At 35.3% G+C, this 72,089-nt stretch overlaps 3 protein-coding genes across 3 annotated transcripts in view; 1 reads left to right on the top strand and 2 right to left on the bottom strand.

The window, feature by feature from the left end:
• LOC149786386 (putative peptidylglycine alpha-hydroxylating monooxygenase 1) overlaps positions 1–1,457 on the bottom strand; it is an 11,842-nt gene extending 10,385 nt beyond the window's left edge. The window contains exons 1-2 of the mRNA XM_089976805.1: positions 1,261–1,457; positions 349–406 (exon numbers count right to left, since the gene is read on the bottom strand). Of these exons, the coding sequence (XP_089832931.1) occupies positions 349–406; positions 1,261–1,419 (217 nt within the window). The 5' untranslated portion in view covers positions 1,420–1,457. The remainder of the gene's footprint in view (positions 1–348; positions 407–1,260) is intronic.
• Positions 1,458–10,299: 8,842 nt separating this feature from the next.
• Positions 10,300–15,413, bottom strand: LOC149786385 (uncharacterized). Its single transcript, XM_089976808.1, has 3 exons — positions 15,273–15,413; positions 13,629–13,708; positions 10,300–12,459 (listed from the first exon to the last, which is right to left on the bottom strand). The coding sequence occupies exons 2-3, from the start codon at positions 13,696–13,698 to the stop codon at positions 11,426–11,428; spliced, it is 1,104 nt and encodes a 367-aa protein (XP_089832934.1). The 5' UTR covers positions 13,699–13,708; positions 15,273–15,413; the 3' UTR covers positions 10,300–11,425.
• Positions 15,414–40,351: 24,938 nt separating this feature from the next.
• Positions 40,352–49,156, top strand: LOC149786384 (putative peptidylglycine alpha-hydroxylating monooxygenase 1). Its single transcript, XM_089976804.1, has 12 exons — positions 40,352–40,572; positions 41,200–41,257; positions 41,897–41,984; positions 42,603–42,706; positions 43,270–43,347; positions 43,669–43,726; positions 44,498–44,562; positions 45,031–45,111; positions 45,674–45,753; positions 46,529–46,582; positions 47,239–47,288; positions 48,082–49,156. Exons 1-12 carry the CDS (start codon positions 40,417–40,419, stop codon positions 48,293–48,295), a joined length of 1,086 nt encoding a protein of 361 aa, XP_089832930.1. The 5' UTR covers positions 40,352–40,416; the 3' UTR covers positions 48,296–49,156.
• Positions 49,157–72,089: the final 22,933 nt, after the last annotated feature.

Here is a 72,089-nt window from a genome sequence, read left to right as displayed (position 1 = left end):
AAATGTTTAAGAATGCATAACTTAAAGCATGGAACAGACATAAAACAAAGTTTGTATATAACTTCTAAGGTAATCAACCATAATGAGACAACAAACGTGTTCAATCATATGTCTAAGAAGGAAGCAGAGTAATATGGGACTCAGATGCCAATGATATAAAATTCAAATCGGAAGCTTACGATTTAAATTTAAAAATAAATGTATCTCATAAGGTTTTAGAATAAAGAGATGATAAGTATATTTATAACTTAAAATTAAATTTAACATTAAATATTGTTTCATATTATCCATCATTAAAACAGAAAAACGTTATCTTCTGAAGTGAGATTTGATTTAAGGCCTACTTACCTAAACTGGAAAACCCCAGCTCGGATACAGGTACGGCCATGCACATGTATGTGTCAGGCTGCATAGAAAAAATAATAGTCAGCTTTATACCCGCACAAAACACATCAAAACGTCTATTTAACAATCTTAATTACATCAATGGCAATCACAATACGATAAATATTGATAACCTTCTTGACACATTATTGTATTATTTGGGTAGGAGTAATTGCAGCATCCGTGGTATATGAGTGGCAGCTGTGTTGGTAATGGCAGTTTTATTTGTACAGTAATGACGTATGTTACTGGTAGCAGTTGCTGTAGTAGTAGTAGTAGCAACAGTAGTAGTAGCCGTTATTTATTGTTGCTTCTACAGCAACTGATACTTTATTTGTTGACAAGAATGAGTTGGCGATTTGTACTATTGCAAATTGTCGAATTAGGACTGTAATCCTGGTTACACTGCAAAGTCTTCTGGGAGATACTGATAGCAGTGGCACTGCGAAGTCTTCTGGGAGATACTGATAGCAATGGCACTGCAAAGTCTTCGTGGGAGATACTGATAACAGTGGCAACTGTTATTGAGCTCATACTAGACGGGAAGGACGACTGAGAATGCGTTGAGAAAAATGGAAAATAGCCAATTTGATATGAACAACAACAGATTGACATTAAGAGTTCCAAACGTTGCAGTAACAGAGGGTAAGTAGCGACATGTAGTTGTTATTGAAATAAGTTATACATTTGTTTATTTACAGTAAGGAGTTATAGTCCTCGTTAATATTTCTGAGAATCTTGAAAAGAAAAAGACGATATTAGTTGCAAAGGAATAAAACATTCAAGATTTATATAATTTACATAAAAATTTACTAAGGGACATTTTCGTTAATCAGTCAACTATGTAAGCATAATCAATAAAAATGAGAAACTTACTTTTTCGGCACGAATTCGTGGCATCTGGATCTTTGTATTACTGACGACTTCCGAGCTTATTTTAATCGGGCTAGAACAGACATAGGTTAAACACATCGGTATGAGTAATACGACACTTTTCTCTAAATACCATTTTACATCGATGGCCTTCATTCCCATGTTTTGTCAAGTGGCAAGTGAGTATGCATTTTGTTCTTCACAACATTGTATAGGTCTCATTACGTCAACGCACTTAGCTAAACAGTCAACCGAGTATGATATATGTTTGATTGTCATTAGTAGCGTAATATTATTTCTGCAAAGAAGAGAATAACGTGAAATGCAGAGACAAGCAAGAAACATTACGGACTTGTCAATATTGGGAAAAGGTGTCCATCTGTACCTATCTGATTCTTTTGATTTCATTGAAACATTGTTTCATTTCTCTTTTATTTTTTTGTGTTGTTATGTTGTCTTGTAAACAGAGGATCTGTCTGTATGATTTCGTTATTATTTTCTACATGAAACATTTTGTTTAAGCTTTTCACGAATTGTGGAGTAATGACCACTTTAACAATCGGCTGCATTCGAGGAAAAGTTTCTAAACGCTTCATTGCCAAGTTAATAAAGAGATTGGACAAGTTCATCAACTTGTGCATAGTTCTGCACCTATACACAAAGCACTGAACATGTATTACCAATCTGTGGTCTTAAACAAAGTAATAAAAAAAGAGAGAAAACGAATAAGTTTAGTAAAATTCAACATATAATTCATTTCTTAGGAATACATCGAGAAAATTTAAAACAACTTACATTTTTGCGAATTAAATCCCAAACAGTCCAACATGTTATATCACCAGCCCTAATAAATAAGGTTCTAATTCAGTTCCAGAGGGGTTCGAAGAAAGATTCAACACTAAATATGTTGATGTGCCTGTAGTGGCCTGTGACGTGGTTAATCACAATAATATAATTCAAGATGCCCTCGTCTGAATTCACTACAATTCCAAGCCAATGTTTCTGTCCAAGAATGTTATTAAAGAGCACTTTGTATTTCCAGTGAATAATAACCTGACTAAACAATTCGACCCACAACAATACTGAACACAACAATACGAATGATTTAAGCAAGAATGGGTATTATAAATAATAGACAATATTATAAACCCCTCTATTTGACTTGGGTCAAAAATATATCATTTTCTGACAATACTGTCACTTAATGGAATTTTCCATTCTAGAACATTGAATGTTTTCAAAAAGAGAAAATCTGCTACTAAAATTATAATAGAAAATGTGGCAAATATCAGGTAGGCTAGATATATTTTAATTGGGGAATATCTAATGTCCTAGACTCAGACCAAAATAAATTTTACTCTTATTGATAATTATCCTAAGATTTAACCCACACCCATAATAGAATATTAATATTTATTATATGTTGTCCACAAAATAACATTATTTTAAGCAAGGTCAAATACTTAATGAAACTAAAAATATAGCACATAATAATGGAGAAAAAGCTAACAAACAAAACAAATTAACATACCTAACATAATTTCAGTTCAAAGTCACTGCGTCCGATAAATATATTTGTACATGTTTAAATACTTGTTTACATATGCAAACAAACTAATAACTAATATCACCTATTAAATCAGAGGCTAAGACGCAAATCACGAGGAGGGCCAAATGAGGACTACTGTTTTGGCCCAAGGGCAGCATCATTGCAACTATTTCATACAGCGTAAGCGTATAAAATGTAGCAAAAAGAAATGTTGGAAACATAAAGTAAACGACGTAACTAATTTGTATCAAACCTGGCTGACTGTGAAGAAAAAAAAAGCATTATTAGTTTATGAATTATGTCGTCGCTCGACGCAGGAAATAACTCCACGGGCTGTGGGTCGCGTATTTGAGACCCCTTCTTTAATTTACGTTGTCAACATAATGTGTGAAAAATATGTTTACATTCGAAGTGTCAAGACTAACCCAGAATTCAGAATTTTCTTGAAACAACACCTATACGCATTAGTGGACAGAATCATACGGTGGTTCTGAATATATTTTTCAAAGATAATTTTAAGGAACAAATATAATATTTTATGCTTTAGATTGGAAGCATGGTAATGGTATTAGTAACATAAATGCAAAGCGGATAACACCATAGTAGTTTTGAAACACACGAGCAGATAAAATTATTGGTTAAATGGATTCCTGTTTCTGTAAAATATGTAGACTTTAGTTTAGGATGCTGTGTTTGCACTTCGTTAATGGACAACAAATTTACTGTTCATCACTTCGAGCAGACATTCGAAAATGCTCTTGATCTTAACGTTTATTTAATTTTTACCTCACTGAATTTGTTCAATTGACTAAATTTGCAATCTTTTTGAAATGGGATTAAAAGTTAAAAATCTATCATCATATTTTATTTCAAGAAGGAATATCACGTAGACTACATACATTGAAATAAAAAATTCCATGTAGCCATATTAATTCTTCAGACATAATTCTTTTAAGTGTCCAGAAGGAGGATCCAGAAAAACCTTATATTTTATTTCAAGTGTAAATGCGTAATGTAATTAGATTTGTAATGCCTTGGAAACTTGTTTACATAAGTTCTTGCACGTGCAGACAATTCTAATATCATTTTGTAGCAGATGTATTTCGGCTATGGATGACTGAAATAGCCAACAAATGTCTCCATTCAAGAATTAAATAGAAACGCAAAGGTGAAGGTTTTCGTGGAACAAAATAATTAATCGCCTCAGCTAGAAACTTGTTTTAAGATATACAGACAGGAATGACTCATTCTTTGTAGGGTAAATCCATACAAAATACAAGTCAAGTAAACGCTCAGTAGTGAGGAATAAGAGCATTCATTTTCTGTCGAGTTTCCATGACGATGTTACTATTTCGTATCATTATCGAGTTTACATTACGATGTTACTATTTCGTATCATTGTCGAGTTTACATTACGATGTTACTAGTTTGTATCATTGTCGAGTTTCCGTTACGATGCTAATATTTCGTATCATTGTCCAGTTTCCCTTACGATGTTACTATTTCGTATCATTGTCGAGTTTACATTACGATGTTACTATTTCGTATCATTGACTCAAAATAAATGAACCGTTCATCCACGCGAGCAAATACGTTCGACAATGCTCATCACCGTAAAAATTATAATGTATATAAATGTTACAATTAGCTACATTTCCTTGTTGAATTACCTTGCTTGTTCATATAGCGAAATTGACAAATGTTTTGCAATGAAAATAACTGTTTGAAACGTCATTCACTATATTTGTACACACAGAGGAATACAATAATTCCAACTGAAAATGAGATGAAAATTCCTTTTTAATTCATCCTAGGTATCCAGATATAATTCATGTCCGTCCGATGTGCATATATTTAGTATGGACCAATTAAAAAGTATAAAGTATAATCCCTAACGTTATTCATTCCATTTTCTTTATTCTGTAAATGGTTTAATTCTAAGTGTATTTCATTTTGAAACTTTCTCATAAGGTCTTGGCATTAAATAATATTCTTCTTGAAAATAAAACTTAAAATCTGTTCACTTTCTTAATGCTGAATCAAACATTGTTATTACTATTAGTAGTAGTAGTAGTAGTAGTAGCATTGATTACGTTGTTCTTCTATGTAATCTCTATTTAAAAATGATTTTGTCATAACACAAAAGAGCAGCATTTTCTATTTTTCGTGCATGTCTGATTTCAAAATAAATATAAATATCTCAGGAAAAGATTCAGATGTATTCATGTTTTCATGCGATGACATGCTTCTAAACTGCCATTTCATCAAAATCAGATAGTGTGGCCATTAACATCACAGGCTTAATAAACAATACAGTCTGTACATTTTCCATATTAAAAATAAATCGTACATTTCAACAGTATATTTGAACAAGTTTTTAGACATACTGTCCGTAGACCATTGAAGTTAGTAAAAGATCAGAACTTCTTTCAATTAAAGATTCAGAAATATGCTGTATTGGCTATGTTTCTGATTTTAAATAAAAGCTCTCAAAGGTTTCTGACGTAGCAAAAAACTAATCTTCACTCTAATCAGTCAAAAATGAAAATCTTACTTATGACAAAAATATAAAGGAAATGATTTTTTCAACCTGATGATAGTTATGGCTCTCATGCCCATACCTCGAAATCCTCTTCCTCCTGAGTATTATGGTTTGTATAAAGTTGAAAAGAATGTAACTGACTTCAATTGTATCATTGACACTCCTAGAAGGCGACAAGAAAAGTATATAGATTTCTGATCTATGCTATTTTTACCTTCTTGAATTAGTTCTCCACAAACCACATCACTTGCATCAACAGACATTTTAAATGCCAAACTGAAATTTGGAGCTGAAAGAAACTGTGCGCTCTTAAGTATAACCTTGAACATATCGAAAGCCTCCTGACATTTTTCAGACAAAAGACACTTGGATTTCTAACTTTACAAATTGGTCAAAGGTTCAAGAATTATCGAACACTGGAGCAAATTTTCGGGTAATATCAACCCATACCAAAACATTACTTCAGCCTCTTTTACGGTTAGTCACATGGAATTTAGATATGACGTTGATCTTAGCGTCTATAGGTTTACCTTTACCGTGTCACACAATATGTCCTAAACCTAATATAATAGCAGCATGACAAAATTCACTTTTACCAACATTACTTGTCAAATTTGCATCACTGAGGCTATCAACGAATTTCAGAACGATTTCCAAGTCATCTGTCTAGTGTAAAATTACATGATGATATCATCGATTGAGAGTCTAATTTATCTAGACTAGAAATAATCATGTTAATTAAACGTTTCAAAGTACAAGGCGAACCTTTCATCCCAATTGGCATCACTTTATATTGATAAAGTCCATCTGGAGTTACGAATGCCGACATTTCCTTTGCCTTTCTGTGAGTGGAATTTGCCAGAATCGTGTCAAAAGGTCAAACTTTCTGACATTTTGCATTTCCAATTTTGTCAATGCAGTCATTGATTCTTGGTAATAGAAATGAATCTGTTTTGGTACACTGTTCACTTTTGCATAGTCGGTGCACATACAGAAAGTATTATCTGAGTTCGACAGAAGTATATACGGTGAACTCCAGTCACTTTACTTTGTTCTATGAAATTATTCCCTAGCAAATTGATCTACTTATTTCTTGTAATCAGTTATGTTTGTGAGGGTTCATTTAGATGCCGTTTCACAAGTGTGGTATCTACAATTTCAACGTTATTAGTAGATTTTATTTGTTCGTGTTGGAACATCTCGAATAGGTGCTTATATTCAGACAATGAGTGTTTTATTTCACACATATCATTTTTTCCCCCTGGTCTTGGATAAGGGACCTACACAGTCTACAGTCTACAATGAAACTGCTAAATGGTTCGTCAAATGCAGGAATACGTTCCAGTTGAACCTTTGGCATTTTCTGTTTGGGTTATCCTATCATTTCACAAGTGTGACATGATCTACAATATGTACAAAAATAGCTTTTAATTTTCAGTCATTAAAAACGATTCAATATTTTGTGATAAGTCGTATTTACTCCTAAATAATCAGTCATGGGAGTTTCGGGGGCTTGAGTAAGAATTTCTTATCTATACGACTCAGGAACAACAATTGGATAGCTCACTGACCATTCGTCACCTGCTGATACCTAAGGTATTCTCCATGTTCTCATAAGGACCCTATTTTTAACCAAAAAACAGGTATTTCTGTGGCTTCAATTTTTGCAAATAACCTTCTAAAGCAAACCAATTTGTGTGTCTTGTTTCTGCTCGACCATGAATGATTGTCGTTTCTCTTTCTGATAAAAAATTAAGACAATTAATATTATACAGAACATCACTTTTGATTGATCCATACCAGGAGCAAATGTGACTTTATCAAAAACCTGCTCAATAAACAGGTCAGCTAATGGGCAAAGACATCACTGTTCTGATTATCGCGGGTCCTGAGATTAAGTATGATGACAAATGTATGCAATGTGGAGGAACATTAACACATCCGCACTCTAAACCATGAACAAGAACACTTTCATTCGACGAAGAATTCTGAGAAAACGGCAAAATACTTGACCATAAAGGGCAATGAGAAACTTATGTGCCCCTTACACTATTAAGAGAGAAATGATTGACAGAATCACCAATAATTGATATAGAACCTTTTGATATAACTGGTTCATAATTCTCCATAATAACATCAGACTAGGGTTTGTTAGACCCAACAAATGCATTGCTTTCAATATATCATCGTGATACTGAGCTCTAGAAATCAGAGCATTTATTATAGGTCTGTCTTGAATATGTTGCATATTATTCAATCTGTACCAATTAGAAATAACGTGGACTTTCGTCTTGCAAATGGTCACGCAGGAATAAATATAGATTTTTGATCAGTCTTTTCACAAACCAGATTCCTTAAACGGGAATCGAAAAAAAACTCAAAGGTGAAGTTTCATGAAACAAATGACTAATCGCCTTTAGAACACAGAACAAGGTACACTATTAATAAACAAAATGGAATGATTTATTCGTTTGAGGGTTTAATACGGACAAAATACTAGTCAAGTAAACGTTCAGTAGTGAGGATGAAATATGAAATAAATGCTTTATGTTTATATCAAGTGTACATTAAGAAGTTAATATTTCGTTTCATTAACTAAAATAGATTAACCGTTAATCACAGTGAGCAGATACGTTCTACTATGTTCAGAATTTAACATATAATGTATATGAATGTTGCAATTAGCTACCTTTCCTTGTTGAAATATGGTGCTTGTTCACATATTGAAACTTGGAAACGTTTTGCAATAAAAACTACGAATTGAAAAATTATTTCACTATATTTGAACATATAGAGAAATACAAGAAATACAATAATACTTACCTAAAATATAAAATAATCATTTATAGTCATGCCGTCCGATATGCATTTAATTAGTATGGACCATTTATGTATAACGTTACCCATAAAATTGTTTATTACTTTTATTACTTTATAAACGGTAATTCCAGGTGCGCCCTATTTTGGAACCTTCTCTTATAAATTGTAATCATTCCATTATATTCTTCTTCTTCAAACTAAAATGTATAATCTTTTCACATTCTCAAATGTCCGATAAAAAATTATTATTATTATTATTATTATTATTATTATTATTATTATTATTATTGATGATGATGATGATGATGATGATGATGATGATAACATTATTCTCCTTAGTAATCTCTGTTTAAATTATCATATTGTCAAAAGAAAAAATTGCAGCGTTTTATATTTTTGGAGTATGTATCCTTTCAAGATAAATATAAATAGGTAAGAAATGACCCAGAAAGATTTGTTCACTTTTTCTTCTAAACTGTCATTTGGTCATAATAAACCAGTATGGTCAACAACATGACACTCTAGTAAACATTACAGGCTGTACATTTTCGTATTAATAACAAACCATACATACCTCAAAAACAGTATATTTCAACTAGTTTTTGGATATATTGTTGGATGCGGTCATGTTAAACTTATAGAAGATAATGTCAAGGACATCTCTGAATTCCCTGTGCGATTGTTGTATACTGTTGGATAATTGCCGAAGCATTGACCAATATTTTATTAAGAAAACGTAATTCCTTTGGTCTGAGATATCAGGAGGCATATGATAAGTTCAATACCATACTTAAGAGGGCACCAGTTCTTTCAGCTGCAAATTTCAGTCAGTCATTTAAAATGTCTGTTGATGCAAGTGATGTTGGAGTTGGTGGGGTTGGTGGGGTATTTATTCAAGAAGATAACAATTGTGTAGATCATATGGTGTTTTTGTTTCTAAACAAACAAATAAGCACCGTAGACATTAACCCACAATAGGAAGAAATGTTAGGTTTGGACACTGGCTTTGCATCACTTTGAAATTTATATTAGTTCTACTCCTTTTCCGATTTTTGTATTCAGCGATCAGAACCCACTAATTTTCAATAGCAAGATGAAAATAAATCACTGATTATTAAGGTGGAATTTGATGTTTCAGAAATACAATATTGATATCAAACACATCAAGGGAAACTAATTTAACTGCAGATGCATTTTCACATGTATAGAATAATAATGTAGTTTCATGTATATTTTCTGTCATTCATAATAAATCACTTTATGTCATATTAATTATATGAATATTTGTCCAATATTTAGATTAGAAGGGGATGTGTTATGTATATTTAATATCTATTGTCTGATGATTTTTTCAATGATTATATCTGTGTTATTTTCTTAACCTTAGTACAAAAATCAAGTTAATGGTCAACCTGACCGGTGACATTTATTTTGTAAGCAACATAAAACCTTGTGCTTAATTTTTATTTGATTCATTTAGTTATTCAGATTAGTAATCACTGGAATTACAAAGTGATCAATAAAATTCTTGGACCAAAATATTACTTTGGATTATAGTGAATTCAGTCAAGGATTATTTGGATTATATTATTGTGATACATCAAATGACAGTTAACACATCACCACATTCCATGCTATTAGCACATTATCATATTCGAGACTAAAGACACACCAATATCTTCAATATCGGATTATTTTTTTGGAATACCACTAAAATTCAACTGGAACTTTTACACATTAGGACTTAGAACTTTAGGGACTATTTGGAATCTAATTCACAATATTGTAAGTCCCTTTAAAAGAAAATCACATTTTATTCAAGGGAAATACATTATTTGTTTAATTGTACAAAGAATGTTTGCTTTTCCTCTTTTCTGTTACTTAGTTTAAGACTACAGAGTTGTAACACTATTCTCTGTGCTTAAGTGATTGAGTAAATGCTCTACTCTGGACTGAAAATTGTTATCCAAATGCTATACCCTGGAGCGACAATGGTTGTTAAAAATACTATACTCTTGGGTTAATATCGTAATGCAAATACTATACTCTGGAGTTAAAATGATTGAGTAAATATTGCGGTGAGATATTTTATAACACTTAACTACAAAATTCTAAAATAAAGATTAAAATCTTTGTCATTCGTAATATATTTTATTAATCGTCATCAGAAATGTTATAAATAATATGTATGATTTGTAATCAAATCATATACAAGTATATTTATGTAAGATTACATAATTGTTACACAAAGTAGCATAAAACAGCATTCTTCAACTTACGCGAATATTTTCTCACACTTTCGGCAGTTTGTAGCCCCTAGCGATTTTAAAAATAAAAAACGGAATATAAAAAGTACACAAATTATATATATTTGCAATGTCTATAATTAATATTGCCAAACTAAAATTGAACCAAATAAATATGTGCAATTCATGTGTACATGTGTTCAGAGGGATGCAATTCCCAAAGTTACTGAAATTGTATGGAACTATTCAGTGCGTATCGAAAAATGCACACTACATCACAAATGTTGTCTGAACAGAAGATTCACCCAAGTATGTGAATAAAGAAAATCCAGTCTGGTCTGAAACGAGACCCCACTGACGGTGATCAGGTTAGAAATTAAAAATTAAAAAAAAAATAAGTGTCTATTTTTCTGCATTTTTATAATCTTGAGGCTATTGTTTTTTAAATGGTAAGTGAAGTTGTGTTGGTGTCTTGTTGAATACTAATAAAGCACATGCAAAATAATACAAAGCAGCTCACGAACATATATCTATTATCAAGGTGATGCGAGCTGATGAAAAATTTCCAGATAAGGAATTTATAATTCAATTATGATTACTTTAAATCCGTACTTTCTAAATTTAAGTTGATCGAAATGCTGCTAATACTGAGCCAAGCAAAAGTTTATAATTTTAGGCTGAAATCAGTACGAACTTGATGATTTATAACTCGGTCATTCCAAACGTTTATTTGCTCATATGCACTTATAGTTTTATTGCGCAATGAAATGTAATACACTTTGAAATATAAAAAATACACACAGCAGCATCGTCAGATCAATCAAACCGCAGATTCGACGTGTTCTATTCATGTATCACAAGGAACACTTACTGCATACAGGAAGTTTAGTTTCTCATGTAGATTTCATTTCGAATTTTAATCTTATAATGCTCATTAAAAAGAAATGTGGCAAATCTTGTAATTTTCAATCAGCAAAATTAAGACACAATGTTTACAAAACCGTGAATGTATTAGCTTAAACTCACGAAACTTGCGGGAATGTCACCAGCGCTTCGTTTGCTAAGGCTGACAAAACTTGCCGGGGCATCTCCTGCACTTCTTTTGCTGAGGCTGACAAAACTAGCAGGGGCTTCTCCAGCACTTCGTTTGCTAAGGCTGACAAAACTTGCCGGTGCATCCCCAGCACTTCTTTTGCTAAGACTGACAAAACTTGCCGGGGCATCTCCTGCACTTCTTTTACTGAGGCTGACAAAACTTGCCGGTGCATCTCCTGCACTTCGTTTGCTGAGGCTGACAAAACTTGCCGGTGCATCTCCAGCACTTCTTTTGCTAAGACTGACAAAACTTGCCGGTACATCTCCAGCACTTCTTTTGCTAAGACTGACAAAACTTGCCGGTACATCTCCAGCACTTCTTTTGCTAAGACTGACAAAACTTGCCGGTGCATCTCCTGCACTTCGTTTGCTGAGGCTGACAAAACTTGCCGGGGCATCTCCAGCGCTTCGTTTGCTAAGGCTGACAAAACTTGCAGGTGCATCCCCAGCACTTCTTTTGCTAAGACTGACAAAACTTGCCGGTGCATCTCCTGCACTTCTTTTGCTGAGGCTGACAAAGCTAGCAGGGGCTTCTCCAGCGCTTCGTTTGCTAAGGCTGACAAAACTTGCAGGAAGATCTCCAGCACTTCGTTTGCTAAGACTGACAAAACTTGCTGGTGCATCTCCTGCACTTCGTTTGCTGAGGCTGACAAAACTAGCAGGAACTTCTCCAGTGCTTCGTTTGCTAAGACTAACAAAACTTGCAGGGGCTTCTACAGCGCTTCGTTTGCTAAGGCTGACAAAACTTGCAGGAAGATCTCCAGCACTTCGTTTGCTAAGACTGACAAAACTTGCCGGTGCATTTCCAGCACTTCGTTTGCTGAGGCTCACAAAACTTGCAGGGGCTTCTCCAGCGCTTCGTTTGCTAAGACTGACAAAACTTGCGGGTGCATCTCCAGCGCTTCGTTTGCTAAGGCTGACAAAACTAGCAGGTGCATCTGTAGTAATTCCTGTGAAAATAATAAAGCATACTAAATAACTAAATTTACCGAAATCAGAATCAAGTTTAAAATATATATCTGTGAAGATGCAAGTTAAGTGATTATGACGCTGTTAAGGTTCATAAATGCTATTCTATGGCGATATTTTCTAATCGCAAATCATAATTATATTTAGGAATACTGATTCTATTTTTTGTGTTTTATTATTGCCAGTCAGATGAATGATGATAATTGATAGAATCATATATAACTTCTGACTGGAAACGAATCAAGGATGCATATTGAAGTGCATGAGGGACACCTTTAAAATGGAATTTAACTGCCTTTGTAAAATTGAAAAAATTCAGACTGAATTCATCGATAACATACAAGAAAGTGAACACAAGCGTTTAGAATTTTTATGTTCCCTAGATCCTTACTACGTTAAAAAGTTGGAGTTGTAATTTAAATAGTACACATGGTTTTCTATATAGTCAATCCTAATTAATGTTTGTAGAAACACGGAGTCTTGGCCATGATTCACATCTTGCAACAAATAATGTTTGTAGAAACACGGAGTCTTGGCTATGATTCACATCTTGCAACAACATTAATGTTTGTAGAAACACGGAGTCTTGGCTATGATTCACATCTTGCAACAACATTATTCGCAAAACGAACGCGGCCCACGTCTACATTACTGATGTTAATCTATAACAAGACAGTTTTGGATAATAATTCGAGGTTTAAATAACCCTGAAAGACAAAGAATGATATATAGTCTATTTGTAACTCCCGTGTCACGTGTTTTATAACAATCACCGTTATTACAGAGACATGTCTTAGCTTTAATTTGCATGAAAGTCTGATTTACGTATCACCCATTTTAATGTATACGACGTGTATTTAAAATAATTATGCATGGATCGCGAATCAAATGGTCAATTACATATATCACTTGTTTATAAGTCCAATAGATTTAGCAAGTCTGTAAAATTTCAATATATGTATCACATATTTAACATCATAATGATAATTCTATGTTTAAAAATCTAATTTAAAACTTCTTCATGACTACGGACTTCATGTGACTATTTATCTATTTAGAGAAACACAAAAAATAAAACAAGGGGTAAAAATAACATTAAGATAAATAAATTTACAAATCTTGAAAACGAATAAAATAAAGGATTAATTACCTTTAATAAATATTGCAATTAGACAGATAGCAAAACTGTACTGCATCCTCATCTTCCCGGAGTAGAACATGGCGAAATGGCTGCAAAAATTATAATAATTATTATTATTATTATTATTATTATTATTATTATTATTATTATTATTATTTTATTATTATTGTTATTGCAAAGTTTACATTGTGTTTTCATTGAAAATGAAAGTAGGTCTCGATACACCTTGTCATGCTCTGTGGGAATGTTGAAATTATGAACATGGCATGCTGCAAAAATAATAATACATCTCTATTAATGGCCTACATTATGCTTACAGTAATGTTAATATGTCATATCATATAAATGTATATTTTGTATAAAAGATAAACTCATGATAGTACGCAAAAAGGAGGACATTTACACAGTCAACAAAAATACAGTATTAGTTTTAGTTACACATTTATATATGTGCGATGCTTGTCAGTTTGAGGAATATGGCATGGCGGCATGACGTTTGTTAGAATATGTATTAAGGGCTAGTCTACTCAACAAATAGGTACACTGGAGAGTATATAGTTTCGGACATTGACTATATAAAGCAAATTTCAAATTAGACTCTGACCAATTTGATTCTTCTGATAAATGATAAATCCGCCAGGTAAGTTTAATTGAAAAAGACATGCCTATTCATAAAACCACTTTCCGCTGTTATAAATACAACGCAAATAGTGAGAACAGCCAAACGGAGAAATACTTTCATTTGTGAGGAAAAATAAAATAACCTGGAAAAGAGAATATAATCGTTGGGTCTACACTGTGAATTTTCTTTTTACTGAAACGTAGATTAAAAGCTAATTTTTTGTAATATAAAATCACCAAATCAAGTTTTCAATGCTGTTAGAAAAGAAGTGATAACAATTGATAACTGATACACATGTACATTGTTATAACTGTTAATTTCATGAAGTGAATGTATGGATTCCCTTTTGACAACTAATGTGCTCATGTATCAGTAATTTTATGTGATCAGGCCTTTCATGCCTGTCCAACAGCAATGAAACATGTCAGCGAGCATCATTTGGTAATTTTAAATTCCAAAAGATTAGCCTAATATATATATATATATATATATATATATATATATATATATATATATATATATATATATATAGAGAGAGAGAGAGAGAGAGAGAGAGAGAGAGAGAGAGAGAGAGAGAGAAAGAGAGAGAGAGAGAGAGACAGACAGACAGACAGACAGACAGACAGACAGAGACAGAGACAGAGAAATGTCTCAGATAAATAAAACATGTAAAGATGCTATACTTGTTAATATAAGATTAAAGTTGTGCTCTAAGAGCTGTCTCCTATTTTACCATAACAAAACGTTGATGCTTTCTTACAGCTAATTTTACAACAAATTTTGATCTTGAATAAGTTTCCAATTGTAAATTAAAATGTAGCAATAATAACAAAACTATTATTATTATTATTATTATTATTATTATTATTATTATTATTCGATATGAACTTGAATTGATACTAGTCTATGGAAGCTAAATTTTAGAAGAAAAAATTAAACAAAAGGATCGCTTGCTTCTACCCACAAGTCCTCCGGGGATTAAAATTTATGTAACATACTTAGGTAATTTAACACAACAATACAGATCTTACCTTTTCTGTGGTATTGCTGATTGACTGTGCTAAGTTAAGTTAGCCAGAGTTCCTTATAAAGCAATAACTAACCCTTAGGTCAAAGAAGACCTGCCACTCTTATGCAGATCTGGGACGATGCTCTAAAAATATACTGTTTACGAGAAAAGAATGGTTTGTTGTAAATATTAAAATTTACAGCCTGTAATTTTCCTAAGCTTGTCATTTTGTTGAGCGCAATATAAACTATTTTACTATGACCATAGGACAGGTACGAAGCACGGCATCACATGAAAAATGAACATATTATGTCTTTTCTGACATTTATATTTATCTTGAAACCACCAAACCACGCACAAACAATAAAACACGCTGTAATTTGTTTCATCGTTAATAATAATAATAATAATAATAATAATAATAATAATAATAATAATAAAGATGGTTTGATCAAACATTCGAGAAAGTAAAAGGATTATATTTATTTATATTGAATTAGATAGCTTTTGACTTCCAATATTTTGACGTCTTTTGTTATTATACTGCAGTGCTGTCTAACCTTTATGACACCATGGGCCACTGAAAAAATGTTCTTGAAGCCGAGGGCCGCAGCAGAAAACTTAAAAGCAACGACTATAAATAAAATGATTCACAATTTGTTTACCTGGTTGAGAAGATATACTATGAAAATAGGCCATGGACTTTGTTTTACATGAAGCACAAAAAATTGCTCGAGCTCTGGAGGGCCAATTAAAATCAGCCCACGGGCCGCAGGTTGGACAGCACTGTATTAAAGAAAGAAACAGAAAAGACATACAATAAAGATTTATTTTAAATATCATTCAGATATACATATAATTACAATGACATAAGATGATGTATTATGAATGAGACAAAATAAACATGAACTAACATAATACTTCCAGACACGTTACAGTGCATGAATTAAAATCATTTTTAACTGAATAAAGTGAGGATTCGCTCTTGCACCTTCACAAATCTTTGACAATTTTAATTTAAAATCAGAAATATATTCAACACACTTCTTTAGCATATTTATATAGCATTTTGTTCCGCCTACCAGTTCTGTTAATGCTAGTCATTTACTTTCTTTTCAAGTTTATAAGATGCATAGTACTTTGCCCGAATGTATGGTCAAGAGAGCCAGAACTCTATCACCAGACTGAAAACTCATTTCATGTATATATTGTCATGCCTTAATTTCATTTTATACTGAGTAAAGTGCAGATAAGTTCTTGATACTTCACAAACTTTTGACACCTTTTATTTCAAACCAGAAATAGTCAAGAAGACTAATTTCTGAATCTTGGAAGTTGTTTTAATAACTTTAACGATCCACGGACAGTATGTACAAAACTAGTTCAAGTATAAAGTTTACGGGAAAAGTATGGCTTTTTGCGAGTATAAATGTAACTTCTAAGCCGCATGACCGTCTGAAAATTTAGCAACATGTCGTTGTAGCATGAACAAGTGAACACATCTTTCTGGATCCTTTATGACATGTTTCTATATATTTTGAGACAAAAAATAAATTGAAAGGTTGCAATGTCTTGGTACTTCAAGAAAAGAAATGTAACCAATGGTAACATTGATAGACATTATATGCTTTAAGATTATGAATATTAGAAAGATACCTTTTCATATTGATGAACGTTTCATGTGTTTCACTCAATGTAACGGAACAGTAACTTCGTCATAAACGGGACAGAAAAATAAAGCATATATTCTATCTCTTATCCACACTAATGCATGTTTACTTGACCAGTATTTTGTCCATATTTACTCTCCAAATAATAAATCATTCTTCTTTTTATTAAAGGTATACTCATTCATTGCTCGAAGAAAACCTTCACATTTGGGTTTTTATCTAATTCTCGAAAGCAAACATTCGATCATTCAGTCATTCATAGCTGAAGATATCAACTACAAGTTGATATTATAATTGTCTGCACATGCAAGAACTTATGTAAAGAAGATCCTAACGCAATAAAAGTATAATTAAATAACGCATTTACACTTGAAATAACATGAGCAAATCCTCCTCCCAGATGCTTTAAAGAATAAACAGATGAAGAATTATGTCTGAAGAATAATTATGGCTACGTGGAATTTTCGAGTATCACCTTATCTATGTTACGTAATATTGCTCCTTGAAAGAAAAGATGATGAACTAGTTTTTAAGATTTAACTCCATTTCACAACGACTGGAAATTTCATCGCTTTAACAAATTAGACGCGGTACGAAACAAATTTTTAACTGAGTTTAGCTTGTAACGACATTATAAACTTTACGATGAACAGTAAATAAATTGTCCGTTAATGGCATGCAAAGGCAGCATCCCAATCTAAAATCTACACATTCAACAGATATTTCATCTACTCGTATATGTTTAAAAATCGCTAAATCGTTTTCATTTACGTCAATATCATCATCTGTATTGTCCCTTCTAAAGCATAAATTTCTGCATTTTAATCACTAAAATTATCTCTTGGAAATGTTTTCAGAATTACCCTGTATTCGCCCCAGTAGTGTGATTAATTGTTTCAAGAAAACCTTCATTTATGGATGGTACTGACGTTTCAAATGTAAACATATTTTTCACACATTCCATCCTTCAATATTGACGAAATAAATTAATGCAGTGGTCTCAAACACGCGACCCACGGACTTATTATTTACTGCGCGCAACTCACCTCTTTAATTTTATAGAGTAAACCAGTCTTGCATTTCACAGCCAGACAGTTTGGATAACTACTCGATTGTTCCATCGTTCCATGAAAACGCCTATGTAAACAGCTTTTAATCCCATATAAAATATGTTTACTGGACGCACTTACGTTTCAATTAAATTAAAAGATAACTGTTTTCTATCATCCGTCTGAATTACTCTACGAGAAATAATGAAACACAGTTTCACGAGTAAATCCATTATTCCAGAAAAAGGGTTGTAATGTTAATACATAAGCTATTCTGCAGAGAACCACAAATAAATCTAATTATTTCATGTGGGATATTGTTACGATTCTATGGTCTTAAACTAAGTAATAGTAATGAGCGAAAACAAATTCGTTTTTTAAAATTCAACAATAAAATATTTCATTATAATGCAAAGGATAAATTGAAAATGATCTTTTATACTAATGAATTAAATCACAAATTGACCTCAAGGTTCTACCACAAGTCCAGATGCAAGTAGTTTCAATTGAATTCCAGATGTATTCTAAATAAATTCCGATATTGGATGTGTTGATATGCCTGTAGTCTCGAATATGCTAATGTATCATGGCCTGGAATGTGGTGATGTGTTACAGTCATTATATTTGTCCCGATAACAGAATCTAGAAATGCCTTTGACTAAATTCACTATAAAGCCAAATTAGTATTTTAGTCCAAGAATATTAATGAGCACTTTGTAATTCCAGTGAATACTAATTTGAATAAATAAAAGAAACCAAATTTAAAAACTGAACACAAAATTAAGCCTGATCCTGCTTCTGATGTTACGAAAAGATATGGTAATTTTTCAAGTAAATAACATTCTATAAAATGCTAAGACACAATAACAGAGGTAGGATGTAGGTCAATCTCTTCTCTGAAGCATTCAAAGTTTTCAGAAAGTGTGGGATTTTCCAAATCAAATATACATAGCATCTCTCCTCATAAAGAAAAAGATTTACAAAATAAAAATTGTGGAATAATTTCTCTGGAGGCTATGGCATTTTGTAGAAAAACTGCAGCACATTTGATGCTCTGTGCCGTTTTCTCTTCTTGGATCAGGGATCATTTAGCTACAAAATCACTTGCATTAGCAGACATGTGAGATGTATTCCCTGACATTCAGGGCTACAAAAAACTGGTGCCATCTTAAGGATCAACTTTAACTTATCAAATATCTCCTGACCTTTTTCTGATCAATTAAACTTGGTTTTCTTATTCAACAATTTGATAATTGTTCCAGCAATTATGGAAAAATTCGAGCAATATTTCCAACAGTACTCATCATACCCAAGGATCTCATTTGCCGCTTTTACTGATGGGAAAAGGGAATTCAGAGAGTGCCTTTAACTTAAATTCTTAAGGTTTAATTTGAACGTGTCCCATGATATGTCTTAAAAAGAAACACCAGCACGGCGAAACTTTAATTTCATTAATTGTCAAATTTGCATTACTGAGTGGTGCTACAAATTATTCCTACTCAAAGGTCATAAACTAAACAAGAGGAGAAAGTGAAACCAATAAACTTTGTAAACCTTAACAAATAATTTCGTTATCAAAGACATAAATAAAAATGTATGAGGAATTCGCAATATTATGAAGTGAATTCGAAATACTTCTGTGAAAGTAAAAAGAATGAAAAGTTCCGTATAAATTTCAAAACTAAAAATGCACTTGTCCACCAAGAATGGTGACGTTGCCAAAATGGCGTTGTCGAGGACTCCTTTGCATAATTCACAATAGTTCCAAAATATTATTATAATCTACTTTATGTTTTCACTAAATAGTCCAAACAAATGATGTTCCTCTCAAAGAATGTATGAAAACAAAGGCAAAAATTCATACAACATAATTGCAGACTTGATATTACAATACAAACACAAGAAATAATAATGACTTGATTGATCAGATCTCTCCCTATATACATATTATATTACGACTATATTTCACAACATACCCCCCACCTGAAAAATCATACTACTCAATAATATTGAAAAACACCTATTCATGTAACCTAGCGCATCCAATGAAAAATTAATTTATTATTTTAGAACATTCCAAATCCCACCAGCCAGTGGGAAAAAGAACGAATTTTGCAAACATAATTACTAATAATTTTATTATATGTAAATGCCAAGACGTAAGTCAGTTTTCAGCCATGAATAAAAATTATAAACCTTAGACACAAACGTTTACCGGGAGTTAAAATATAGATATACGTAACACCGTTTTCTCATAAGGACCGCATTTGTAACATAATAATACGCAGCAACTTCTTTGGCTTCAGTTTCATTAATAGCCCTCTAAAACAGAGAAAAGTGATTTCAGGATAGTGTTCCTGTTAGACAATGAATGATTGTCGTTTGTCACACTGATTAGAATAAAGAGAACGATTAGTATGAAGAGTATCACTATACCTATTGACTGATCCATGCCGGGAGCAAAAGTGACTTCAATCAAAGCAGGACTAATAAATGTGTGAGCTAAGGGAGTAATTTCCTGATCAATTTAATTCAAAAGATCTTTCTTTGACATACCTCTAGTAACTGTACAAACTGGGTATAAATCAGGATTTCATTTTCAAGTTGCAAGTGGGTTAACCGATATCTTAACTAAAGCTATTGCATTGCCTAGTAATAAACGACAAATCTCAATGCGTAAAGACATCACTATTCCAACTGTCATTGGTACTAAGCCAAGCCTGAGCAAAAATATAAACTATGGAGAGCAACCTTAGCAAAGCCTAAATCCTGAAAAGGAACACTTTCATTAGAGAAATACTTCCCAGACAAAGGTCAAGTACCTGATAATGAAAGACCATGAGAAGCTCATGTATTCCTTAAAATATTAATTAGCGATAGATCAAAATCACAAATAAAGGATAAAGAACCTTTCAACATGAATGGTTCATGACTCTCCATAATAAAATCAGACTGGGTTTTGTTTGACCCAGCAAATATATTGCTTTCAATACATAGTCGTGACCCTTACTTCTTATAAATCAAAATATTTTCAATAGCTCTGTCTTGATTCCGCTGCTTATTTTTAATCTGTAGCCATCATAAATAACGTGCCCTTTTTTTGTAATAGGTGCACGGAGGCAGAAATAATGAGTCTTATCAGAATATTCTAATCTTTTAACAAGATTGATATTTCGAAGCGTTCGTATGAGACTGATGAATTTCTATCAAAAAGGCTATGAATAAAAAATGACCAATCAAACTGTAAGAGTCAGGGAATAATCGTCCGCTAATTGAGCAGCATTTCTTTTACAGATGTGACCATTTGCTTATCAAGGCAGGTTTTAACGTCATTATGGACGCTATTCTTGAACTGTTCACCTAATACGAGTCATCGGAGTTTATTGTAGTTTTGACTATCCTTCCTGGCTGGGCACCACCTATCAAATAATTGTTACTTTTCTCTTGCGAATTCGACATAGGTCTGGAAAGTTTCATTTGTACAGTTCATAAGCCTGTGTCGATGTGCCTCAAGTACAAGCGCATAACCCTTCAAGATACCTTAACCGCATCGTAATCATCGCTTTGCTCTACTGACAGTGAAGTGTAGACTTCACGAGATTTGCCTTTAAGTATACCTTGTAATAATAAAGTCCAATGCTCTCTTGGACATTTCGAATCTTCATTAAAAAAATTTTAAATGAGGAAATATTTGCCGACTTCCTTTTCTTAACAAAAGGGTATTAATCTAATATGTAAAGTAACATCAAAACCTGAACTTGTTTATAAATGTGTTATGGAGTGGTTTCCACTAGCAGTTCTAACTCTTTTAGTCTAAATTGCATTTCTCTTTCTTCCTTTCCACTTTCTCTTTGCATCTGTATTTACAGCAATTCATTTTGTTTGCATTTTCCTTTGTCCCTCTTCTTTCTGAAGCTGCAGTTAATCTCACTTTTATCTTTCTCCAATTCCAACTGCATTTCTGTCTCTGTCTCCCTCTTTTTTTTTCTCTCTCTCTCTCTCCTCTTTCTGTAATTGAATTTGCGTTTGACTCATTCCTCTTTCTCTAATTACATTTCATTTGTTTTTCTCTTTCCTATTTCTGAAGCTCAAATGTTCTTATCTCTATTTCCATCCGGTGTTTAATTTCAATTCTCCTACTTTCATTTCAGACCCCGATGCAGACTTACTTATCAAACTTGAAGAACCTTTATGCAATAAATCCTTTTCCACCAAATATTGACTTCTTGCTTCGTTAAATACACCCTTGCCTTAAAATAATCATTAAGTCTGGCAATTGGAGCATTTTTATCCCTTATCAAGGCCTCTAAACCTTCATAGATAAAATTTAAGATACATTTCTCCACTTTAGATGACATTTTGAGAGATCGTTCGTTCACAAAACGTTTCCAAATTCTGAAACAAATGGAATTTAAATTTCAAAAACAAACGTTTTCAGAAACATTTGAGAGAAATTTATATCTCGAACGAGTACCCACAATTTTCTGTTAGGACTCTACGGTCTTAAACTAAGTAACAGAAACGATCAAAAGCCAAACCCTTTTGTATTATTCAACAAAACATTAATTTTCCTACAATACAAAGTTAAACTTTCAAAATGATTTACAATAGTTTGAGTTAAATCTAAAAGACTCCTAAAAGGTCTATTACAAGTCCAAATGTATACAGTTCCAATTGAATTCCAGTGATAATAAAAATAAATAGTATGTAGTCTCGAATGTGCTAACGTGCCAATGGCCTGTATTGTGGTGACGTGTTAACTGTCTTTTCATTATGAACAATAATATAATCTGAAATGTTCTTTTCTGAATTCACTATATTCCAAATTAGTGTTTAAGTCCAAGAATGTTATTGAGTACTTTCTAATTCCAGTGAATAATAACTCGAATAAATAAATAAATCAAACTAAATTAAAACCCGAAAACGACAATAAGACTAATTCTGCTTTCGGATGTTAAGGCCGGAAATTTATATTTCTATTGAATAAACAAAATTAATTTTCAAAGCTAAGACACAGTAATCGAGCCATGATGTAGGTCATTCACTTCTCTAAAATGTTCAAAATTGTCCACAACTTTAGGAAGTTTTCAAGTGAAAAACAAATGTCATACACTCAGACAGAAGTAGAATATGTTTACAATTATTAATAATTTAAATATTTAATATACACTCATAGATAAATATTAGGTATATTTCATGACGTTTAGAAATGAATGTATCCGGTCCATTAACTTGATTGTGAATAAAGTACAAAATACAGATAAACATAAAGATATAATCACTGAGATGAGCCAACAAATAACACAAATTGATTTTACATACCAGTAATATTTGGACAACTATTTTAACTCCAGTATAGCATTTGGACAAGGTGATTTGTCAAGCATCATCAAAAGAAAATTGGGTACACTAAACCTTCAACGAACACAATTTTAGTCATGTCCACCTTGTTTTTTTCTTGTAATTGTCATAAAGAGTAATATTTATTGAGCACGGCTAATTTCAGATCATTACTATTTGCAAAAGTGTATACTTAAAACCACTTAGATGACTATTTTTCGATGTAATTTATCGGGAATTACAACACTTGATTGGTTATTTTATATAGCTGATCAGCATTCACTTTGGAAAGTGATGTAATGAAATTTCCGGTGGAATAAATACTTGTATGTATCTGAAAAACACATGAAACATCCGTATCCTGGTCCTTAACCTCGAATGCAAGAAAATAGAATTGCAGTGTGAACGGGTGCATACAGCCATAAATACATACAGTACACACTCATTAAAATTCAATTTGATAATGAGTCCACTTAGAGGTTTTACAAAAGTTCTATTTTCGGAACCAGTTGCCTTCCCTGCTACTCTAGCAATTCCTTCAAGTCGATAAATATTGATTTCAAACGTTAATTACCTTCTGTATACTCAAAGATATAAATCATCGCAATATTCCTGCAATGTTCTGGTTGGGAGTATATGTACTTTTCAAAATATTATAAGCGACAACAATGAATATAAAGTTGGTACTTATGTAATAACATATTTACCAATAAATACATATATTGCATACATACAACGTGCCTACATTTAGTTTAATATCTCCCTCTCCTCCTTTCCGCCCTCTCTCTCTCTCTCTCTCTCTCTCTCTCTCTTTCTCTCTCTCTCTCTCTTTCTCTTTGTCTGTCTGTCTCTCTGTCTCTCTCTCACACACACACATAGTATGGGGCAGACAGGCATTGTGCTAAATCCAAATGCCCGTTGTACATTATCATTATTTTTCAAACTGTCCGCATCAGATATTGATATAAGCAGAGCGTACCTTCTGATCAAAAATTTCTTCTGAATTCCCTCTAAAATTTGACATATAAAGTAGTTCAAAAAATCTAAATATATAAACATAATAATTTAATAATAATTTTCTTCCACAATTCAACATAAAATGTTTTGCAAGAGTAAGTTAAAATATGCTTTTCAAAACCCCATGTCAATTCATAGTGAATCTTACAAAAGTTTTTATTTCAAATAAAATAGATGAGATGATGAATTATTTTTATTTTTAAATGCCTTGGCATATGTTTTAAAATATTCGACCATTTCTTAATTTCATTTGATATGAGTACGCATGTAACATTATAACTATCAAATATAGTGTGTAATACTTGGAATGATTTTGTATCCTGTCAGACTTTGGTTAAACTTCTGAACTGAATAAATTTCAACAATATCTGCTTCTACTACGGAGAACATTTTGCAGTTTCAAGCTATCTTGGACATTGTTTAATGGATGCATGTCAGGCAATCAGTCGTAAACAAAATCATTAAAATAACAAGGTTAGCACAAAAAACAAACTGCGTTCAGCATTACTCAAGCATACAACTCTTGTGGGAGTCCAATCGCGTTAAATTACATTATGCCACTATTTTGTTAACGCGCTTGTGTGTAAAAGTTATAAATAGTAAATATAAAACAAATGATTAACATTTATAATGAAAATCATTTACAGATAAACTTTCAAAAATTAAACTTGTTCTACGACAATTATAACAGAGCTATCGAACTTACGAGGCATTGTATTGTTTATCTGTCCAGAATATTGATTTCAGTGATACTAAATATAGTACTTAGACACATCAAATGATGGAGGTAATATAATGAGAGTGTTTAGCTGAAACTACTAAACTTAGCTGGCTCACATCATAAATTGCATTTGCTTCAGCTAGTGAAATTCGCAATTTAATCACCAGAACTACACTGTTCATGATAACGATTAATTGTCTTCTGATCTGTTTGTGAAGGCTGATGTCAGGTGCTAATAAGTCCTCCATGACTGTTAAGGTTTATGTAAAAACTGCTGGTTAATCCGCTAATCTGGATTTAGTAAGGCTGATTCAACATTGACTCAGGATTATATGAATCTTCAGGACTTTGCTAAACATGATGAAACTTGAAGCATAGTATTTGCATAGTGTATCAAAACTGGCCTCCGCGTGCATTTACTATGATTAATGAAATTTACACATTTACTATGATTAATGAAATTTACACAAGCATAACCTGCGTTGCTGTGGCTGATGAAACCTGTTGATTGTCACCATAGCTCCATATGCGAAAGTTTATGCCAATTTCGCCTGCCAAGAATGGTGTCCAGAGACTGATGACACGTATTAGATTATCACTAGAGAAATATTACAAATTCTGCCATGATTATATAAGTTTAGCGCAACTCTTGATGGAGAATGGATACAAAAGATGAATCTAAAAGGCATGAACTCTTAGAAATATAAGCTATCTACAATAGTAGTCAATGTTTCATTCCTTTGCCCTTTGGATTTTATTTAACAACCAATATGTTTGGTTCTTCTCCCAAATTTTTTTAAAGGGGATTATATTATGCGTTAAAAGATACGCGAAGGTAATGAGTTATTCAATAATTTTGTTTTATAGTCTTTAGCTTGGACTGTGTGGCAATTAAACGTAATTAGGACACAGCGTGCATAGTTTTACGTAAGCAAATGTAGAGAAGGGGTTATTCCTGAAACACGAACTCTCCTAAAGAAAGTTATTTTTTATCCCGCTCTCAATAACCATGACAGAATGAACAAAAAGGATGTCATTCGGGAGACTAGTTTCGTAATTATTTGTTTGCGAACAAGTAAACAAATGTGTGAATATCCCTTGTACAGGCAATGGGATCGGACTGCATAAAAGTGTAAGACTTGAACCAAAATGCTTTAGTTAACGTAGACGTTCAACATTTGTATGTAGGCTAAATTACGATATATATATTAGTGAATCTCGCGTTCTCGAACTAGCTCAGTGAAGACAGACCATTATCTGGATGTGGGTTTGCACTCTCAAGATGACAGAAAGAAAAAAAAACTGAATCTGAAAGGTCCAAACTCTTCTGGTCAATACTATATATTGCAATGATCCGATCTCGTGCTTCTTACTGAGTATATCATCATGAAAATGAATTCCTATAGCTAAAGAGTACTGACACTCGTGTCTGAGAGTATGTCATTAAAACATGACAGCGTATCGACCAGACTGCGGACACCATCGTCGAATTGATAGTCGTCAATAGTAGTAAACTGGGTCACCCTAGTGACAATGGAAATGTCCACAGAAAAAACACCTTGGCCACTTTGGCAACAAGGGGAAGTTAACATGGGGAAATATTGTGCTTGTCTAGCGACAAAAACCTGGACCTTTCTAGCGACCAAAAAATAGTGGGTCTGTCTAGCGACAAAACGTATTGGGTCTGTTTAGCGTCAAGAGGAATTTAACATAGGGATGCATAGAGATAATGGATTGGGACTTTATAGGGACAATAGGAATGATGATGTCACGGTACTGGACATTGAAAACAATATCTGCCAGGCGTTATATACGGTTACATGTCCCGCCCGCCAAGCGTTATAGCTTTTCACGGCGATTCACGGACAATGGGAATTATCATTATGAAACACCCTGGGACGATTCACGGACAAGATTTATACGGCCAAAAGGTTGGGCCTGTATAGCGACAAAACATATTGGGTCTGTATAGAAAGAAAAAGAATTAAACAGTTGGGGTGACGTCACGGTACTGGATATTGGCAACAATGCTTCTAGGGGCTGACCTCAATCGGGCAAAACAGTAACAGCGGAAAAGAATCTATATTGCCTGGCGAGGTGGGACATATAACTTTATAGACATTGTGTCACCTACCACAAATTCCATAATGATGATAGTGCTAATCTTAAATAAATGTTTATACAAAATAAACACTCATACTAACAGAATCTACGTTTTTTTACTATCAATACATTAGGGAGAAGGAAATATGTTATCTCCAAAACACACCATTACCTACAATCACCTCAACAAAATAGTTGGTGGTTATGGTCACGCTATTCTAAATTCACACAAAACAAACACATTGAACAGGGAAAAGATTTTTTTGGTTAAGGGAAATGACAAACATACAACGCATACAAACGTACCCAAGCACAAAAAACAAAATACACACAAACACAATACGTACACACATAAACGAACGCGTACATACAAAAAACATGCATACCTTTTTTTGTTAATATAAAAGTTTGTTGTTAAGGGAAGAATACAAACAAATATACATTCACACACATTCAACGTACACTAATGAACAGAAACACATACAAACACATTTTTGCTAAGGGATATAAGTTTCTTGCTAAGGGAAGAATGCAAACACACACATACAAACGTACGCTAATGCCCACTAACACATACAAACACATTTTTGTTAAGGGATACGTTCATTGCTAAGGGAAGAAAGCAAACACAAACACACACACATATAAAGGTACACTAATGCACGCAAACACACATACAAACACATTTTGTGAAGGCATACGTTTTCTACTAAGGGAAGAAAACAAACACACATACACACACATATGAACGTACACGAACTGACACACATATATATACACATTTTTGTTAAGGGATAAGGGAAGAAAACAAACACACATACACACACATACAAACACACAAAATCTTACAAATCTAGAGAAACAAAGTGTTTATAGGCACATTTCTATTTATAAGCAAACACAAAGACAGACAAAGGTCTGATAACTTGACTAGTATCTCTTTTCTAGATTACTAGGGGTAGCCCTGAAAAGGGTTGTTTTGTCAGCAAGGTTATGCAATCTTTTTATTGTCTAGGATTGTGCCCCCGACCTGCTGCAGGCTTTCGCACAGGGTAGGGAGAAGGGGAACTCTGTCGTGTCCACACGGTCATCCACAAAACCTCTGTCTGTGGTGAATGCGTACGGGCTCACCTGGCGAAATCATCTTTACTTTCCCACCCAAAATGTGAAACAATTCAGGCACACGTTCTCCACGCCACACCTACAAGAGTTCTTTTTGTAGATCTTGCATAGAAGAACTGAGTGAAGGAATGGTCACTGCTGTGGCGGTTGCTGAGGCTGTGTTGAAGGGCAAAATGATCACTTCTTTTTATAGTCGATGACTTGCGAAGCGTCGATCTAAGAATCAAAACTGGGAGGATATCCTTTCCAACGTTCTTTGACTTCTTTGACACGGCGTTTTCCCACTTTACGAGTTCTTTGATCGAGAATGCTGTCGATGTCGTGCACTTCGTCATATTTTGTGGTCACGCATTTTAACTCGGGCACGCAAAACGTTCCATTTAACACTTCTTCGTTTATGTCTTCCAATTTATAGACTGAGGATGACGGCCACGCACTCGTTCAGTGACACGAAACAATTCGGTGGTCCAGTTAGGTAAGTAACCTATGTCGAAAGTGCGCCTGCTTTTGAAAGTGCGCACCCAATCTCCGGAGGTCAACACTCCACCTTTCTTGGGAACAGCTACATTAGGGGACGTACCAAACACACGCTCAAAGATGGTCACTTCGTTGTCGGGTGTCACAACTTGGGGGGGGAAGGGGGCACATCCGATCATCCGATGGTAAGAATGTTTGTACGCTTGAACCAAGTGCGATAAGAAGTCGATGTACTTTAGAATGTGTTGGTGCGTAAAAAAATTCCACTTGCGTTTTTTCTTTTCTTTCTTCAAGGTGCGTTGGAAAGCATTCCACGATGCTGGCTTTGGTTTCGGGATTCCCGGTGATGAAAACATGAATGTCTCTTTTCTTTATTTGTTTTTGGAAAGCGTGGTTCAGACATTTGGTGCCTTTGTCGGTTTGCCATCGAAGAGGGTGACGATCGCTTTGTTTCAACATCAGTTTGATGGCTCGCACTAACTCATTGCTCGATTTGGAAGTCAATGGCACGACCAAGGCAAATTTGGAAAAGACCTCGATGACACAAAACAAATGTTTGTTGATCGATGTCATACACTCGGGGGCAAGGTGTACGTGGCTTGTTCTTGTAACCATCGTCTCATTTAAGGTACAAGGACGCTTTTGAGTCGGGTTTAGACAGCACGATACAAGTTTTGAACTCCTCGTAACCCAAATAACCGGATGGATCGTAGTAAATACTGGCTAACACATTCTCCATCAGGACTTTTTAATACGTCACCCACTCTTCGCTGATGCTACTTTGCATAGGGTGAGATGGTGCTTTGGAAACAGCTTACGTATCCGATGTGCCACGGGAGTAGAAGTCGATGTGGTGGTGGTGATAGTGGTAATGGGATGGCTTTGGTTTTCTTTTCGTTTTTCACCTCTGGCTTCCCTTCTTTCTTTAAGGCTCCTGTTGAATGAGGACTGGACATCGTCATTTTAACCTTAACTTTAAGTTCTTCTCGTTGGGCCTATGGGGGAAGGAGTTAACAAGGACGCTGCAAACTTACTAGGGATGGGAGCTGCTGACGGTGTTTGAAAGACATCTCGTGCCTCTTATTCCGCAGGCATCCGTGGGTTTCGTCTGTCTTGGTCACTGGGGTAGTGGTGATGGTAGAGTTGGTGTACTTTTCACAGGACGGAGAACATATCCCAATATTTGGGTAAACGAGGAGGAAATCTTTTCCTTTTCTTTCCTTTAGGGGTAAATGAGGAATCACTTCTTGGGGGTGACATCATTATTTCCGGAGCAAACAAAACACTGATACCTATCGTCTGGTATAGGTTATTATTTTATAGTGGAATGCGTCACCATTGATTGCCTTTACGTCGTATTAACTTGATGACAGGCATAACGCATTGTGGAGATGTTAGCAACGGACTAAATCGGGACAGTTCTTGCTTGGATAAGTCCAGTAAACTCTGTAACATGCCCAATCTCTCTTGGACTTTGATTTTGAGAGCATGTACCTAGTGATCAGTGACCGCTGACGGTAAATATGAGAAGGTCTTGGAGACACGGGTTTCCGTTTTTCATCAAATTAGGAAGAACGGGTGTCCAATTGGGTTTGGCTGGCAGCACCAGAAATGGACAAGTGGACGAACCTGAGGCTACTGGAGACGCGGTCACCTTCGCTGCAGGTCGTTTCTTGGGGATAAGATGAGACTAAAGGGACGTCATGTTGACGAGGTGTGAGGCCAACAAAAAGTGTCCGAGATTTTTATAGAATTTTATTTTTTAGTCGACAGGCCCTCCGTCTTGGCAACAGTGGTGAAAGGGATGGGTATGATATCGCAAATAATCGGGCTTGGTTTTTAAATCCACTAGTAAATAAGCGTGAGGAGTTTGAGTGGCATCTTCGTACTCATGAGTCAGCCAAGACGTTCCTAATTGTTTGGCTAACACTTCAACTTGCGATTTATCTCTAGGGCTTTTAAAGAAGACCACCTAATGAGCATTGAAACTGATGGTGTGATGGGCTCTACTTCGTTGAAACAAATTTTGGGTAATGTAAACGATACTGGCATTAAACTGATGCCCTTTGCGCAAAAACCACAGTTTTATTTCTTCTTCGTCTTCTCCTAACATGTCGTCGAAGATGACAAGATGAGTTTGACTGGGGTCAGACACGTTCCCATTCTCCTCACCGGGAATGCCTTCCACAAACACGATGGAATAGCTTGACTTTCTCGCAACAAACCAATTACCACTCTTTGTAACACCACAAGATACGTTGAGGTGGACGATCGATCAAATGATGTTTATGTTCAATCAAACGATTGACAAATTCGATTTAGCCTGAACCGTTCGGTCCAGCAATTAACATGTTAAAGGGATTGCAAAGATAAAATCCCTTCCAACTGGCACGATCAATTAATTGTTCGCCGATGACCTTGAAAGTGAAGGAAGAGAGAGCAGAGAAAGCGAAGGTAGTCACAGTGTAGGGAATGTCACTTTTGAAACGAAGAGAGACAAGACAAGAGTTTTTATACTTTTTTCAGGACACGTTAATTTCAAAAACATTTTGAAAATGGAACGCGAAAGAAAAATAAATAAAAATCCGATGATTACGTACATCGATAAAATACACGTCAAATTGACGATAAAATACACATCAAAATGATCAAAATGGAATATTTACAAGCTGCTGTACAACATTTTTGTGTTTTTGTCTGCATGTTAAAAAAAGAAGTTTGTTTATAAACTCTTTGTTTCTCTGCCGTATAAGAGTGTGTGTGTGTGTATTTTTGTGTGTTTGTGTGCGAGCGCGTACGTTTGTTTGTGTGTGTGTATTTATATATGAGTTCGAGTATGTTTATGTGTGTATGTATGTTTGTATGCGTGCGTGTACGTTTGTTTGTATTTGTATGTGTGTTTTATGCGTGCGCGTACGTTTGTGTGTATGTGTATCTGTTTGTATGCGTGCGCGTACGTTTAACTTCTGCGTTAGAGTGCGCGTACGTTTGTATGTGTGTGTTTGTATAAGTGTGCGTACAACTGTTTGTATGCGAGTGTACGATTGCGCGTACTTTTTTGGGGTTGGTGTTTGTGTGTTTGTATGCGTGCGCGTACGTTGCGAGTTTTTGTATGTATCGGTTTTTGTATGCACGCGTTCGTTTGTGTTTGTGCTTGTTTGTGTGTTTGTTTGTATGTGTATGTGTGCGTGCGTACCTTTGCATGTGTTTGTGTGCTTACTTATTTCCCTGAACAAAAGCTTATCTCTTAACATAAAGGTGTGAATGCATAAGTATGTGTTTTTGTATGCACGCGTTCGTTTGTGTGTAATTGTGTGTTTGTTTCAGTTGGCACAAATAATACAAATCAGCCAACAAAGAAGGATGTTGGTGCATGCAACAAAATTGATAAAAAGTAAACAATCTTTCACAACTTCTCATAACTGCTCAAGAGACTTTGCCAAAATTTCATCGGAAATATCGTGGTTTGATGTTTTCAAAATTCGTACAAATTTTGCCTCTGCTGCAAATAAATATAGCAACATATTTAAACTGTTCCATCTATGAAAACAAAATATTTAAACTGTTCTATCTATGAAGACAGGGGGCCCCGAGTGGCCGAGTGGTCTAAAGCACTCACCGTTACGGATCGCTGCCATCTCACCTCTGTCTGCGTGAGTTCGAGTCTCAGGCTCGGCTGACGTGGGTATGTGAGAAAGCCTGCCAGTAGCTTCTCGTGGGTCGGTGGTTCTTCCAGGGGTTTTCCAGGGTTCTTCCTCCACCAATTATACTGGCCGCCATGTATAGCTTATCTTGTGCTGAAAAATGGCGTTAAACCCTACAACAACAACAATAACAACTATGAAGACAAAAAACAAGAAAAAAAATTGAAGCATCTGCACGTCACCAGCATTTGAAGAATTTTTTCACACAAACATTCAAATGACCAAGAAGTTATTGCAAATTGCTCCTGCATTTGTTTCTAAGACACACTGGACCTTTCGTAAAAAGTTTTAAAAATCTTTAATACTAGATTTTTTTATTTTTCAGATTGATTGATTATTTGCGTCATTATATCGACCTATTGTTGCTCTTAATGACAGATGATATAGACTCTCATCATAATTCAATATCGCCATAATGTGTTTTTGTAATTGGAACACACACACACACACATACATACTTTAAGGCTAGAGGTCAATGTTCGATTTTCGCATCCGACCGAAACTGTAACAAAAAAAATCGTATTCGATTGCTATCAGTAAGCAATACGTTAGAATCAAATAGTTATGGTACTCGGGATACCACATTTGACCTATTTGGCGGAAAACCTTCCGTATAAACCGTATACAGGAAAGATTACAAAGAAATTCACTCCATTTAAATCATGAGTAAGATGGCTATCATAAAAGACTACCACAAATTTCAACGTATAACCGTTCCGGTTCTCACGTTCTTTGACTACACGGACATCTCTGATGACACTAAAGTTTGATGAATGACAAGTTTTAAAACATTTTGAATGTTCAATATTACTCAATACATCTTCCAAAACTGTTAAATATGAAAAAGCACTGTTATGATTTACGGTTTATTTTGTAACTCCTGGTATATGATTTTATTTTATTTTGTAATTTTTATTAATGGTTGTAATTTTAACACAATGTCTTTAGTTAGATTTTGCGTACGTGACCTGAGACTGATAAGAGTGTAAAATTACACAAATTTATAAGGAGATGCTGACTTATATGTTGACAATTACTTATAATTGTCTTAATAATAAGACTTATTTACGTCTTTGGCTTAAATCGTCATTGGATGAAGGGATTTAGAAGACTCTGGAAGAATTAAGTAACTTTCCATTGCCTGGGCAAGGTCACATGAAAAAGCGATTTTTAGGCCAAAATGAGTAGTAATATTAGTCACGTTGGGTATAGCATGGAATTTAGCAAGGTGATATAAGGAAGGAACTGAACAATCAGATTCATTCCTCTTTTGCAGTCATCCTTATTTCTTGCAATCCTGTTGTAAGTCTGCAGACGTCTTTTATGTTGTACTTAGATATTATTAGAGAGGAACATTTGTTTGGACTGTTCAGTTTTGAAATTTATACGGAAATTTTTATTTATTTGTCCTTTCATAGAACTTTGTCAAGATATTTTTGGTCCTACTTTATAATACTCTAAATTCCTCTCACATTGTCATTTATAACTTTGAGAATTAAATTATTTTTTTATGTTTTTAGAGAAATTGTTGGTTTTGCTTCTTTATGTATCTTAGTTTGTGACCATAGAGTCGTAATACATTTCGTATCGTATAGAACTGCGCAAAAAGGCAAATTTTCACTGTACATTTTACAGGCATCCGACTGAAAACGTGACCCTGATATATTTAAATATAGTAGCCTTGGCCGATTGTCCTTGCTCGGGGCTATTGCTGTCGGAGTGTGTTTGCTTTAAGATAGTCCATAATCTGGTTTAGAAATGCGTCATCTTATGTAATGGGATCCATTCTAAATCAGGTGCATATTCTTAAATTGTAAACAAGTGCAGTGTGCGTGACATTCGTCCTTGGAGTGTGTTATGACAAGCAAGTTGGAACGTCAACATTTTTGAACTCAGACGTCTAAATATGTTTCAATATATATATATATATATATATATATATATATATATATATATATATATATATATATATATATATATATATATATATATATATATATATATATATATATATATTCAGGCCGTCTACACATTAATTCAGCATATTCATCAAATTTAGGAATTCGTCTTTTAAAAATATAAATATAGTATATTTGATTTTACATATTCTTAATAAAATATTTATGTAAAATTTCCAACAGTCCCGTGGGATATAGTTAATTTCTACTTAACTCAGTAACATAATGAAGGTAAGTATCTTATATCAAAGACTGAATAGTAAACGGTCATAACACTTGCAGACAATTATTTTGCGTGAAAGTTGACCGTTACAATAGAATAATATATATGGTATGCGTGTATAATAATGTGTGGAGTGTTTTGAAATGAAACGATAATATTAGTTTATTGTATGGAGGTAGATTTTCAAGAAAAACTATTACTAAAAGATTTGAAGAAAAGGATATTTTTTTACTTTGATTGTTTGGGTGTGAAAGTTGTATAATATGAAATGTCTTTTGTATCGTTTACATTCGGTACTGTTCGATGTCAATTATGTACCATAAAAACTACTTGGCTTGATCACTATGGACCGCCAAAACATGTCTTTATGACTCGAAAATATACTCGCATAATCTATATCTCTTTGGATCGAACACCAAACCTGTCTTTAGAACCAGAAACATACGAACATATACATTATATCTCATTGGATAGAAATTTAAATCCCATCTAGTAAATATATTTGCATAGAGTTAAAACTTGTTTACGTACGCGCTTCCATTTTCACCCAACATTAACATCATCATTCATTGAATGATATGGTTAACATTGTACATTTTTTAGTGAAGAGATGAAGATAGACGTAAACATATATACTCCACCTTCTTGTTTAGCCGTTTACATTAAATAAATTTTGGTGGTATAATTTAATTAAGGTTTTATTCTAAATCGGATGCAGCAATTAATTATTGATTAGCATTCTTTTGAGAAATTTATCTCATGCAATTTCCGAAACAATAAGATTTTTCAAAATAAAGGATCAACCATGAAACATGGTTCCCGAAACTAAATTTACGGATCACTGCCATCTCACCTCTGTCTGCGTGGGTTCGAGTCCAGGATTCGGCCAATGTGGGTATGTGAGAAAGCTTGCCAGTAGCTTCTCGTGGGTCGGTGGTTCTTCTCGGGGTTATCCCGGGTTCTTCCTCCACCATTAATACTGGCCGCCATGCATAGCCAATCGTGTGCTGAAAAATGGCGTTAAACCCCACAACAACAACAACTAAATTTATAAAACATTTAACTGATATCACGCAGAAATTATTATCGCATAATGTGGTTTGAAGTTTCAAATCACATAATATGTATTCAGATATGACTGTTGTCACTAACACAGTAAAACATTCAAAATGACTTCGTTGCTGCAAGTGCTAAAACGGTTTTGACAAATTGTATTGAAAGGAGGCATCATGACATAAACTGCTTTCCAGAATAAAATGCGTGAAGAGCTTCCAGCTGACAAAAATAATACAAATCGGCGATAAAATAAGACCGCTGTTGCATGCAGTACAATTAATTAAAAGAAATAATTGAAAACTTCTCAAAACTGCTCAAGAGACTTTGACAAGATTTCACCGGAAATATGGCGGTTTGAACCTCTTAATATTTGTACAAATGGTGCCTCTGCTGCTAATAGATACAGAAAACTAGTTAAAGAGCTCTATCGATGAAGATTCTAAAGGGAAAACCTCAATGTATCTGCAAGTCACCAGCACTGGAAGATTTGTTTTTACTAAACATTCAAATGACCATGAATGTATTGCCAACTCTTCCTGCATTTGCTTCTAGATACACTGGGCCTTTCGTAAAGAAGTTAAAAATCTGTAATACTAGATTTGTCTTCTTTCAGATTGATTGACTATATGTATGAATCTATCGATCCATTGTTGCTTTTCATGACAAATGACATAGACGACCATTACAATTCAATAGCGCCCTAATATGTTTTTGCAATTGGACCAGTCATACATACTGGTGATCATTGGTCGATGGACGATTTTCGCATTCGTCCGAAACAGTAACAGATAAACGGAATTCAATCGAAATCAGTAAGTCATATATTGCATTTAAATAATAACGGTACACGCGGCGCGACATTTTATCGATAATGACATATAAAAAAAAGCTTAAAGGAATTAGGAGTTTTTGGCTTGTTATAACATTCTGGTTTGATGGTATGAACACTTTTTAAACCTTCAAATCTTCAATATTAAGAAAGACATCTTGCAAAACTGTATTGTATTAAATGAAACAATGTTATAATTTTAATGGAAAAACAGAAAAATGTGTATTATTTCATATTTTACACAATCGCTTAAAAAGCCAAAATTTCACTGTACATTTTACGAGAATGCGTATTGACATTTCAGCTATAAACTTGCCTTTGGAATACTTACATATATTAGCCTAGGGCGGTCGTGCCTGCTCCGCGCTATTGCTGTGCTTGTCTTACGATAGTCCAGACTCTGATGTAGAAATGCGTATTCTGGCATAATGGAGATCTATACAATGTATTCAAAATATTGAAAGATTAATAGGCTAGTAATGAAAGAAAAACAACGTCAGACTCATTAATACTCAGTCATAATATTTACATAAAATGATAATATTAATTTATTGTAGAGATGTAGATTAAGAAAAAATAATTTATAAAGGGGTTGAAGAAAGTGATGTATTATTTAAATTGATTTATCGGATGTGCAGCTTGTAGAATGCGAAATGTTTTTCTGTATAGTTTACACTCAGTACTCTTTGACGTTAAAGTAATAATGCAACTATTTCTAATATAATGAATATAACTTGAGCAATCTCTGGCTCTGTACCACATACATTGAAAAGAACACGGCATTGGAAGTGTTGGTATAAAGCAACATCATATACCAGAAGTATTGGTATATCAAAGTGTGATTTGCCCATGGCGTATGAATACACATAATGATCATGTTTTGATATATATTATACTCTCCAAACATGGATATGAATATCTTGGAATATTACATTTATAAAGGAGAAAATAACAAGAAAATGATTTTCATGCAAAATATTTTTTATAGAAACTAACATTTTTTTTACAAAAAAAAACAACCATACTCAATCCAGAAAATAAATACTATTGAGCTCCACCCTGTGTCGTCTGCTGTCATCTCTATCAACACTGCTGTTTCCAGTCTCTCCCTCTGGCAAAATTCAAATATTGCAACTCTGTGGATAAATGAAAACAATGACATCAGATAAGGAGCAAGATGATGAAGCAATATTTAATCTACTAAATTGTAAGTTAATTTTAGAGTTTGATAAGAACATGGCTGAGACATTTGTAAATGAAAATGATAATTATGTGTCCAAATGTGAGTTTATTAGGGAAGACAGATTTGTACACCATGAGCCTGATGATATACTGAAATTTATAGAAAATAAGCGGAATGCGAACACTGTAAAAAAGACACTTTTTGATGTAAGGCTAGTGACAGAATTCTTGTAGTCAAAAAAATGAATTCAGAAATGTGCCCGAGATACACCCATCTGAATTGGATCAGCACCTGGCTGGTTTTATACTCAGTGTTATGACAAAAGATGGATCTGAGTTTGAACCGAAGAGCTTAAAATCAAGAAATATGCAAGTACAATCATGAGAGGAACATACACAAATCGTGCATTAACAATGGCTCTTTGAGCTAAGCAAAATTATTTAAGATCTAAAGGAAATGGAAATAAACCCAATCGGAGTCAACCGATCACAGACGAAGAAATAAATGCCTTGTATAGCCAAAACTATTGGTGATGGAAACACCTGAAGCCATTGTTAGCCCACTGTGGTTTAACAACTCTGTGCATTTTGGTTTGAGTGGAGTGACTGAACATTACAATCTGTAATGGGGGATGTTAAACTAAAGAAAGATGTGAATGGCCTCGAGTATCTTGAACACAATGAAAGGCAGACAAAGACAAGAACAGGCGACAATGTCAAGGACATCATGGATATTAATCCTAAGATGTATGAAAACAAAAACAACAAAGAGAGAGATCCACTTGCTATCTACAACCGGTATGCTGAGCTAAGACCAGCAGACTTTTGTCAACGTCAAGATCCAATTTTCTATTGCTCCTACCACTGTGCCAATCTCAGCGACAAACCCAAAATGGTGTAGGGAACAAGTCGTTGGAATTAACAAACTTGGATGCATCATGAAAAAATGAATTAAAAATAAAAAATTACAGAAATAAAGAAATTAACAAACACGTACCTAATTAAGACGTTAAGAGACAAAAGAATTCCCACAATTGATATCATGCAAATTTCCGGCCTCAAAAATGTACAGTCTATAAACAGCTACTCAAACATTAGTGACAAGCAACAACAGACGTACTCCAATTACCTGAGTAACATCGGCCAAGTAATCATGGTGTCAACGCCCATCCCCAGAACAAAGAAATCTTAAACTGCATAGAAACAGACTGTAGTATATCAAGTTACCAAACTTGATTCAACAGAACAAATTCTCAGCAACCCATTCTACGGATCAAACATCACCGCAAAACGAGATCCCTAACTTGATCAACTTCTTTCAACAGGCGAATTCTCAAACATGGCCCACACAGCGGAAACGTCGGAGAATTATTGAAAGTGACACTGACAGTCAGTACGAATAGCGAAATATGAACAAAAATTATATCAGTGAAATGTAGTTAGGGTTAAATTGTTTAATTACCTTTTGTTCCTTCATTATTTTGATGTTTATGGTTCGAATCGTAGTGCTGCTATGGATACAAATGGCCGCCATGTTACTGTACATGAAAACGAACTCTGTAATTTCAATGTTTGCATGTACACTATTTTCTTTTAAAAATTGATGTTAACTATCAGCCTTGCGTTTTCATTCTATTTAAAAGAAACATATAGCGATTAATATGAATAAAGTATACAGGAAATTATTAATCACTACTGAACTTGTTTGAGCGTACATACATTCGAGGGGTTGTGAAGAGTTCACACCCCTAAAGTGCACTGTTTATGGCCGTCAGTTTTATCTCAAATATAAAATGAAAACTTGTATGTGGAATAAATATATTTAATGTATGTACGCTGTACCAATGATATACCACTCGTTGTATACATTTTTTTAAAACGGAAACTCGGGCAAGCCTCGTTTCCTTTTAATGGAAATTGTATGCATATCGTGGTATATAACTGATACAGCGTACACACACTATATATATATATATATATATATATATATATATATATATATATATATATATATATATATATATATATATATATATATTGACGGATAGATGTAAAGAAAACAAAAATAAGCAGTATACGTTGGTAGTGGCTTTCTATTAATAAATATTATTTACAACATTTATGTCAATATTTGATAATATAAACTTGGAAACTGCCTTTTGCATTTTATATACAAGAAGGTTGCTTGAAAATGACTGTATCTTACAACAATAGTTTGCCTTATAAGACAAAATATATATATATTAAGTTATTTAAATTTTAAATGTTAATCAAATAAAATGAAATGGCTGAAACATATCCAGGCAACATGCATTTATTAATAAGGTATAAAAGGTACAATTTCCGTAGGCTTGGTCTGAGACTGATCATCTCAGGTACATCTCAGGTATGACAAAACTACAGAGAAGTGAAGATAGTATGGTGATAGATGATTTGCTTTCAGTAGAGAACAAAAGCCGATAAACACGGTACAAAATCTTTCTAAGAACAGCTGTTTCAAATTGAATTAGTGGCCTAACTTTACGGTTTTGCATAACATGAGAAGGTATGGATGTTTGTCAACAATAATTGCTACAGTGACACTTATATTGCCGCCTAGACCACAACTAATATATCAAATTCAGTGTGACAGTCCTCTTAAGATGCGTAGGCATTATGAAGTTTATATAAAAGTAATGTGAACCTAGTGCTTACGCAATTGCTACTTCACAAAACATGGAGCAAGAAGCGACGAATGTCCAGTCCTTTCTATGGATGATCTCGATTCTAACACTAATCAGTTTGCCATTGATGGAAACGAGCCCAATAAAAATCAGTTCCGAAGTTACAGGTAAAACGGTGATCCATATTCCGAGGTTTCGTGCACCTGAGGTGAGTTTAATTTATTAGAATTGTATTATATTGTGTACGTTGCAAAACATTTTTAACCATTGTATTATTTGCAAAACATAGTATGTGTTTATAAAAAGTACAATACAGTAAATTTGTTTTTAAATTATGAATAAATTAGAAATGTGTTTTTAAAGATCAAGATTTCTTCCGCTCATTATACCACTAACATACCAGATGATCTTAATAGTTTATAGCGTTGAGGTTTGTTTGTTTTTCTGTTTGTGCTCATGGGCTTTTCTATATATCTCTTTCTCTTTCATGCGCATTCTTTTCTACTTTATCCCTCTGCCGTACTTTGTTCCTCCTTCAAATACTGTGATAAAGATTAAAGTTTCACGACCAAAAGAGTCTAGCATTTTTCTACAACGATAACTGAAGTAACAGTTTCAGACCAAAATAGACACCACTATAATTCTGCTAAAGATGAACACTAACGCAACGACTTCAGTCCCGCCATTTTCACTACTGTAATTCGGTATGCAATCAAACATTGTACTTTAATTTTTTACAATTGTTGTTCGTTTTTTCTGTCGTTGATGAATTTGTTTTTATATATTTAGTGATATGTTACTGAATTGTTTATCTAGATTTCTTCTCCTTTACCAGCCTGACGTCTATATGTGTATGGCTGTACCTGTCACTGATATTAAATTAACAAATTTAGGTAAGTCAAACTTCGACGATAATTACATTTTCACACATGCAGTATATTGTCAAGTTTTGTTTTCTTATTTTTAGGGGTGTTTGTAGTTCATTTGGTCTGAGGGTTCCACGGTGTCACTCTTTTTTCCAATCTTAGTTCGCAAAAGGTCGTAGCAAAACTATTTCAATACCATATTTCTAAATATATGCAATTTTTTCCAACCAATATCCTCTTATTAAAGCATTCAGATAAGCAGGGATACTAATGTTCTAGATTCATATTCATTGAATTTGTGTTCAAAACTAGCTATCTGTGAGATCTTCAAACGATACATACTGACGAGACACATTGCACTTCTGCTCTTTAGATTCCTTGAGCGTGTAAACATTGATTCATGATTAAAATTTCTAAAATATAAAAATAACAGGTAAAATTGATAATTGAAGAACGTCAAAAACCAATTGTTAAATTTAACACTTTAGAACAGTTTATGTTCAATCTCTTGATAGAAAAAAATAGTGGCATGAAATGTTCTACTTTGCACGGGATTTTAACGTAAACTTCAATAATTGGTTGCAATGTTTGAATGCTTTAATTCGTCAAGGTGAATTCAGGTAGCATCTCTGTCTTATCACTACTGTATCAACTATTTGATTTCAGTGGGTTATAAAGTTGAAGTCATCAAAGAAATAACCCATCACATCTCCTTTGCTTTTTGCGAAGAATACGAAACTGATCAGACTTTATGGTAAGCACATCTTTATTTTCCAAAATATTGAGAGGTTAACAAACACATATAATGCCTTTAAACCAAGCGACACAACGTTTGTGGGAAAAATAAAAGCATCGTCAATATTTAATTTTCACTTGGATGTTATCTTTCTTGCCAATAGGAAATTGAATTTTTCTTAAACGTTTAAATATAGACTTGATATCATGTGAAAACAAATGTTAAAACAGAAGAGATTTAGTTTATTTATGTTTTGATTATGTTTCGAAAAATGGATACGGATTTAACTAATATCTTGTTGTTTTGTTTCTTTTGTTTATTTGGGGTTTTCAGGATCGTCTGATTTTCAATTGATTTACTATTGTTGTTTGCGATGCCGTAACGTTCTGTGTCACAATCTTCTATACTACTAAGCAGATTAAGCAAAAGGTATCAAACACGTTGTAAAATTCGTGCATTCTTATGCAACTTTTTATCTTGGTTTTGTCATATGTTGTTGAACAAACTTCGTTCATGCCTATGCATAACACTTATCTTGCTTTATCATTTCTGCAATATATATATATATATATATATATATATATATATATATATATATATATATATATATATATATATATATATATATATATATAGGGATTGCAAGAATCATCATGGAGATATTTGTTCTGGAAGGTCCATTGCATTAGCAGGGTGGGATGGATATTCTGGACACCACACAAACACCATATTTCCTGACGGTATTATCATGTTATGCTAGGCATCTGATTCTGTACACCACTTTTGCTGTAGTACACACGATGGTTTATGTTTATCCATTACTTTAAGTCTTTAATGACTTTTAGTATCTGAAAATATTTTTATTCATTTCTTGATATTGTAAATACGTCTGTTTGCAAGAACCTTGTGATATTCTTCTAAGATTTTAAGCCGCAGCGTCGATTCCTTCGCTTTGTTTTGCCAGTAACAAAAATAACTTTAAGATGAAAACATAATGCTGACCTTTTAAATTTCGTGGCTTAATTTCCTTGATATAATTCCCACTTTTTTCTGACATACAGTACAAACAAAGCGAATTAATTTATCATCTTGTATATTATTCTTTATATTAGAGTCAGGGTTTTTACATGAAATGCAGTTATGTAAACTAAGATGTTATAAAATACTATTAAAGTTACCTTCTGCCCCTGCTTTTTATTTGGGGTATAATAGGCGGTCATGGGCATTTACTCTTCCAATTTTAATAAATATGCATAAGCCACTATTTGGCTGTTTACCCGAAGGAGTTTTGTTTCATTTTCAGATGTCGGTATCCAGTTTGGAAAGGATTTTAAGCTGAATTACTTCGTGATTCAAATGCACTTGGAAGATAGAGTGCTAGGTATATAAATATATATTGCACGTTATGCATATGTATCATTCAAGAGTGTTGGCAAAAAATGTTTCGAGTCTATTTTTGCATCACGCATTAACATATTTATGAATTCACTTCATCTGAGTTCGTATTATTAATTTCTGTATTAATGTTAATATCGCTTGATTCAAAAAAGTTAATAAATTCAAATAAATATTACCTTTTATTCGACTTTAAGCCTGTAACATTGTCAAAACGATTTGTTTCTTTTCCCTTGACCTCCAACATAGCAATCGAACTTTCTTGCATAACTTGTTCAAAAAATAATTATGTGTCCTCTTTCTTCAGATCCTAGTTCTTTGAAAAGCAATCCAGCGAATATTACACTTTTCTTAACAGAAAAGAGGTATGTACTTTTGTAAAGAAAATATTTACTTAAAATATCCAAAACAATCAAAACTAGATTTCAATATTTTTCAAGATGATATAAAAAATAACAATGAGAATATATATTAGCGACTGTTGCCTTAGTCACAGAATATGCATCAATCGCCAATATTTATAACACTCTAATGGTGTGCGTTCTGTTGTTTAACTTCTATAACTGGTGATGTAGATTTCCAGATGTTGTCATTCTGTTGTCATTCGAGAAAGGGGTGCTGTAGCAACATACTCTTATTTTTTTTCTGGTCTACCCTTTTCATCTGTCCTATGTAAATGCTGAAACTAGCAGGTATATAACATATAACCGAGGAATATTCTTCATTTGTTAGTCTGTAAACTTCTTGGTGTCAGAAGATTCCACGGTTATATTTTAAATGTATATATAGTTTAGCAATGAGGAAGAATGCACCACCGAGAGGGTCTAAGCTGCTATCTAATACATGATCCTCTGCGTTGTCATTAAGATCTATTGCACAACAAACCCTTACAGAAATTACAGATAAAATACAATTGGCATGTCTGAGATAATAGAATCTTTCTGATAGCATGTAGGAAGAAACTTCCAGACGTGTTTTGCATTAAATAAGGAATCACGAAGTTGGCATACCAGGGATTTAATAAGCAAATTCAGATTTAGAGATTTAATGTTGGTGTTGTGCACTGAGTTTCCCTTCTATTTACTTTGGTCCTCCAATAAGGATATAAATAGTTTGCAATTTTATAAATATTGCAGCCGAAAGTATTCATATCAGACCGTGAATCTCTTCGCCAATGGATACATTCCAGCATTTTCAGAAGGTAAGAAATGATTTACATCGGGCGTACAAAGGTATACTGGACGGAGACAATGCATTCAATGTTAAACATTTCCTTTAGGCAATACAATGACTACACCCACGTAGATACAAGTAAATTGAATCCCGATGTCCATCACCTGTTTAATTGTTTGAACAATCTAGAATGGTTTTCTTTTTCTTTTCTAATGGTGTACATCTACCTAATTTACTATTCTTCAGACGAAAGATATATTGCTTGTAATCAGTTAGCTAATTCCATCCCATATGATGTCTAAAGGATAAGTCAACTAAAAACGAATGAACCATTTCAAGGTTTCCAACACATCGACGAATGTATTATTGCTACCTGAAACTGTTTCGATCACTTTGTTTTATTTCATACCAGTCTTTACTGGTTGCAATCATTTCTTCACATATTTTCTATGCATAATTCAATGCTTGACTTTATATGTTGAATTTATATTTTTAGAATTTAAGGCAGAACTCACCTGTAAGTGGGAAGGAGTTCCAATCAATGCTTACGAATATTTTGCCCATACACATGGAAACGGTAAGTGGATTAATCAATACGCTGTAAAAAAAGAAAGTCTCAGTGTCTATTCGCCAATGATTTAAAACATTATCTGCAAGATCCAGAGAATCTATAATTTATCATATGATGCAGTTTTATATAAGAATAATGGACAAATTCAAATTCTTGAAGCGTTAATATTATGCCTTTTCTACATCAACTCTCTCCTCTTAGAATAACGGAAAAAATCGTTGTCAATGTATATAATATATATTCTAATTTTCATGTTTTATCCTCCCGTAATGAGAACTAAAAGAGTGTGAATAAAGTAGATATATTTTGAATAACCGTCCTATTGGTTCTCTTACTGACAATAATGTGTGATCATTTTCTCCGAAGTCAGATTGCAAATCTTTGATAGTTGAACTTCTGTAACGTTGATCAATGGTTTATATTGTGTGTAAACTGTGTTCTCTTCCAGATTACAATCAACTGTTTACTAGTAACCTACGCTGTCATCAAGCTAATACATTTCGTTTTGTGATGCCATTTCTTGTGTGTTTTAAATATGCTTTAAGTTTGATATCGTACTTGAATTCAGGTTATCTCCTAGAGGGTTATATCGTAAGAAACAACACATTCATCTTTGCCAGGATGGAAAAAACTCAAAACAAAACTCAGGTATTTTCTTATGACAATTACTTTAACACGATAAATAAGAATTATGCAAATTATGTACCGTCGGTCTTTACGTGTCTGACTCAGTGCAACAGAAATATTCAACTATATCTCTTCCGCTTGAAATACATGCTTAGAATTTGAAAAAATGGTATTGTTTAGCCTCCAGTTCATGTATATGCAAACGGTGATTTATAAAAATCAAACTTTAACTTTGCATCACAAAATATTTTATCAAACAAAACACTGCATCATTGCCTGTTTTTCAACGTTGACTATTATGAATCTATTCCTGTGTGGTCACGTGTAAATATAGAAAAATGGATGCAGTGCACGCATAATGCCTTAAGTGTACACGTTGATATTCGAACATTTCTGTGTCAAGTGCGCATATACATCTCAGTAAAATTTTGTAATAAGGAGTAGCAAATCTTCTCGTTATTATTTATAAAAAGAGATAACGTATTGCAGGATTTATCATTAATTATTGCATAATTAGCTTTGTGGTGTGCGCTTTTGTGAGGTCAGTAGTACTTAAATATCAGACTTGCACGTGCTATTTGAGTAAATGCTTTACTGTGGTCCCTTTCTGTTGGCATTTGTCATACGATTTATATACTTAATGATTAATCAAATAAGAGATTAAGTATACGCTGTAAACAATCGTTTGCTTTGTCCGCAAATAGTATTGGTGTTCACATAGCTCCATGTTCTCCTTCAAACGTTTGCAGACATCGAATTGTGGAATATTCATTTATTTATATTCATTAAATTGCAGGACATGATCCCAGTTAAAGGAGGACCTATTGAGATAAGACCTGGCGATGTGCTGGTAAGTTTGAATGGAGCAAAATGCGAATAGATGATAGAATTCTAAACATTGAGACATGAACACTAAGGAAACTACTCACCTGCGGAATTTTACTTTCATGTATTTTTGGTTGAAACCAAATATATAATTGAGCAGGCCCACATTATATTGAGTGCCACCTCATAAACATTGTCTTTATACATGCTTTTAGGACACACATATGATTCAGCTGTTCGGACACAATTTTATGAACTTTTGTCAGGTTTGTCTGTTCATGTGCAGATATCTGAACACCTTTTTCCTAACATGAACAGAACTGAGAGAGAGAAAAAACTATTTTCATCAATAATCAGTATCATGTAATTAAACTAATGATACTATTTGATTAAAATGGCATTACTGTCACATTAGCTACTGCTAGTAGTAGTAGTAGTAGTAGTAGCAGTAGTAGTAGTTAACCACAACATCAAGATGACATTGAACAGTTGTCTTTCATGGTGAGATAAGATCATGGTGTAGCCTTAAGATCAAAGTGACATCCGGTCACTCCTACCATCCAAGGAAGGGCGCTTTCCTTAGTGGATCTCGTACAGTTTATTCTTAGATTACTCCGCTACTATTTTCCTCTCATCATCATTGTTGTCATCAGAATCGTTATCATATTATAATTATTTCAGGCTGTAAGATGCAGTTATAGAAATCCAGGGCCAAGCAATGTGACATTTGGGTAAGTTCACCGAAGGTCTGGATCAATATTGGATAATTATTGATACATATATTGGCATATTTACAGCATTCCTTTCTTTCCAGAATCACACGTTGCTATTTTCGTCTGCATCATCATATTTCTTAAATAAGAGTTACTACAGAGTAATGAAAGGCATAGCTCCTATTAAGCTGATGAAAGTAATGCTTTCAAATATCATATACAATCAACTGAAGAAATCATCAGTTGAGGGCATTATTAAAATTTCACCCATATATATATATATATATATATATATATATATATATATATATATATATATATATATATATATATATATATATATATATATATATATATATATATAAGCAAATTGTATATAAACCAATTTGGTTAGTGCAGAAACCTTTCTAGATATATTATATTAGTAGTCTCATCAGTGCCCGCTGAAATTCTTTCTACATCTATGCTTTTATTGTGCGGTAGAAGAATTAATAAAGTCTAGGTGTTCCATTCGGGATATGTTCCTTAGTCTCCGCTCACCTCACCAGAGATCATAAAGCATAACATAAGGATTGAATTTATATACCGACCAATGAAAAGGGTTTTTTTAAACAGTAAATTTGATTTGCAGTTTGTTTGAAGTCTCTTCTTAACTTCGATCCCAAAATATTTTGTTCTGTTTGGTCTGGTGTTAGTAAAGGTCACATGTATTGCGTGGATGTTACCGAAAAGACGATGATCGTCAATTCGTTTCTTTAAGCATCATACATGGTAAAATTGTGTTATTAACCTTCTCCTGTTTTACTTCAAGATTGAAAGGAGATGACGAAATGTGCAATCTGATCTACAATTTTAAGTACGACGCAAAAGAAATAGATGCCTTTCCACGGTCTGTCAAATGTAGTAGCAATGTCCAAGACAGGGTGTGGTGTCCAAAGGATGGAAGTGACCCCAATGGTGTGCTTTGTGTCTTACAACAAGCTGCAAGTGTTGATACGTTGCCAGGGATATCGATATATTCTTGAAAGATTTAAGACGTAATTAGTAACAAAGACAGAGGCGTTTGTGTGCTTTAAATGTTCACTACGTTCTCGATTTGTTTATTTGGCTTATTACATAACCTTGTGACAATGAGTAAAACCTTCACATACAATTTATCTTTATCTGGATATGCAGTGCATGAGCCTGACTACAAACGGGCTCGCATCTGTGAAGCAAACACTTTCCTTATAGCTATTATATTTAACCCTTTGATGATCAATATACCTACCCATATCAATTACAGTTGATTGTAGATTATGTTCTTTTCGCAGCGAGGCATATTAAAATCAGTGGAAACTCTTAACTCCGCATTTACTAATTTCAGAAATTTGAAGTGTTTATATTCCAATTCTTTAACTGTTTAAATTCAAGTTGTCTTAAAGTCATATTCCATCCTGTAGGCTGAGAACGTTGATTTTGTGATCATACTATAATGAGCAAATAAAATAACACCTTACAGTTTGCCAAATAAAAATACACTTATATTAGTTTGAGAACTAAATAATGTTTCCAGCACTATTCAAATTCAAGAATTTATGTAGTCTACAACATCCATTTTGATTAATTTTATGTTTAATTTTAATCGTCACAGTGAAATACCTTTTGTTTCCATTTGCGGTAATAAAATATTATATCAAATACAAATTAAAAGCATGAAATCCGGGCTCTGCATGCAGGCCAATACAGCTGCAAAAATCCAACTGCGTCTGAGATATTGTTCCATTCTCTGGTAAAATAATGCAGAAAGTAGATTGTACTGGCTATATGTGAGTATGCATATATTATTTTATTTTGTTTTATCTTTTATATTGAATGTAAACTCAAAATAAAGATATTGCTCAGTATCCTGACTTTGCATTTTTTATAAGTTTCTTTTTGCACTGAGGGAAGTGTCTACTCCCTAGTTTTACTACCTATGTGCCTATTTGCACACGAGTACCTTATTGTTTTAAATATATGCCTAAGATTGTTTGATAGAGTCAAGCCTGGCAATGTTTAAATAAAAATTACTATACTGACAGTAACAGACTGAGCTTTGAAAGAGGGAATTATTTTATGAAAGTAAAATAAAGCAGTGACAAGTGGACGTCAAACATAAACTTGTTTACAGATTTGAACAGAAAAACACTGAAATACACGAAATAAACGGTCTCGTGACTGATTCTGAATCCTATTCATATAAAGCATAGCGACCTCAGGACTGATTGTGAAACCTTGGCATGAAAAGCATAGCAAACTCAGGACTGATTGTGAAACCTTGGCATAGAAAGCATTGCGACCTCAGGACTGATTGTGAAACTTTAGCATGGAAAGCATAGCGACCTCAAGACTGATTGTAAAATTTGGGCATACACAACACAGCAACCTGTTGAATGTGAAACGTTAGTATAAAAATCATAGTCACTTCGTGATTGACAGTGAGACCTTGGCATAGAAAGAGTTTGCAAAGAAATCACCAGCTCGAAACTTACAATCTTACATTCATTCTAATATCTGACACTAAAAGACATATAGTTGAACACCGATTTTGCGACAGTGGCAATCATTAACTTAGCAATAAAAGTTACCATTTGTACTTTCTTTTGTAGTTTTTGTTACATATATGTATGTATGTATGTATGTATGTATGTATAGTATGTATGTTTGTATGTATGTATTATGTATAAATGTACAATAGATGGAAATATGGATGCATGCCCTATGCATGTGTTAAGAGAGTAAGATAATCAGATCTTACTGTGATGTTGTTAGGAATACACCCTATAAAATTAAATGAAGAGCGTACAAGATGTGTTTTTGGAGTATATAGAATTACCAGAAATGACAAATGATTGCCAGGCAATATGAATGAAATTTGAACTGTCGTCTCCAACTCCAACATGTATATCTAACACTAAATTGTTAGTCCTTGTATAAACCATTTCAAAAGGCAATTCATTCGATGAATACAACGTTCACTTTGTTTATTTTAGACAAAGTGGTTAAACAAACTATTATCTTTTTTGGTGCAATGTAATTGAATTAACCATATGCACCAAACGTTTAGATGTTTTCTAGACATGAAATTAATTTTTACAATTTATTTATACTATTTATCTACACTTGAAAATACCATTGCAGATGTCTTTGTTCTTAGCTGGCGTCGTTCATAATGCAATATCTATTTTTGCTAGTAATTTCAGTTCAAACTGATGAATCTTTCAGGCTCGTCATTATAGCTTAGCTTACGTAGACTGATAAACTTTGAGAGAGGACCTACTTACAATATTGGGTTGCCAGGAGGACTACGTATGCAACATCTGATAAAACTTAATGGGTTGTTCCCAGAGCTACGATTGTTCAGACATGTGATACTTATTGGATTGCTTCGTTTGGCTTGCCTAATGGAACTTTCTGGAACTTCTGCAGAGCTCCACGTGCTAAGACTAACAACAATTTTATATCATATCTGGGACTTTGCCTGCTTAACAGAAGAAACTTGATGTACTGTGTGTTATATGGCTGATTATACTTTTTGTTATACTTGTTGAGAATAAACGTGCTGGGTTATTACCTGAGCGTAGCTTGTTGAGACTGATTTAAATTCCTGGAACGCTACTAAGGCTGCATTGGCACTGGTGGATACATCTTTACGGGCTGTACCAGGAGCTGCGTTAGCACCGGCTGATGAAACTTGCTGGTGCGTCTCCATATGTGGTGAAATTTTTGTGATTGCCCCATTTCATCACAGGCCAAACATACAAATATAATTCAAACTCTTTTATTTATTTGTCAACGTTTCGTTTCTTTTCATCACCACATTTTCCATAATGAAATGACTCGACGTATTTATTCAAAGAAATAAACGATGTGCTGCATCTGTTATATTCTTGCTGAGATAATAATATTCACATGGTAATTTATTTGACCAAAAATAATTTACTCCCAACAAATTGATTATTCGCTATTTTATACATTAAACTTTCTGCTGGCTCTGGACGTATTTTGCTTTCAAATTGCTTAGTCAAGTGTCCGTAAAGCAAAACATTCAAACATTGTATGAACACATTAGTAACATTTGCTTGTTTTACGTTCCTAGAGAGGTGATCTCCTATTTGTGAAATATTTGTTTCTACATGTGTTAAATGTTTTTATCTACCAAAACTGAGATAGATAATTTTATTATATTAGAAAGTGTGTTGGTGGTTATCTACCTGTGTGGTACGTTTACACGTATGAGACACATAGGTATGCATCTATGTCTGTCTTTCTGCATTTCATACCTGTCACTCGTTGTGCCTACCATCCTCACTGCTGTATATCTGCATCCATGCATTAATATGCACGTGTATGAATGCATATATCAATGTGTTTTTGGTGTGGATTTACTTACCATTATTCAGCATCTGATATGCTGTACGTATTAGCCATCATATATGTAGAGGAAGAACCACACAAAATCCATTTAAGAACCACGACCCACGGGAAGCTAATGACAAGCTCTCGCACAATCACATTTCCACATTAGCAGAGCCAAGATTCGAACCCAGGTGATATCTCAGTGATCTATAAAGGTGAGCGCCTTAGACAACTTGACGACCCGGTGCATCCTATCATCTGTATAGATGTATTCAGTTTGTACGTAAGGCTGGCTGGGTGGGTGAATGAATTTATGGATTAAAGTCTACTCACCGAAAACATCAAGTATTACAGTAGAAAGAAATCACTAATTACCAAAGAAACATAACAATTCATCAGTTAGATATCTGGACATTATTCCTTATAGTCACTACATGTGAATTATCGAACATAAAGGAACGCAATGGAGGACAATAGGTCGAAACACATGTATGTATGTATGTATGTATGTATGTATGCATGCATGCATATATGTATCACTTGTCGAAAACCAAAAGGACGTTATGGCGATATGGAATTGTGATGGATTTCTATACCATCTGTCATTAAGAGCAACAGTAGGTCGATATATTGACTCATATAGTCAATCAATTTTGAAAGAAGATAAATCTAGTATTACAAATCTAAAAATTAGTTACGAAAGGCCCCACTGTATCTTAGAAGCAAACGCAGGAGTAGTTGGCAATAAATTCGTGGTCGTTAGAATGTTTCTGAAAGGAAAAAACATCTTCCAATGCTGTTGGCTTACAGATGCTTCAGGTTTTTCCTTTTTCATCTTCTTCGATACAGCTCTTAACTAGTTTTCTATATTTATTAGCAGCAGAGGCACCATTTGTACAAATATTAAGAGGTTCAAACCGCCATATTTCCGGTGAAACCTTGTCAAATTCTCTAGAGTATTTTGAGAAGTTTTCAAAGATTTCATTTTTTTAAATTAGTTTTATTGCATGCATCAGCGGCCATATATGTTGGCCGATTTGTATTACTTGTGTCAGCTGAAAGCTTGTTACGCATTTTTCTGGTTAAATTTGCTTAAATCTGATCAGTGTTTATTTTATGAAAAGGCCGTTTAAATGTTTTATTTTGTCCTGTTTTTACTAATGAATGCATGTTAAGTGAATCAGCAACATTTGTTAAACAAAAATTGGAAAGCAATTTGTCACGATGTCTTCTTTAAAGAACTTTTTTCAAATACTTTTTAGCACTTGCAGCGACGAAGTCATTTGATTGTTGTACTGTGTTAGTGACAGCTGTCGTATCTGAATTACTATCATATGGTTTGTACAAGACTTGAAAACCCATTATGCAATAATACTTTCTGCGAGATGCTATTTAAATGTTTTATCATTTTAGTGTTTGGGGACCATGTTTCATGGTTGGTCCTTTACGTCACTATACATCCTATTACATTTGATGAAACTATGCTTGACAGGTTTAGGGTGTTTATTTTTTTGTATCGGCAGCCGAAAATGTGATGGTGAATTGGCATCATATTCACCCACTTTAAAAACCTTTATGCCAGGATGCTTCCTGCAACTTTAGTTGAAATTAGAAGTTTCAAATTGACATGACACAAAAATGGATACGGACTTTGCATTTCAAGACTTGAACTTAATTACTGTTGGCATGCATTGTGTTGTTTTGACAAATGTTTGTGTTTCGGAAATTGCATGAGATAAATTTCTCAAAAGAATACAAATCAAAATTTTGCGTCCGAATCAAAATAAAACCTTTATTAAATTGAAGAAAAAACAATTACTTAATGTCAACGGCTAAACAAGAAGGTGTAGTGTATTGTTTACGTCTATCTTTATCTCTTCACTTAAATATACAATGTTGACCACATCATTCACATGCTGAGGATATTAATGTTGGGTGAAAATGGAAGCAATGATGTAAACACGTTTATAACCCTATGCAGATATATTTACTCGATGGGAGCTGCAGTTCAGTCCATTGAGATATAATGTATATGTTATTATGCTTCAGGTCCTAAAGACAGGTTTGGGCAATGGTGTTCGATCCAAAGAGATATAGTTCGTGTTAGTATGTTTAAGGTCCTAAAGAAATGTTTGGGCAATGGTGTTCGATCCATAGAGATACAGTTTATATTAGTATGTTTCAAGTCCTAAAGACAGGTTTGGGCTATCCATAGTGATCGAGCCAAAGAGTTGTTCTGTGGTACACAATTGATGTCGAAGTGTACAGAATGTAAACGATAAACAGACATTTTGTATTATACAAGCTTTACACCCAAATAATCAAAGTAAATAAAACGTCTTTGTTCTTCAAACCTTTTAGTAATAGTTTTTCTTACAAATCTACCTCCATAACATAGACTAATATTATCATTGCATTTCAATACAATCCACATTTTATTCTACACGCATATTGATGTAATTTAAAGCTAACGAAAATTGCAGCAGGAAGCACATAATATAGTATGGCCTTATGATTTATTCTATTGTAATAATCAACTTTCAGGCAAGACAATTGTCTGCAAGTATTATGACCGTTTATTATTCAGTCTTAAATGTAAGTACTGTGCTATCATTTCAAGCCTATTAGCCTTTATAAATTTAACGAGTACATCGTGTAGCGTAATGAAGAAATTTACTGTGTGATTTGTATTTTTAACGTAGCTTTAACAATTTTTCAGTCATATCGCTACGATGTCTGCAGTGAGGCAGTTTATAGTGATGTCTAGCACTGAGGCATCATGCCGCAGACATGTAGCATGCTGTCCCACCCAGTCACATTATCATGACACCAGGCCGACCAGTCCTAACACTAACCTCTTAATGCTGAGCACCAAGCGAGGCAGCAATTAGTACGATTTTTATATGACTCGACCTCCCGCATCCGAGGCGGACACTCTAACCACTAGGCCACCTGAACGGTCACGAAATTTACTGAGTTAGTCTGAAGTTAAAACATTCTCACGGCGATGGTGGAATTTTAAAACATTCTGTTAAGACCATTAAGAACAAATAAGCTGCTTTTATATTTGTCAAAGGCACATTTACAATTTTGAGGAATATGCTCCAATCATGTGATGCCGGTGTGGTATCCTGTATAATATTTATCTTTAAATATATTTTAGTAATACTGCTTCTTAAATTTCTTCATCACTACAGTAAACGAAGATTATAATTGCATGTCAAAACACTTTACACATATTAATGTAATTTGAAGCAAACTAACATTGCAACGTGAAGCACACAATATTTTATTCTATTGTAATAATCAACTTTCAGGCAAGACAATTGTCTGCAAGTATTATGAACGTTTATTATTCAGTCTTTAATATCAGATACATAACTTCATTGCCAACCTATTTAGTCTTTATACGTTGTGTGGCGTAATGAAGACCAATCCTGAATTAAGTAGAAATTAAAACTTTCCCACGGCACTGATGGAAGTTTACATAAATATTTTATTAAGAATATTAAAATCAAGTCTATATTTATGTTTTCAAAGACGAATTCCCAGTTTTGATAAATATGCTGGATTCATATCTAGATTGCACGATTCTCGTTATGATATATATATATATATATATATATATATATATATATATATATATATATATATATATATATATATACGTTCTAACTTGTTTATCATAACACATTCCAAGGACAAATGTCACGCACAATGCACATGTGTTTACAATTTAAGAACGTGCACCTGACAAATATTTGATCACCATTACATAAGATGACGCATTTCTAAAGCAGATTATGGACTATCATAAGACACGCACACTCCGACAGGAATAGCCCCGAGCAAGGACAATCGGCCAAGGCTACTATATTTACAACCATTAATAAAAGTAACAAAATTAAATGAAATCATGTTCCAGGAATTACCTAAAAATATAAACAACAACAGAAACGACCAATTTCGTGGTTTTTCCATGTACGATTTAAATCATAACAGTGTTTGATTTCATATTTAACAGTATCGGAAGATGTATTTCGTAATATTTAACATTCAAAATGTTTCAAAACTTGTCATATCATCAAACGGTAGTGGTATCAGAGATGTCCCTGTAGACAACAGACGTGTGAACCAGAACGGAAATGCGTTGCAATTTGTTGGTAGTCTTTTATGATAGCTATGTTACAGTTGATTTAAAGGGATTTAAATCCTTAATCTATAGTGTTAATGATTATGCCGGTTTCTACGAAAGTTTTTCCGCCGGATAGGTCAATGTAATATATTGTGTACCATTAATATTTGATTCTAATGCATTTCGTACTGATATCGATCAAATGCCGTTTATGTGTTACAGGTTCGGTCGAATGCGAAAATCGTACATTGACCTATGGCCGTAAAATATGTATGTATGTATGTATGTATGTATGTATGTATCACTTGTCGAAAGACAACAACACGTTATGACAATATTGAATTATGATGGGTTTATATCTATCAGTCGTTAAGAGCAATAATAGGTAGATATATACTTATAGTCAATCAGTCTGAACGAAGATAAATCTAGTATTACGATCTTAACATTTTTACGAAAAGCCCAGTGTATCTTACACTTAAATACATGAGCAGTTGGCAATAAGTTCATGGTCATTAGAATGTTTTGTAAAAACAAATCTTCCAATGCTGGTGACTTGCAGATGCATTGAGGTTTTCCTTTTTTATCTTCATCAATAGAGCTCTTTAACTAGTTTTCTATATTTATTAGCAGCAGAGGAATCATTTATACAACTTTTACGAAGTTCAAACCACCATATTTCCGGTGAAATATTGTCAAAGTCTCCTGATCAGTTTTGAAAAGTTTTCAAAACTTTATCTTTTTAAAATTAGTTTCTTTGTATGCACCAGCGGCCATATACGTCGGCTGATGTGTATTATTTGTGTCAGCTGAAAGCTCTTTACGTATTTTTTGGTCAAATTTGCTTGAAGTCTGATCAGTGTTTATTTTTAGAAAAGGCCGTTTAAATGTTTTATTTTGTCCTGTCTTTACTAATGGAAGCATATTAAGTGAATAAGCAACATTTGTTAAACAAAATTGAGAAGCATTTTATATCACGATGCCTTCTTGAAAGAAAGTTTGTCAAAACTGTTTTAGCACTTGCAGCGATGAAGTCATTTTGAATGTTTTACTGTGTTAGTGACGACTGTCATATCTGAATACATATCATATGGTTCGTACAAGACTTGAAAACCCATTATCCAATAATACTTTATGCGAGATGTTATTTAAATATTTTATCAATTTAGTATTGGGGACCATATTTCATCGTTGATCCTTTACGTCACTATATATTCTATTACATTTGATGAAATTATGCTGGACAGTTTTAGGGTTTTTCTATTTTTGTATCGGCAGCCGAAAATGTGATGGTGAATTGGCTTGATATTCACCAGCTTTAAAAGCCTTTATGCCAGGATGCTTCCTGCAAGTTTAGTTGAAATTAGTCCAGTGGGTTTAGAAGTTTCAAATTCCAATTGCGGACGAACGACGGATGACAGAGACATGACACAAATATATATATATATTGAAACATATTTAAACGTCTGAGTCCAAAAAGTTTGACGTTCCAACTTGCTTATAATAACACATTCCAAGGACAAATGTCAAGCACATCGCACTTGTTTACAATTATTTAAGAACGTGCACCTGATATAAATACTGGATCTCCATTACATAAAATGACGCATTTCAAAACCAGATTATGGACTTTCTTAAGGCAACCACATTACGACAGCAATAGCCCGGTGCAAGGACAGTCGGTCAAGGCTACTATATTTAAATATATCAGAGGTACGTTTATAGTCGGAGGCATGTAAAATGTACAGTGAAAAGTTGTCTTTTTACGCAGTTCTGTATACGAAATGTGTTGTGACTCTGTGGTCACAAACTAAGATACAGAAAGAAGCGAAACCAACAAGTTCTTTAAAAACATAATAAATAATTTAATTCCCAAAGTTATAAATGAAAGTGTGAGACCAATTTACAATATTATGATTTAAGACCAAAATAATCTTGATAAAGTTCTATGAAAGTCCAAGCAAATGAGAATTTCCGTATAAATTTCAAAGCCAGAAATGTACTGATCCGGCAAGAATCGTGTCGTTGTCAAGATGCCATCGTCCAGAAGTCCTTAGAATAATTCACAACAGATAAGGAATAATATTCTGATAAAAAAAATGAGCACTTTTTATTTCCACTGAACAGTCCAAACAAATGTTCGTATCTAATAATATCTAAGTACAACATAAAAGACGTCTGCAGACTTACAACAGGATTACAAGAAATGAGGATGACTGCAAAAGAGGAATGAATCTGATTGTTCAGTTCCTTCCTTATATCACCTTGCTAAATTTCATGCTATACCCAACGTGACTGATACTCATTTTGGCCCAAAAATCGCTTATTCATGTGACCTAGCCCAGCAAAAGGAAAGTTACTTAATTCTTCTAGAATCGTCTAAATCCCTTCATCCAATGACAATTTAAGCCAAAGACGTAAATAAGTCTTATTATTAAGACAATTATTAGTAATTGTCAACATATAAGTCAACATCTCTTTGTAAATTTTATGTAATTTTACACTCTTAGCAGACTCAGGTCACGTACACAAAATCTAACAAAAGACACTGTGTTAAATTTAGAACCATTAATAAAAATTACAAAATTAAATAAAATCATATACCAGGAGTTACAAAAATATATACATATCCATAACATAACTTATAGACCATTATTATGGTTCTCCATGTGCGATTTAAATCATAACAATGTTTTTTCATATTTAACAGCTTTTGGGAGATGTATTGAGTAATAGTGAACATTCAAACTGTTTTAAAATTTGTCTTTCATCAAACTGTAGTGTTGTCATAGATGTCCCTTTAGACAACCGACGTGTGAACCAGAACGGAAATACGTTGAAATTTGGTGGTAGTCTTTTCTGATAGCCATCTTACTTATGATTGAAAGGAATTTAATTCCTTTTTAATCTATCTTGTAAATAATTATGCTGGTTTTCTGCAAGCTTTCCCGCCAAAAAATTCAAATGTGGCATCGCGAGTACCATTAATATTTGATAATAACGTATTGCCTACTGATATCAATCGAATGCCGTTTTTGTGTTACAGTTTCGATCGGATGCGAAAATCATACACTGACCTATAGCCGTAAAGCATGTATGTATGTATGTATGTATGTATGTATGTATGTATGTATGTATGTATGTCTTTGTGTTTATGTTTGTTTATGTTGATTTGTTTGTTTTTGCACACACTTTCGTATGACCCTATGTATCTCCACTGTCAAGTGTTAGAAGTCTACACCGGGGCTACGAGTGGCCGAGTGGTATAAAGCGCTCGCCGTTACGGATCATTGCCATCTCAACTCTGTGTGCGTGGGTTCGAGTCTCAGGTTCGGCCATTGTGGGTATGTGGAAAAGCTTCCAAGTAGCTTTTCGTGGGTCTGTGGTTCTTTTCGGAGTTTTCCTGGGATCTTCCTCCACCATTTATGCCAGCCGCCATGTATAGCCTATCTTGTGCTGAAAATGGTGTTGAACCTTACAACAACAACAACAACGGAGTCGGCACCATTAACTTATGTTGAGAAACACTATGACACATAAGCATATGCTTCATGTTAACAAGTGTACTTCACCTACTCCAGAAAAGCCTGGAAAATTTGGGAGGAGGGGAAGGGAAGACAGGCTAAACCTTTTGCGTTGCTTATTTTGTATAATTAGCCAATAATATTTACTTGGGTAAAGAAAGCCTCAGAAAAGAAAACAAAAAGTTAAGGTGTCTGTAAACTTGTCTTCACAATGTTATATTTGGATAACATACTCTCAGACAAGAGCATCAGTGATCCATATCATACTATGTAAAAGAATATAATCGGGTCAAAGCAATGCATGTCAAGCTTACAGATTAAGCTATATTTATTTATTTATTTAATTATTTATTTATTTATTTTCAATTTGCTTAGTCTAAGTAATCTGTAATACAATTAATTCATTAGTATTGTTACACGCACACAGGTATTTATTTGACCGAATGGTTGTCCAACCCTGCCGCGATTCTCGCTAGAAGTCATAAGTTTACCCCAACTTTCCAAAGACTACCATACAACTTCAGTTGTAAATTAGAAAGCCCGACGTGTCCATTCTATACCTAAATTTTACTCTAATTAATGCAAGACCACAGATTAAGCAAACTGCCAAATATCTATCAACCGCACATCTGCATGTTTTATCTTCATCATGTTTCCGTACCGCCAACCGTTCACGCCTTAGAAAATATACGAGTATCCGTATCCCCTAACACTGGAAACTACTTTAACTCAGCCACCTTAGGCCAGTCAATGTATGTTTTCCATGCACATTTTGCCAATATAACTGCACCACATTTGCCCCCATGGCGACATAAACAGCATCTGCCGAGTCCCTTCTTCTTTATTCCTTTGTGTAATTTACCGGTTTTCTACCGTAAATACTGCCCTTGCAGCCACACCACCAATGTACACCACTAGATTTTAATATGGACTATCTTACTTCAGGGACATTCATTCGGTTTTGGCCGGAATTCACTACTAGTGAACCATGGCATCATGGAAAATCACAAATAACTTCACTCCGTGACATTCTTTGATCTTGTATTACTTTGTGTTTATACTGTTTTTTAGGGTTTTCTTTCTCAAGCATTTTGTATTTCTTTAATTTACATTTTTACCTTCAATATTTTATCTTGAAGTATTCGGTGTTTAATTTTTGTTAGGAGGGTTGATCTTCCTCCTTTAACGCTTTCAGACATGTACTTTTAATTGGGATCAAATAGTCAATACTGTGCCCATGTGCCATTGCAACCATTTATCTTCCTTTGTTTTCGGGGCTTGGAAAGGTTTATCTCCCAACACTTATATTATTTCAAACTTTTTAATTTGCTATTCCATTCTATATATTTGACATTAAAACTTTAGCCTCAATCGATGGCAATCGATGGCACTAATGTGCTAACGTGTCGGTAGTCACCAATACGTACACATATATTCATTTCCACCACTTTCCCTAAAAATGTAAATACGTTATCCAAGTCGTAAGTTTCTGGAGTGTAAGATATGTGAGAAAAATGCACCGTTACGCAAAATGTACATAGTTATTGCTATCCACACGTCCCTCGTAGTGTTTATCTCTGTGTATGTTATTCATTGTCCCCTGAGAAAGAACTTGCTCTAAGGAAACGTTATTTTCTCCTCCCCATACTATATCAATACATACATATATGATCGGAAATATGGTTCACACGGCTCGTACTTTATTAACATTAAATGTATTAAATGCAGATAGATCTTAATGTATCTTGTTAAGCTCAACTTTTTGGAGAGCAAACTGTCCATCAGTAACCCCAATAAATTATAGTTAGTGTAGTTGTTTGGTGAGAAAACGATTTCACATCTGCTGCACTGACTTGTTTCAGCTAATTAATTGCAACTGATTTTATGTTCAATTCTTTGTAGAAAATCTGTCGGGGATAAAACCAAACGAACTGTATGGTCATCATTTGTTTCTCTTTATGCAAGTTGTAATTGATTGTTCCTGAGATTTTTATTAGTTGCATGATGGAAACTCGGTGCTACTCCACGAAGACGTACGCCATATGCTTATGCCCAGGACCAGGATTGACCCCATCGTGCATTGGGTTGATCCAGATATTGTGTTACACGAAAAGTTCGCGTGAGAGGAAAAGACTAAGTAAATTCTTATTATTTAGATGAGAAATGCTGAATATAATTTCTCAACAGAGAGTATATTTGCTCACTGTGTAGCACAAACAGATTTGACTAAGCACGTGCTTCCATAAGAGAAGTCACAAAAAAGACATTTATACTAGGTATATGTTTGTTTATATATATATATATATATATATATATATATATATATATATATATATATATCTGCATCTGTCACAAAAGTTAGTAAATGGAAAACAGTGACCGGCAATTTTTATATTTGCTGACTCCGGTGGCCTGAGGTGGTTAGAGCGTCCTCTTCGGATGCAGAAGGTCGTGGGTTCGAACCCCGGTCGAATCGTACCAGAGACTTCTACAAATGGTACTAGCAGCTACCTCGCTTGACACTCATCATTAAGAGGTTAGAGTTAGGACTGGTAGCCTGGTGTTAGGATAATGTGACTTGGTGGGACATGATGATACATGTTTGAGGCATTATGTCCAAGTGCTAGACATCACTATAAACTGCTACGCTACAGATTCGTAGTTATAAAACTGAAATTGTTTAAAATAAACGCTACAAATCAAAATCACACACACACGCACACTTATATTTGCTTGCTCTACCTGTCGGTAATGTCAACAGTATGACCTTGAGAGTAGTAAGGTGGGATACTTTACGTACAATGGGAATTAGCATTACAGACCCCCCCCCCCTGGGTCAGATTACGTACAATGGAAATTTAACATGGCGAAAAATCGTGGGTCAGATTACGTACAATGGGAATTAACATGGCGATAAATCGTGGGTCACTTTACGTACAAGGGGAATTTAACATGGGAATAAATCGTGGGTCACTTTACGTACAAGGGGAATTTAACATGGGGGAATAGAGTTTGGGCTTGTCTAGGGACAAGGGGAATTGAACATGGGATTTTTTTTTTTTTTTTTTAAATTTAAAAAAAAGGGTAGCAATTGAAAAGTCATTCTCTTTTCGAGAAATATGGGTGGCCCTGAAAAGGGCCTTTGGTTTTTCTTCTTCTTCTTCTTCTTCTGCTTCTAATTTCTTCTTTTTCTCAACCAACTTCTTATTTTCTCACCTACACTCTTTCTCTTCTTTTTTTTTTCTCTTCCTCTTCCTTCTTCTCTTCCTCCTCCTCTTCTTTCTTCCTCATCTCATTTTCTTCTTCTTTTTCAATTTTTTTTCATTCCATTTTCTTATTCTTATCCTTTCCTCTTCATCCTCCTTCTCCTCCTTTATTTCCTTCATCACACCACTTATCATGTCGTTTGCTTTTCTTAAGTTGTTAATCTCCATTTTTACTCTATGCGGACTATAAGAATAGTGGTCTTCATTGAGTCGTACTAGCATTTGTTCTATCATGCCCAAATTGTCAAGGACGTCGTGCAATGTTTGAAATTTATCGAGTTGGTTCGAAGCCATCTTCTCTGTAGAATGGTTTGAACGACGAATACTGTGGGTTCTTATACGAAAAGCGCGGACGTGAAGGAAAACCTCCCCCTAAAACATAAAATTGATCTTACCTAGATCATGACCAAACAACGCGCGGACGTGAAGGAAAACATCCCCCTACTTTCTCATTTCATATAATAAAACCCAAACTATACTCTCCACATACGCTAAGAAACAATAAAGAAACCCATAATCTACCATTCACACAAACTTACATGAGCAGTTACAAACACAAACACATACACTCTCACTATAAAAAAAAAGAGTTAGTCTTTATATTCTCACTACTCTACCTACACACATTGGCAAATTGATGGTTATTTCTTTTCTTGAGTATTGGGTAGCCCTGAAAAGGGCTGTTTTTTTTTTTAACTTCATGGACACCTGGTTAATGGTGGCACCTTCCAGGCCTGGCGCCACATACACATATTGTTCCCCAGTTGCTTTTTACTTTTTTGGGGGAGAGAGCAGAGGCAGGATATGTGGCTTCAGAATCCCAATTTTCGGTTTCTGGGATTCTGAAATTTCTTCTTCTTCTCTCCTTTTCCTCCTCTTCTTCTTTGTATCTTCTCTCCTCCTCTTCTTTGTATCTTCTCTCCTCCTCTTCTTTGTATCTTCTTTCCTCCTCTTCTTTGTATCTTCTCTCCTCCTCTTCTTTGTTTCTTCTTTCCTCCTCCTCTCTCATCCTTCCTTCTTCCACAATGGCCTCCGCGGCCAGTTCGTTCAACAGGCGCCTGGCATATTCCAGATGCACATGAAGTTCCAACAGTTTCGCCAGTCTCGTGTTCATTCTGGTGTTGATCAATCAACAAGGGTAGCTGGACTGCCGAACGAGTTTTAATTTATACTAAAACTGCGGACGTGAAGGAAAACATCCCCCTAAAGAAACATAAAATTGATCTTACCTAGATCATGACCAAAAAAACAACGCGCGGACCTAAAAGAAACACTCACTCACTTTTTTATACTGCTCATCACTATTTTAAAAAAATTTTCATTAATCACTTCAACAGACTATTCACATACGCAAAGAAATACAATTCAACCCCCAAATCTACTCTCCCCACACCTCAAACACCAAAAAGACATCATTTTAATCTACTATCCACACCAACGTACTTGAGCACTTACAAACACAAACACACAAACACACAAACACATACCTTCACATTTTTTTAAAAAAGAGTTAGTGTTTATATTCACACTGACTCTACCTACACACACACATTGGCAAATTGATGGTTATTTCTTTTCTAGAGTATTGGGGTAGCCCTGAAATGGGCTTTTTTGTTTGCTATGGCAATCTTTTTTAGTTTCTAAGAATGCGATGTCCTCTGAGGATAGACTTTCTGGCGATAGGTCTGCTTCTTCGGAAAGAGAAGAAGAACTCTTTGGTGTCGATACGACAATCGACAAAGCCTCTGTCAGGTTCAGGTTGCTGCTGCTGTTGCTGCTCTTTCTGCTATTTCTGAAGTCTGTACTTCTCTGTCCATTCTTCTTTCTCCCTGTTCACTTCTTCTCTGAAGAGCTCTTCTATCAGGTCTTCAGTGACTTTTAGCATTCTCACATTCTCTATCTCTTCTGGCTTCGGTATCAGACTGTGTCTGACCCTATGCAAATTCACGTAGGCTTCGTTGAGCTTAGCTAGTTTGGAGCACATCTTCGTAGGAGGATGAGTCGACAATGGATGGTTAGACTGGAAACTGCCCCGGTTCTTAAAGTCAAAGGGCGGACGTGAAGGAAAACATCCCCCACACGGTTTTCGAGCTGCAACGTTCAGTGAGTGTCATGAGAGGGATAGTAAGAAATTAAAGAGCATCAATCAAACATTCTTATAGCTCAACAAAAGACAAAGGCATTTTTTTCAAAACACAACATTTTTTATTCAAAAATCACTTAACACTAAACAACAACTCTAACATTTTTTAACAATAATCCAACATGATAACATCAAACATTTTTTGCAAATGACAAACATTTTTTCAATTTACAGTCTACTTTAAACAGGGCTGACAACGTTGTGAATGAAATTGTGATTTCCACTGTTGGAAATCATTAGGCCATTGATGGACACTACGTTTCCTAGCTTGAGACAAAAGATAAGCATAATGGTCACAAAACCATCGATCTACTTTCACATCGTTTCTTGAAGAAGAACGAGGATCGAAATGAGTCACTAAATGTTCTAAGGAATAGCCCAGGCTGCGATGATGCAGAAAATACACACAGTACTGTCCACACACCAAGGAATCTGTGCCTTGTAATTTCACATTATTGAATCGGGTGGTCTGAGCATTTCTTCTCATAAAGTCGATGATATCGTCTTCCAAAGGGGGCAATCCGTACGAATCGAAATATTCCACACATCCTTCTTGAGGAAAGTAGACGGCTACCCAGTGGGTTCCTGGGAGATGACTGTCGTCCGTGTTGATTACGTAAGCTAGATGGTCTTTAGGTTTGCGATGAGGGAGTTCATCTTTAGCACAGACGACAGGATTCCAAGAAGCCGTATACGAACTGTGGTTCAAAAGGTAATAAAGTTCCCAGGTATCCATGTTTTGTGTGTTTTTTTCTTCTTCACAGGTAATAATAAGTCGTCAGTTCGATCCTGACTTTTTGCTTGAAAATGTCTGACAAATAACCGTTTCTTCGTTTGGTCTCCTCACTCTGATTCAGGAGAGCTTCGATACGATGGATCTCTTGAGTGGTTAATGGTGGACAAGAATGTTCACGCAAGTCTTTATACCACTGGTGCCACACGTCTTCGTCCGAGATGAGACTCCAAGCTTCGTCCAGATACTCGTCCAATTTTTCTTCTTGACTCAACATCAGGCATTTGTCGTGTTGAATTTGACTGGGATAATCGTTTTGACATCCATAGCAATTTTTCTTGATCAATTCCGTCATTTTTTCGACCAAGTGTTTGGCAAAGCAGCAGACTAAATGGGCTTCTTGTTCTGGCCATCTTGACTTCATCATGATATCTTCTTCGTCTTTGTCTTGGGATTCTTCTTCCACGGTCTCCTCACATTCCATCTCCAAAGTTTCTCCACTAGGTAAAGAGGGATAACAGTCTTCCATGGTTTCTAGTAATCTAGAATGACTTCTCTCAAACTGTTAATTTCTATGGTATTATCGAATTCTGCATACAGAATGACGTTCACCGTTTCATCAGGGTCTCGGTCTTTAAACTGAATTTCCACACGAATCTGGCCGGCTTTTATAGGGTGGAAATGTCCCTCGTCGCTGCCTTGGTCTGGAGTGAAATCAAAAGCCCACAAAGCATAGCCTCCTGCATAATCCTCGTACGTAATACCGTGACTTGTATTGGTTCCTAACTGTCCAGTGGCTTCGTACAAGGACAAGTACGATCTCAAGTAATTCTTCTTGGTAAAGTCAGGTTCAAATGGTCGGGTACACAAGGTTTTGCCATCGCGACTGACTTCGATTTTGGACACGCCAAAGTGTTGAAAGTAGAAAGGATTTTTTTCGGCAGCTCCGTTGAAGGCTGTAATCTCGACGATACCAACGATCAAACGTTTGGGTAACTGTCCTTGGAACAGATGATCTTCGATCATGGATCGCTGTCCCTTGGGAATGGTGAAGGTTTTCACTTCTACGCGTCGTATGGGATACTTGGCGGTCGTTCTGCTCAACGTCTGACTGATGTCGTTTCCCACTTTAGGTAACACTTCCACACGGCGTACGTAGAGTCTGGCTTCTTGGATTTTGGTTTTGTAACCGTCACTATCAGCCAATAAATGGAAAGCAGTACTGCGACGATTCAGTCTCAGGCGAACATCCACCCCGTTCAGCAAATACTTTTCTTGCAACCACATGTCCAAATGCAAACGATCCATCAGTTCTAAACTTGTGTCGACTCCCGTGATTCTCTTTCTTCGTTCTAGAAATCCATCATTGTTGTCTTTCTTTTCATCAGTTTCCAATATTTCAAACTTGGTAGGTTCGTCAGCTTCCCATACCACACAGGCATTGAGATGAGTGTTCTTGGCATCTATTCCGTACGTCAAGAGATTTTCCAGGTAGGCACGATAAGGGTAAGTATCCATGCTGCTACTGACCAGTTTGTTATTCAAGTACAAGTCCACTCCACTGAACAAGGAATGCATGAAATTGTTGACGGGAGCTACTGCTTCATCGTCTATAGGACCTCCAGTCTTATCTAGAACTTTGACTTTCAGGTACAAGTAACTGCTATTCAGATCGATGTAATCTTCGGGCTGTCCTTTGATTTCAAACTCGATGGGAGCGGAATCCGTCAAAGAGGAGACGGGGTGAAATTCCACCCACTGGGATTCTTGCATGGTCATCATGGTGGGGGGTATGGCAAACAGATCCAGTTCCGACTTGGAACAAGCGCAAGATTCTCGGTGCATCATTTTTTGTTCTTTCTCAATAATCGAAAACGTCTAAGTCTCGAACGGTTCTTCTTTTCTTGGCCTTTCTAGCTTGAAGTCTGGTGAAAGGGTGTTTTCTTCGTCGTCTCTTTCTGCCTTGTCCTTGCTGAATGCCTGACTCGGTAGCGTGCAGGGCATTTATAGGCGTTTCTCTTCGACCCAAAATGTCTTTGCCCGTTTGCAGCAAGACATTTTTGCCTGCCCTCATGAAGGCTTCTTTAGGGTTTTGTTTGTCGATGATGACATTTTGGAGAAATTCTTTGCCTTGCGTCAGTGCCGCATCTTTCAAGGCGTGCAATCCGCGTGTCACCATCGGTTTCAACACCGGGGCCACCGAACGAAAGGCCGATTTTAACATATCTCCTAAACCGTGTCCTCGCTGTCGAGCAACCCCTCGGTACACTGGATACATGACTTAAGAGTCGTAAGAAAACCGTTTTCGAAAATGGAGTTTCATCGTGACTTTTCCTTTGGTGAATGGAATATTTTGTCCCAAATCTCCTTTTATAGTAATGTTGACCGTGTCCAAATACGACTTGCTGACAGGCAAATAGTGAGGATGGACAAATTCGCGGTGGACGTGGTAAGTGTTTCCACCTTCCTCGTCAGCGTTCGTGGCAGAATCCACTTTGAAAGGAATGACACGCAGTAACGGTACGGAGGTGTGTCCCACCACGTTGTACTCCACCACATCGGAATACACGAACATCAAATTCAGTCCTTGATTCAGTTCTACTGGGGTACGAAATAACTTGGTAAAAGACTCGTTGTAGTAAACGATAGGTAATTCGTTTTTCTTCATAATGGCCATTCTCATGTTCATGTCTCCGCCCAACATGTCAAACAATTCAGGACAAAATAAAATGGATATGATTTTACTCCGTTCAAATTTCATCGAGAAGCGACGAGCTGCTTTATGGTACTCCATGGTGACACTTTTGTTGACATGCTCCAAAGCTTTCAGAAACACGCCATTAAACCTGGTGGCTATGGTGCTGACCAAATGTTGACCACTAAAATAATAGCCTGGTGGAATGAACAAGTGATAGGTGGTGTACTTTTGATTTTGTGTACGGATTTTCTTGTCATATTTGACATTGCTATCCATCCACTGTTGCATTTGCTCGTCATGAACTTCCACATCAAAAAAATTTTGATTGGGAAGGACATTGAGGACTTGGGTCGGGTGAATGATTTCTACTAAAGCCACTTCCCAATGGGCTTCGTGATCTAAGGGGATGCCCTGAGGTAATTTGGCCGTGTAACAGCACAACGTGTTCTTGGGAAACACCTCCATGGAACTGTCACTGGGTAAGGTTAAGTAAAATTGGTTTTGGTGACTCATAATTCCAGAGTTCTGTGGCTATCCGAGGGGTTACTGGACGTCAGAGGCGTGTCTCCGCCCAAAATGGGGTTCTGGTTGTGGTTGGAGTGGTGACTGACACTGGCACTGGACACAAGGTTCCCGTGGTTCCCGTTCGAGGAGAATTTCAGGGAGGGATTGGGAAGCAGGTAACCGATGCAACTGCTCAATAAAATGGTCCACAATTGTTTGTCTCCTTGTTGCAAACTCAAATTGGCAATGGCTGCTCCGATGACACAATACACCACGAAGATTTGGCAGAAAAAGACGATTTGCGTTTTAGGCACACGTTCTCCACACCACACCCACAAGGGTTGTTTTTGTAAATCTTGCACAGAAGAACTGGGTGAAGGAGGAATGGTCGACGTAGCTGCGTCTGTGTGAAAAGGCATGATGGTTACTTCTTTTTATAGTCGATGACTTGCGAAGCGTCGATCCAAGAATCAAAACTGGGTGGATATCATTTCCAACGTACTTTGACTTCTTTAACACGTCGTTTGCCCACTTTACGGGTTCTGCGTTCGAGAATGCTTTCGATGTCGTACACGTCGTCTTCTTTTTTGGTGACACGTTGTAACTCGGGCAAATAAAACGTTCCTTTGAGCACTTCTCCGTTCATGTCTTCCAATTTATAGACGGTAGGATGACGGCCATGCACTCGTCCAGTGACGCGAAACAATTCGGTCGTCCAGTTAGGTAAGTAACCTTTGTCGAAAGTGCGTTTGGTTTTGCCAATGCGCACCCAATCTCCTACGGTCAACTCTCCACTTTTCTTGGGGACAGCCATCGTCGGGGACGTACCAAACAGGCGCTCAAACACCAACACTTCGTTGTCGGGAGTCACGTCTTGCGGGGCACGTCCGATGCTTCGATGGTAAGATTGGTTGTACGCTTGCACCAGGTGCGGTAAGATGTCGATGTACTTCAGAGTGTGGTGATGCATAAAATATTTCCACATGCGTTCTTTCAAAGTGCGTTGAAAACGTTCCACGATGCTGACTTTGGTTTCGGGATTCTCGGTGGTAAAAAAATGAATGTCACGTTTCTTTAATTCTTTTTGGAAAGCTTGGTTCAGAAATTCGGTGCCTTTGTCCGTTTGCCATCGAAGAGGGTGACGACCGCTTTGTTTCAACACCCGTTGCAGGGCTCACACTAACTCGCTGCTCGATTTAGAAGTCAAGGGCACGACCCAGGCAAATTTGGAAAAGACGTCGATGACACAAAACAAATATTTGTAGCCACGATTGTAGGTGGCCAAATGAGAGACATCGGCTAAATCGGCTTGCCATTGATGATCGATGCCTTCCACTCGGGTGCGACTTCTGGCAAACTTGCGTCGAATGGGTTTGTGTAAAGTGTAGGTAGCTTGTTCTTGTAACCATCGTTGCACTTGAGGTAAACGGAGACTTTTCAGTCGCGTTTTGGCAGCACGATACAATTTTTGAACTCCTGCGTAACCTGCAGGATGGGAGCGATCGTAGTAAATGCTGGCTAAGACTTTTTCCATTTTTTGGTGTGTTAATAAGTTACCCACTCTTCGGTGATGCTACTTTGGGTGGGTTGAAAGGGTGGTTTAGAAACGGATTCGCTTGTCCGATGGGCTACGGGAGTAGAAGTCGAAGGTAGTGGTGGTGGAGGTGGCAATTGAATGGCTTTGGTTTTCTTTTCTTTTTTCACTTCTGGTTTCCCTTCTTTCTTTTTCATTTCTGTCGAAGGAGGAGTGGACATCATCTTTTTAACCCAAGCTTTCATTTCTTCTCGTTGAGGTGTGGGGGACGGGGTCAACAAGGATGCTGCAATCTTACTCGAAATGGGAGCTGCTGACGGTGTTTGAAACAGTTCTCGCATCTCTTCTTCCTCAGGTCTTCCTGGGGTAGCATCTCTGGTGACACCTGGGGATGGTAGTAGTGGTGGTGGTGGTGGTGGTAGTGATGATGGTGCTGGACTTTTCATCAAGGTCTTAAAATCTTTCAAAGTGGGTAGAGCTGTTTCGTCTAAAGCTTTCTGGTGAAAGAGTTGCAGTCGTTGCAAGAGTTGACCGTACTTTTGCGATTTTTCTGTTTCGGACAAATCTTGGCGATCCATCAAGGACTGCAATTCGTGTTGTAACTGGGACATCTCGCTCAAATTGGGATTGGGAGGTAAATGCGGGGTGCGTTGTTCTTGCCAACGATGGTATTCCATCCATCGTTTGTAAGGCACTAAAGCCAGTTTTCGTCCTTCCATGGGGTTGTCAGCGGTCGATTCTGAGATCTTGGGACTTCCGAGGGCCTTTTTATCTTGCTCCCACCAGTCCTCCCAACATGGTTCCCAAGACTCCTTTCAGTATGGGGCCTAACAAGAGAGGTAAAATGCCTCCACGTTGGACCAACATCTTCTTTTTTTGACGAATGGGAATTTTCTTTTGAACCATTTGGCGAAGAACGTGACGATGTTTGCTTAAGCATTGTTTCTGGTGTTTGGACAAAGGGATCGTGCCTTTCAAGACGTTCAAACAACATTCGCACACGGTATCGATGACCTCTTTGGAGGCCGATTGAATGAGTTTTTTTCGTAGAGGTGGAGAAGCTTTGGACAGGACAGATAACATGTCTCCATGTTTGACTAAACGTGGTGGTAGTCCTTTCCTTTTCTTTCCTTGGGGTTTTCTGGAGGGTGACATCTTTGAGTCTTCAGGAGCACCAAAAAACATTGATGCCCTACTTGGTCACACGCCTTTTTTATACTGGAACGCGTCGCCACTGATTGTCTTTACGTCGTATTAGTTTGAGGACAGGCATGACACGTCGTGCAGGGGTACGTAACGGACTAAATCGAGCCAGTTCTTGCTTGGACAAATCCAGTAAACTTTGTAACATGCCCGATCTTTCTTGGACTTTGATTTTGGGAGAAAGTACTTTGTGAGCAGCAGCCACTGCCACTAAATTGGAGGGTCCTGCCACTGGGGAAGTTATTTTTGGGGTCATCAACGGAGAAGTTCTTGGTGTGATCAACGTCTCCAAGTACTCTTCAGTTCTTGGTGTCATCAACGGAGAAGTGGATAAACGTGAGGCTGTCGGAGACGCAGTCACAGCCGTGGCAGGTCGTGGTTTGCGAGTGTAAGGTTGCGTCCTGGCCGAAGTGCCTCTCTTGCGACTAGTTTTCTTCTGTGGACTTTTCTTTTTCTGGGGACTTTTTCTCTGTTTCTTTTTCTGGGGGCTTCTTTTCTTTTTCCGGGGTGGTGTCTGGTAAGAGGAGGGTCCCGCCACTGGAGAAGTTCTTCGTGGGGACCTGGTCTTTTTCTTCTTGGGGCTTCGTTTGACTTTTTTCTTGGGGATAACTTTGGGGGCATTAGGATCCCATCTTAAGAGAGAACGAATGATGACCCCTCCTAGAGTACCGCTCCCTCCAGGTTTCAAAATGATTTGTT

This window comes from Sinohyriopsis cumingii, chromosome 12, assembly GCF_028554795.1.
Source record: "Sinohyriopsis cumingii isolate HCF-2022 chromosome 12, ASM2855479v2, whole genome shotgun sequence".
Lineage (NCBI taxonomy): Eukaryota > Metazoa > Mollusca > Bivalvia > Unionida > Unionidae > Sinohyriopsis > Sinohyriopsis cumingii.
This window is presented reverse-complemented; position numbering and strand designations above follow the sequence as displayed.

What these genes read in the sequence shown, in the direction of transcription:
- LOC149786385 (XM_089976808.1), bottom strand. Translation starts at nt 13,698, where the DNA reads ATGTTCTACTCCGGGAAGATGAGGATGCAGTACAGTTTTGCTATCTGT. An exon ending in AATTGCAATATTTATTAAAG is followed by an intron (nt 12,460 to 13,628) that starts GTAATTAATCCT and finishes TTATTTTCACAG; the next exon opens with GAATTACTACAGATGCACCT.
- LOC149786384 (XM_089976804.1), top strand. Translation starts at nt 40,417, where the DNA reads ATGGAGCAAGAAGCGACGAATGTCCAGTCCTTTCTATGGATGATCTCG. An exon ending in GAAACTGATCAGACTTTATG is followed by an intron (nt 41,985 to 42,602) that starts GTAAGCACATCT and finishes ATATATATATAG; the next exon opens with GGATTGCAAGAATCATCATG. An exon ending in TGCCCATACACATGGAAACG is followed by an intron (nt 45,112 to 45,673) that starts GTAAGTGGATTA and finishes ACTTGAATTCAG; the next exon opens with GTTATCTCCTAGAGGGTTAT.